At 42.1% G+C, this 63,237-nt stretch overlaps 3 protein-coding genes across 11 annotated transcripts in view; 2 read left to right on the plus strand and 1 right to left on the minus strand.

The window, feature by feature from the left end:
* Positions 1–937, plus strand: part of LOC118388630 (disco-interacting protein 2 homolog B-A) — an 86,397-nt gene extending 85,460 nt beyond the window's left edge. For all 4 annotated transcript variants that reach the window (XM_035777879.2, XM_035777880.2, XM_035777881.2 and 1 more), the window contains one exon: positions 1–937. This exon is cut by the window's left edge and continues 4,951 nt beyond it. The gene's annotated coding sequence lies outside the window, so the exon portion shown is untranslated.
* A 1,409-nt stretch (positions 938–2,346) lies between these two features.
* On the plus strand, positions 2,347–25,921 carry LOC118388631 (cyclic AMP-dependent transcription factor ATF-1). Of its 6 annotated transcripts, none has more exons than XM_035777885.2 (8): positions 2,347–2,513; positions 4,188–4,288; positions 11,223–11,345; positions 17,947–18,044; positions 22,769–22,908; positions 23,339–23,542; positions 23,749–23,893; positions 24,999–25,921. In XM_035777885.2, exons 2-8 carry the CDS (start codon positions 4,193–4,195, stop codon positions 25,141–25,143), a joined length of 951 nt encoding a protein of 316 aa, XP_035633778.1. In that variant the 5' UTR covers positions 2,347–2,513; positions 4,188–4,192; the 3' UTR covers positions 25,144–25,921. The 6 variants fall into 6 exon arrangements, with proteins under 6 accessions (XP_035633778.1, XP_035633776.1, XP_035633777.1 ...); XM_035777883.2 differs by lacking the exon at positions 2,347–2,513 and adding an exon at positions 2,531–2,637; XM_035777884.2 differs by lacking the exon at positions 2,347–2,513 and adding an exon at positions 2,535–2,637 and having other exon boundaries at positions 23,339–23,518.
* Positions 25,922–37,170: 11,249 nt separating this feature from the next.
* LOC118388633 (putative methyltransferase-like protein 7A) lies at positions 37,171–44,820 on the minus strand. The gene is made up of 2 exons (XM_035777891.2): positions 44,234–44,820; positions 37,171–42,529 (listed from the first exon to the last, which is right to left on the minus strand). The coding sequence occupies exons 1-2, from the start codon at positions 44,726–44,728 to the stop codon at positions 42,296–42,298; spliced, it is 729 nt and encodes a 242-aa protein (XP_035633784.1). The 5' UTR covers positions 44,729–44,820; the 3' UTR covers positions 37,171–42,295.
* Positions 44,821–63,237: the final 18,417 nt, after the last annotated feature.

The raw sequence follows: 63,237 nt of genomic DNA on the forward strand, positions 1-63,237 counted from the left end.
GAACAACATCCACCTGTTTAGGTTTTATTATGTTCCTCTCCTCTCCACACACAATGTTTAGCACTCGGGGAGGAAAGTTTATAATTTACTGTAACCTTTAGAGGTTTTCACGTTATTATTATATTGTATGCTCCTTCCTGTCTGTAAGATTCTAGTGATCCTCAAAATAACATTTTTTTCTCCTTGCAGTGGTGTAGGAGTCCATGATGAACTATTCATTATTATTGTCTAACATGTCTATGCGTAAATAGTTTGTTGTTTTGTTATTTTCAATCCCCCTCCATCTTAAATGTGTGAATGGGGTTTGTCTATATGTAACATTCAGTCATGTTCAACACTACAGCTTAAAAGTTTGCATTCAATTTTGTTGTAATATATGAATAAGAACATTATGGGAAGGTTCTGGACCAGAGATGTGTGTGAGTTAAATAATTGCCCCCCTTATGCTGTTCAATCACAATGTATAGAGCGATGAGAAGCTACCATATGATTTAACCCTATCCATTCAGAAAAACTGTTAACAGTGACAAGTTATAGCGCCATATCCTACATTTTAATTAAAGTTCCAAGTTCACCATGGAATGTATGTCTGCATGACACAGAGACCAAGCACACATCGGCATCAGATTCAAGCACAAAAGGAATAGGTTTTTTTTGGGGGGGCATTTCAGGGAACAATAGTTGGCTACTCTGACAACCGAGTGAATAATTCTCCCCATGTTGTGTATGTTTGTCCCAGGACTTGCTTGTCATTAATACTAACTGCAATTAATCTACCACTGGGAGGTCAATAAGGGCTTCCTCTTCTCTCTGCTCTCTCCAAAATACTTTTTGACACTATGCAATCAATGGCCGTGCAGTTTAACCCCAATGTTTACACAGCCAGGGGGAAATTCATGTTGCTTATACATTTTGTAATAAATTTACACAAAGAGGACTTCAATTTGACTTGTGGTATTGTACATATAGCACTGCACATATCTCTTTATCTGAGTTGTTCAATCAATATTTTGTGTATGCACTCTTGGTATGCTGTGTATATAAATTATTTGGTTAATAATAATCTCAATTTAAAGGCGGGGCTGATCTTCCTGATTTAGCCTCGGTTTCAATTCTCATCATTAGGAAATGTGACTGAGAACAAGATTTGGGTTTTGGAGGCTTGCTTTGATGTGGGTGTCTCTTGTGTATGTTCAAACGTAGGAGGCGTTTTTTGCTATTTGTGGGGCTAGTTATGGACTGTCAATAAATGTCCAAAATGGAAATAGGACAATAATTTCACGTTGCACACCTTTTAGTTGTCTCATTAAATGCTTCAATATTTATATATTAAAGACATGCTCCGGTACTTTGGCAACCAGTAAGTATTTTTTAAACCTCCAGCTTTGGGCTGGATGGGTCAATGTGTAGTTCATACATGCATAATCTATGAGCAGAAATACTGTTTTACCTCAATTAGCCACAAAATCTCGAATGAGCTTCAGCCCCTTGTCATTTGTGAGTGATATATATATATATATATACAGGTACAGTTACAGTTACGGTACTCTTCATTCTGTGACATACCATTTTTTCCTAATTAGCTCGCAAATCTCTATTTTGGATGAGACTGACTTTATGACCAAAATTATCCTATTTACACTTTATAGTCAATTTTGACAATAGAATAAATGTTCCTAACTCATTTTGATGCCACATATGCCATTTTAAAAAGGAGTAGTTGCTTATTACGTTCAGTTGCTCTTTAAAAACAGGTCATATCCATAGTCAGTCATAGTGATTTAATTGTGTTCTGAATTAATTTAGCTCATTTATTTTTTAAATAAAGACTTGATTATATTATACTACCCGAACCCCATTATTTTCACTCATTTCATTTAGTAAATTGGTTACAATTGCTGTTTTATACTGAAATTGAAAAAATGAATTAAAGACTGATTTTACAGCAAATCATTATTTTCTGTTTGTTTTTTTCGAACTCCTTGAGTTCAAGGACATTACTCATGTGTATGGGTGGGTAACTGGATTTGTTAAAGGTGCTTGCTGTCTGTCACATTTTATTGATCGTTTCAACTATTGGAATATACCCCTTTGTTTTTTAAAATAGCTTAGTATTACTAAGCTATTTCAGGAAGCTGTATGTCCACTGAAGGTGTCCATTTACTACAGATGTAATTAAGTGCTATTTACAAAACTGCATGTGGAATTTGTTTACAGAGGCAGCGACATTGTATCTATTTTATGTCATCAGTTTTACTATACACACTTTTCCACCAATCACAGTTCTCAAAGGAAGCAATTACGTCATATGTCCTTCCTGGGGCTGCGCGCATCTCCGCCTCCCTCCTTCCTTTAAAAACAAATACACCGTTTTTATTTTTTTATGGTTGTGCGCCGCCCTTTTATTTACCATATTAGCAATTAGCTAGCTAACAACTATTTGTTTTCCCGTGATTTATACGCGCCTTTGTGATAATCAACGCCATCGCTGAGGTCCACGAAGGATTGTAAAGGTAATACCGCTTTTCAATGATTTGACCGTCTGCATATTTGTTCCGCTCTGAACTGCACAATGCCATTTTATGGTGTGCTTTGCTAATATAATGGCGCCTGTCGGCTCCCTCTCCTCGTCGAAGGGTAAGTTGCTAATCATGGTTCCCCTTATCGCTGACGTCCGTTGACGCGGGTACTTGCGTGCCAGTGACTGTGTATTACAAAAATTCGCTCATTCATTGAAACAAAAGCACATACTAGCCACGCTAGCTAACGTTAGCTAGCTACAAGGCAAACGTTAAGAATAGCTGGCTTGTCCACCAATGTTTAATTAGCCAGCTAGCTAGTGTTAGCTGGCTTGTCCACCAATGTTTAGTTAGCCAGCTAGCTAGTGTTAGCTGGCTGACGTTATACTGCCTGATTTGACCAATTAACGTTAGTTAGCAATAGGTAAATTAGTAACGTTTGATAACTATCAAAAGTTACTAGGGGTGTGTTCTTAAATTCAATCTTGAGTGCCAGAGTGCACTCGTAAATTCCAGGTTGTCCGTTTGTAAATTCAAAAGCGTTTCGCTCTTGGAGCTTTCAGAGTGCACACTGGACGCTCTGGCCGAGGAGTAGGGCTGTTCCGAGCGTTCTGACCTCACAACGGTAACCACTCTAACGTTGTTAGTTACTTCCAGACACGCATGAGAGAACATCTCACTCGCCCAAGCAGAGCTGACTAGGCTGTTTTCATGTTATCCAGAGCGTTGATGACTAATTGTTGATGGCAACCATTTAATTACGTTTTTTTGCGGACGTTTACTGACACACCCGCCATATTCAAGGGGTGTTGAGCGTTCGTAAATGCATCAGCTATTTTGCGCTCTGGCACACTCAGACGAGTGTTCTGAAATCGCAGTAGATGGCCGGAGTGAACTTACGAACGCACCCGAATTTACCTAGCTAGTTAGCTTGTATTCAAATGAGAGGATCATATGTTAGCTAAACGCTCACCATGCTTAATAACTAGCTAGAGAACTCCGCTAGCAAACAATGCTTACATATTGTGAACTGGTTTATTGTGCGGGCTAGCTAGCTAACGACATTGGAATTTGCCTGTTGACCACGAAAGACAACGCACTTGGCTAACATAAACTTATAGCGAGCTACCACAGGTTAGTGCTGTCAGCCTAGCTAGCTACTGGTATCTTAGTTTTTATTGATTTATTTTACTAGGCAAGTCAGCTAAGAACAAATTCTTATGTTCAATGACTGCCTAGGAACAGAATAACTGCCTTATTCACGGGCAGAAAGACATTTTTTATTTATTTATTTTTTTACCTTCGATCTCGCAACCTTTCGGCTACTAGTCCAACGCTCTAACCACTAGGCTACCTGAGACCATATCCTTGGTGAGACACACTCTCATTAGCTATACAGATCCTGGTGGAGGTGCATAGTAATTCTAGCTATGACGAATAACTAGCCAGTCAATCGTTCAAAAAAAATGTTTTTTAGTTGTGAGGGATAGGTGACTGTACTCTATTTCCATGTAGATTCTCAGCCTGTCCAGTCCTTGTCCACCATATCCCTCTATTTACAAAATGGACTTGCCAGAGAGGGCTCTGTCCAGTGCCCATACGCACCAGTGTCCCATCGGGAAAGTTTACCAGTGTTCTTTAAATGTTTCTGTATATCTGCCTCCGCAGTGACAATGGAAGAGGTGCAGAACAGCAATGGCGCTGAGACACAGACTGTCACCATCCCCACCACCATCACAGCCTCCCAGATCTCCCAGATAGCCCAACAGGTAACAGACAGGCTGATATCAAGAGGTTAATAAATGGAAGTAGGGATTAGGAATGGGAATGATATCACCAACGGCAATGTACTATGCAGGTGAGAACTTTGAGGGCCATGTAGTGTTACTGTCACAGAGAACAAGATGGGTTCATTCTGTGAATAATATCAGCATGGTAATGAAGAGGCATAGTTACCAAGGTGTCTGCAGGTCCTTTAAGTCTTAAATGAATTTATCTGGTCTATATTGATCCGCTGCTTAAATACTCACTATGCAGAAAACACTGCCATTTCCTGGTAAATATGTAAAAAGTTACATATCGCAGCTTTAATTGTTTCCACCACTCAACAAAAATATAAACAATTGGGTCATTCTTAAAACTGACATTTTACCAAAAATGTACTGAAAATGAATGGAATTTTTCCCGATTTCCTCATGGATCACTGAGATTAGGATCTGTACTTATCTATTTCATTTAGTTTTTGATAATTTTTTCCACAATTCTTATTACTGCAACAGTTTTCAAAGTAACAAATACATCCTTTGCAAAAAAAAATGTTTTAACCTTGCTGGAGTTAAACAACACTGAAAATAAAAATATTTACATCTAAATTATACTATTTTAAACCAGACTTGTTCCAAATTTGAGCTTTTTAGCCGTTTCGGTAATAAGAAGGTGAAATGGGTTACTTGAGAATAAGAATCTCATTCTGTAGCATACAATTCATTAAATTAACTTTTCTCATCTAAGGACTACTCTAGATGATGGATCATTTGTGAATAAAAGTTATACTATTTTAAAACTGATAGGTTTGCATTGGGGTTTTGTAACTCAATTTGCTACAGACATGGTTTCACGAGAATCGCATGAGAACTCGAGGCGCACTTTCAAGTTGTTAGAGAGCTATCAACATGTGCGCCTCTGTGTGTGCACATCATGTGCGAGTTGGGCTGTTGCCAGAGGAAAGAAAGGAGAGAGCAAGGTAGCCTATACAATTTGATATCTAAAGTATCTAAAGCTGGGACAATAAACTGGCATTGCCATCCTCTTACCAAAGCAATGTTGCTTGCTTAACCCTCCTGCTGTGTTCCAGTTGAATTGGACTGATTTTACAGGTTTTCTCTCTGAAAAATGTAGTTAATTTAATCTGATTGTCATAAGGTTCCATGACTGTGTCCACACAGGGCATCTGAACACACAAAATACATTTCTGAAGATTTTGATAACATTTTGGGTGTCTTATTTAACTTTTGTACACCTGTGGTGTTCCCGGGTTAAAAATGACCGGTCATTAAAAATGAAGAGGCGAGACTACAATTAGTGTATAAAATTGAGTTCAGGCACATGTCCATTCATCAGATGGAAACACTTCCACTCTCAGACCCCCACATGCATGCATGTGTGTTTGAGCACACACACACCTCACTCCCCTTCTTGGCTTCCATGGCAACCCCCACAGGAACCTTTCTCCAATATAATCTTTCCCTCAATGCCAACAGGTGTGGTTCCATTCTCAGAAACAATCGCAACATGGTTTCAATACTACATAGAACTTTTCTTGCAGCTCTGGTATATAAACATTTTGAGGCCTTGCTCACAATTCATTCTTTGGCAGCACGTATCATATCTTTGATCATGACACCGGTGAGGAGAGAGTCCTTGTTAAACTTTGACACAAAGAGGTCTGTGATAAATAGCACTGTTTCATCTGAGTATTTGTTATAATCAAAATAATCCATACAGTTTTCTTTTTACTCAAACGAGTTGTATGAGCTCAGGTCAATGAGGCCTACAGGCCATAAATAGAAGTTGTAATGTTCACAAGAACTTAAGTTGATTTAAAAAGATCTAATGCAACATTATTTGATAATATATGGATTATTATGGGTTTATAATCAGTTATAATGGGGTGGTCATTTTGGACCGGGAACACAGAATTAATTAACATGAAATGAACACAACAGGAGGGTTACGTGATTCGGCAACCCAACGTTCCTGCTGATATTTTTTGGGGGGTTGGGGAGTTCTAAAACCATTGTTTGGTGAACAGTAATGTGAGAGTAAGGCGGCATTGGCGGAGAGTCAGGTGGAGAATGACGTGTTGAAAAGGGCGAGGAACGAGATGGAGTCACAATCCATGCCAGGCACACCTGTGAGCTCTGGAACTCCACCTCCGGCAGGCAGTCAACATGCGTGGTAGGTCCGTCAGGTCATCGGTTCACCCTGACATTTCCATTCCTCTTCTGACAACAGCACTTGACCAACTGCTCCACAGGCACAGCAAGGGCCGCCCGGACCATTGTGCTGTTCAGCTATTCCAAGGATGTGTAACCGAAGAGATACCACGAGTGGGCACAGAATAGAAACATTTGCTCCCGAGGCAAATGTGGTTTACCAGTGAACCTCCGGGTGTTCATCATTAATACTGTGTCTCAGTTTCTGTTTTTGACTGATGCAACCCGAAAAAGCATTAAAGACCGAGAAAGTCTGGACATGGCCTGCTCTCCCTTATGTAAGGAGTTAGGCACTTTCCCATGTTTACTACAGTATGTACTGTAGGCTATGTTTACTTGTCAGACTGCACAGTAGCCCAAAACAAATGCCGGTGGCTTATCTTCAAAATGCTTTATTATACAAATGTAAAAGCATATACTGTACAGTACTGTATTTCTTCATCAGCATCTTTATGCTTTTGTTAATAAAATAATGATCTAAATACTGTTTCAAAATGCTGATGTTTGATTTAGTTATGGATCCATAACAAATTACTATGAGAGTAAATATCACTGAATTAGACATTTTGGAACAAAGTTGTCGAATGAAGGTAAACAAATTGTTGCTTACTGGAAAATACTCTTTCCTACAGTGCCATTTTGGCTATTATCAGGGCTATATTTTGGACTTTATAAATATAAATGTTCAGATTACAATTGCTCACTGTCATTTTTTGGAAAACAAAATAAAAATCAAAAATATATATTTTTTTATATATACAGTGGGACAAATGTATTTAGTCAGCCACCAATTGTGCAAGTTCTCCCAAGTTCTCAGGCCTGTAATTTTCATCATAGATACACTTCAACTATGACAGACAAAATGAGAGAGAAAAATCCAGAAAATCACATTGTAGGATTTTTTAAAATGAATTTATTTGCAAATTATGGTGGAAAATAAACTTTTTTGTTATTGACCAAATACTTATCTCAATACTTTGTTATATACCCTTTGTTGGCAATGACAGAGGTCAAACATTTTCTGTAAGTCTTCACAAGGTTTTCACACACTTGCTGGTATTTTCGCCCATTCCTCCATGCAGATCTCCTCTAGAGCAGTGATGTTTTGGGGCTGTTGCTGGGCAACACAGACTTTCAACTCCCTCCAAAGATTTTCTATGGGGTTGAGATCTGGAGACTGGCTAGGCCACCAGGACCTTGAAATGCTTCTTACGAAGCCACTCCTTCGTTGCCCGGGCGGTGTGTTTAGGATCATTGTCATGCTGAAAGACTCAGCCACGTTTCATCTTCAATGCCCTTGCTGATGGAAGGAGGTTTTCACTCAGTCTCACGATACATGGCCCCTTCATTCTTTCCTTTACACGGATCAGTCGTCCTGGTCACTTTGCAGAAAAACAGCCCCAAAGCATGATGTTTCCACCCCCATGCTTCACAGTAGGTATGGTGTTCTTTGGATGCAACTCTGCATTCTTTGTCCTCCAAACACGTCAAGTTGCGTTTTTACCAAAAAGTTATATTTTGGTTTCATCTGACCATATGACATTCTCCCAATCCTCTTCTGGATCATCCAAATGCTCTCTAGCAAACTTCAGACAGGACTGGACATGTACTGGCTTAAGCAGGGGGACACGTCTGGCACTGCAGGATTTGAGTCCCTGGCGGCGTAGTGTGTTACTGATGGTGGGCATTGTTACTTTGGTCCCAGCTCTCTGCAGGTCATTCACTAGGTCCCCCGTGTGGTTCTGGGATTTTTGCTCACCGTTCTTGTGATCATTTTGACCCCACAGTGTGAGATCTTGCGTGGAGCCCCAGATCGAGGGAGATTATCAGTGGTCTTGTATGTCTTCCATTTCCTAATAATTGCTCCCACAGTTGATTTCTTCAAACCAAGCTGCTTACCTATTGCAGATTCAGTCTTCCCAGCCTGGTGCAGGTCTACAATTTTGTTTCCGGTGTCCTTTGACAGCTCTTTGGTCTTGGCCATAGTGGAGTTTGGAGTGTGACAGTTTGAGGTTGTGGACAGGTGTCTTTTATACTGATAACAGGTTCAAACAGGTGCCATTATTACAGGTAACGAGTGGAGGACAGAGGAGCCTCTTAAAGAAGAAGTTACAGGTCTCTGAGAGCCAGAAATCTTGCTTGTTTGTAGGTGACCAAATACTTATTTTCCACCATAATTTGCAAATAAATTCATTAAAAATTCTACAATGTGATTTTTCTGGATTTTTTTTATTCTAATTTTGTCTGTCATAGTTGAAGTGTACATATGATAAATTACAGCCCTCATCTCTTTAAGTGGGAGAACTTGCACAATTGGTGGCTGACTAAATGTTTTTTTGCCCCACTGTATGCCTTCCCACTGTGGTTATCTATTTCAGCACCGTTTCACACTGCTCTGAGACAAGCATGGAGAAATTAAAAGGTTAAGATATATGTTGACTGAATATAAGCATGTGATGTCTGCTAAATAATCAAGTTAGGTTTCTCCAGGAATAAGCCATACTAAATAACAAACTGTCTTTATTTACACCCCATGTTCAAGAATTGCCTTGTTCTCGCTCAAGCTAGGTTAAATGAAAACAAAATCTCCCAAAATATTGTTACTTTTTAAACAAAGCGATTTATTAGTTAATATAGACTTATATAAAGCCCCTTAGGATCTGTGAGAATATCTAACGGAAAATCCCCCTTAGATATTAATTTAGAATCCCCCATCCTCTAAATGTAATTATTGGTGGAGAGTCACGTCATTGGGGGAAAAAAAGCTTTTTTTTTAATATACTGTAGGCCTACCATAGGCGAAATGGGTCTCAGTAGTGTTGAGTAATGTGCTATTAAAAGTGGTGTAGGTCTTATTTATTTAGAGCATATTGAAGTTCGGAGCAATAGGATTTTAAGCAAACGCCTACACCTATTTTGGCACCGTTTCACGCCGCTAGGAGAAGAGCATGGGGACTGGTCTTGATAAATCAATGAGCTTTTTATTTTCATCTCTGTTTGGGTATTGGTTAGACTAGAATTAGAAAATGAGGGTGCAGTAATGTTTTGCTCTTAGTGTAACCTATTTAACTAGGCAAGTCAGTTAAGAACAAATTCTTACTTACAAGGACAGCCTACTCCTTCCTCCCCGTCGGGGAATTGAACCCCCATCTCCCGCGTGCCCTGCCCGCACGACACAGGGATTCTTTAGCTAAATAGCCCAGTACTGTACTGCCGACCGTCACGCTGTACAGTGCCATATTTTCTGTTACATCCTAATGGAAACCCAGAGGGTTTTTCTTGGAATAGAAACACGATAATATTAACTAAGCAAGTACTAGTCAAAAGTTTGGACATACCTACTCATTCCAGGATTTGTCTTTATTTTGACTATTTTCTACATTGTAGAATAATAGTGAAAACCACACATATGGAATCAGTTAAGAACAAATTCTTATTTACAAGGACAGCCTACTCCTTCATCCCCATCAGGGAATAGTACAGACATGGACTGCTCTCCCTTATGTAAGGAATTTGGCACTTTCCCATTTTTATTACAGTGTATATTGTAGGCTGTTTTACTTGTCAGACTGCACAAAAACCACCTGCATTTGCTTTAGGCTATTGTGCAGTCTGACAAGTAAACATTGCCTACAATAATAACTAAATCAACATATGCATTTTTGAAAGAGTATTTTTAGCATTATTTTATTAACGAAAGCATAAAGATCCTGATGACGAAATACAGTACAGTATATAAATTATCCGAATTTAAAAGCATATACTGTATTTCTTCATCGGCATCTATGCTTTCGTTAATAAAATAATGCTAAAAATACTATTTCAAAATGCAGATGTTGATTTAGTTATCGATCCATAACGATTTACTATGGGAATAAATATCCCTGATTTACAGACATTGGAACAAGTCAAAACAAGGCAAACAATTTAGAATCCTCTTATGCAGTATCCTCTTATGCAGTAGCCTACTCCTGATCGTCACGTTGTGCAGCGCCATATGTTCTATTCCATCTTAACGGAAACCCAGAGGCTTTTTTTCTCCTGGAATAGAAACACCATAATATTCATTGAGACAAATATCTTAATTAATCCCATATACTATGTTATTACAAAAAATGTAATGGCAATATGGAAGACTATCAAATGCTTCTCAAATATGCCCTCTGGTGGTCAAACTAACACTATCAGAAAAATGGCTGACAATTATATAACGTGCCACAGAATGCTGCAACAGCCCACAAGGCGTGCTGCAGTATGATGCAAGTTTTAGAGGAGGAACCACTGTACAACACATTGTTGCTCTGTTTCCTGCCTTAACGTGACCTCTGGATACATATAGAATCGCAATACATATTGTATCGGCAGCTAAGTATCGTGAGGACCCTGGCAATTCCCAGACACCGCTCTTTTAATGTTCGTTGTTGCTGCATCAGACTCTAAAGGTAGTCTCAGCGAAAGCAGAATGGCTTCGCTCTCACATAGTCACACAGGGTATGTGCGCTTTACGATACTACAACAACCGAGGGGAAAGGGAGCCTCGCACTTCAAAGCTCTTAGTAGTTGTGGAAATGTACCTGCTACTGCTGTTTGCATCTGTGTCACCTGGCTGAGTAGCTTTAATAGGACAGCAAACCGAATCCAAAGGATGGGACGGTACAGGATTGAATATTCACTCCTGTGTCATCGTCTAATCTGACTGTGTTTGCAGATGTCTCTGGGGGGCTCTCCTGTGACCGTGGTCCAGCTACCTGGGGGTCAGTTCCAGGTGCAGGGGGTGATCCAGTCGGCCCAGTCGTCTGTCATCCAGTCCCCACAGTTGCAGACTGTTCAGGTAAGAGGTGCTCCTCAACAACTAGGCCCGAGCCCATATTCACAAAGCATCTCAGAGTAGGAGTGCTGCTGATTTAGGATCAGTTTTACCATAAAGATCATAATGAATAAGCTACATCTACAAGATCTGCTAAATATGACCAATAAAATTTGATTTTAATCCTAGATCAGCAAACCTACTCTGGGATGCTTTATGAATACTGCCTCTGGACCACAGTGCCTCTGAAGGACATGGAGGTGTCCCCTGTTCTTCTAGCATACTTTAACATAAGCTAAAGGCTAACAATGATTATCTTGCCAAATGGTATTACTGGGGTAAATGTGTGATTGATTGGGCAGATATCTCTATATTGTACACTCTAGAACCACCACATTCTAATTTAAGTCAGGGTCCTGGACAGTGATTCTGATTCCCATGTAAAATAGCTTTTTGAGTGACTAAAACATCACCCATAGTATTTTTTTTCCTGATAAAAAATGCTAAAATTGAGAACTGCGTCTTATGTTAAGACCAAAAAACTACCAGTAAGTCTGAAAAGACCGACCAAGTGGAGAGGGAGATAGTAGGCTGAGTGGCGGGGGACCTCACCTTGACTGACGGTTGGTGTACCTGTGGATGTATTTCAAGGCCTTCCTTCAAACTCAGTGCCTCTTTGCTTGACATCATGAGAAAATCAAAAGAAATCAGCCAGTACCTCAGAATTGTTTTTTGTAGACCTCCACAAGTCTGGTTCATCATTGAGAGCAATTTCCAAATGCCTGAAGGTACCGCGTTCATCTGTAACAACAATAGTATGCAAGTATAAACACCTTGGGACCAGCTGTCATACTGCTCAGGAAGGAGACTTGTTCGGTCTGCTAGAGATAAATGTACTTTGGTGCGAAAAATGCAAATCAATCCCAGAAGAACAGCAAAGGACAATGTGAAGATGCTGGAGGAAACCGGTACAAAAGTATCTATATCCACAGTAAAATGAGTCCTATATCGACATAACCTGACAGGCCGCTCAGCAAGGAAGAAGCCACTGCTCCAAAACAGCCAGACTACAGTTTGCAACTGCACATGGGGACAAAACTCATACTTTTTGGAGAAATGTCCTCTGGTCTGATGAAACAAAAATAGAACCTTTTGGTCATAATGACCATCATTATGTTTGGAGGAAAAATGGGGAGGCTTGCAAGCAGAAGAACACCATCCCAACCATGAAGCACGGGGGTGGCAGCATCATGTTGTGGGGGTGCTTTGCTGCAGGAGGGACTGGTACACTTCGCAAAATAGATGGCATCATAACGAAGGGAAATTATGTGGATATATTGAAGCAACGTCTTAAGACATCAGTCAGGAACTTAAAGATTGGTTGCAAATGGGTCTCCCGAATGGACAATATCCCCAAGCATACTTCCAAAGTAGTGGCAAAACGGCTTAAGGACAACAAAGTCAAGGTATCGGAGTGGCCATCACAAAGCCCTGACCTCAATCCTATAGAAAATGTTTTGGCACAACTGAAAAGTTGTGTGCCAGTAAGGAGGCCTACAATACTGACTCCGTTACACCAGCTCTGTCAGGAGGAATGGGCCAAAATTCACGCAACTTATTGTGGTAATCTTGTGGAAGGCGACCCAAAACGTTTGACCCAAGTTAAACAATTTAAACTAACAAGTACATGTAAACTTCTGATCCACTGGGAATGTGATGAAAGAAATAGAAGCTGAAATAAATCGCTCTCTACTATTATTCTGACATTTCACATTCTTAAAATACAGTGGTGACCCTAACTGACCTAAGACAGGGAATCTTTACTAAAATGTCAGGAATTGTGTGAAACTGAGTTTAAATGTGTTTGGCAAAGGTGTATATAAAGTTCAGACTTCAGGTGTGTGTGTACAGTCGTGGCCAAATATTAATTTTCACAAAATCTGCTGCCTCAGTTTTTATGATGGCAATTTTCATATACTCCAGAATGTTATGAAGAGTGATCAGATGAATTGCAAAGTCCCGCTTTGCCATGCAAATGAACTGAATCCCCCCAAAAAATATTTCCACTGCATTTCAGCCCTGCCACAAAAGGACCATCTGACATCATGTCAGTGATTCTCTCGTTTAGGTATGAGTGTTGATGGAGACGGCCGGAGATTACTCTGTCATGCCTATTTAGTTTGAATATCAGACTGGAAGCTTGGAATCATTGTTCTTCCTCTGTCAACTATGGTTACCTGCAAGGAAATGCGTGTTGTGTCGTTATTTACTCCTGAGGTGCTGACTTGCTGCACCCTCGACAACTACTGTGATTATTCGATTTGACCATGCTGGTCATTTATGAACATTTGAACTTGTTCTGTTATAATCTCCACCCGGCACAGCCAGAAGCGGACTGGCCACCCCTCATAGCCTGGTTCCTCTCTAGGTTTCTTCCTAGGTTTTGGCTTTTCTAGGGAGTTTTTCCTAGCCACTGCTTCTACACCTGCATTGCTTGCTGTTTGGGGTTTTAGGCTAGGTTTCTGTTCAGCACTTTGAGATATCAGCTGATGTACGAAGGGCTATATAAATAAATTTGATTTATTTGTTGCCTAGACTTCACTGCAACTGACACTCAAGTCTTGGGGAAAAAACAATACACTAATATTGCAGTTTGCCATGACAGCCTTTATAATAGAATGCTTGTGACCACACACAGCCTATATCTAAGTATTGCACTTGTGAAAAAAAAACATCTTAAAGTAGAACTAGAATGAGACGTGCTTTATATTTTTTACTATATTATAGTGGCCACTATAGGAGATGATAAAAGACAGTACTGTGCCGTCTTCATCAACCTGGCCAAGGCTTTCAACTCTGTCAATCACCGTATTCTTATCGCCAGACTCGACTGCCTCGCCTGGTTCACTAACTACTTCTCAGATAGAGTTCAGTGTGTCAAATCGGAGGACCTGTTGTCCAGACCTCTGGCAGTCTCTATGGGGGTGCTACAGGGTTCAATTCTCGAGCCGACTCTTTTCTCTGTATATATTGATGTCGCTCTTGCTGCGGGTCATTCTTTGCTCCACCTCTACGCAGACGACACCATTCTGTATACATCTGGCCCTTTGGACACTGTGTTAACAAACCTCCAAACGTGCTTCAATGCCAGACGACACTCCTTCTGTGGCTTCCAACTGCTCTTAAATGCTAGTAAAATGAAATGCATGCTCTTCAACCGATCGCTGCCCGCCCGACTAGCATCACCACTCTGGACGGTTCCGACTTAGAATATGTGGACAACTATAAATACCTAGGTGTATGGCTAGACTGTAAACTCTCCTTCCAGACTCACATTAAGCATCTCCAATCCAAAGTTATATCTAGAATCGGCTTCCTATTTCGCAACAAAGACACCTTCACTCATGCTGCCAAACTTACCCTCGTTGTAAAACTGACTATCCTACCAATCCTTGACGTTGGTGATGTAATTTTCAAATTAGCCTCCAACACTCTGCCCAGACTGCATCCAATTTGCTATCACAGTGCCATCCGTTTTGTCACCAAAGTCCCATATAATACCCACCACTGTGACCTGTATGCTCTCATTGGCTGGCCATACCCACTGGCTTCAGGTCATCTATAAGTCTTTGCTAGGTATAGCGCCGCCTTATCTCAGCTCACGGGTCACCATAGCAATACCCGCCCGTAGCATGCAGGTATATTTCACTGGTTATCCCCAAAGCCAACACCTTTGGCTGCCTTTCCTTTCAGTTCTCTGCAGCCAATGACTGGAACGAATTGCAAAAATCACTGAAGTTGGAGACTTATATCTCACTAACTTTAAGCATTAGCTGTCAGAGCAGCTTACCAATCGCTGCAGCTGTACACAGCCCATCTGTAAATAGCCCATCCAACCAACTACTTACCTCATCCTCGTTTTCTGCACACAAGTATTTCTACTTGCACATCCTCATCTGCACATATCACTCCAGTGTAAATTGTCATTACTTTACCACTTGGCCTATTTATAACCTTACCCCCTTCATTTGCACACACTGTATACAGATTTGTTTTGTTATTGACTGTATGTTTGTTTATCCCATGTGTAACGCTGTCGTTTTTGTCGCTTTGCTTTATCTTGGCCAGTTCGCAGTTGTAAATGACAACTTGTTCTCAAATGATCTACATGGTTAAATAAAGGTGAAATAAAAAATGTAAACGTCAATCAACATGTAGCCTTGTGCAAAAATAATGTTCACGGAGTAAAAATTACAATAAAAAAAAGGATAATCATCCCCGCTTACTCACGTGTTAGTCAAAATCAACACAACAAAAACAACGTATTTGGGCTACACTGAACATTATTACGTTGTGCACTTCCTGCCTGTGGACATCGATTCTACAATGTGACGCCAGAGCATGATACCCTTTGTTGGCATGATTGATCTCTTTCAGGCAGAGAGTAGACCTGGCATACCCCTTTTTTAAGGAAAGGGGGGAAACATTAGTTCATATAACAAACTAACTAGAGTACTAACATTTTACACAGATTTCCAGGGTCCAGTAAGCAACTAACACGCTGTAACTTAAGGAACGGCAAGGAGTCGTATACCAGTTAATACTAATGGTTAGTTATGGTCTAGTTACTAACGTTAGCTCATCTGATGTTGTAATGTTATTAGCCAGCTAATTTTCACAGCATTATTTGACCAGTTAAGTTGGCTAATGTTGCTCAACATTTCTCTGGCTAGCTAACAGAGAATTCGATCCACCTACTGTAGCAAGGTGCTTAACAATACTTGTTCCACCACACTTCCTCCCTCACCTCAAACTTTCCAAATACCAGTTTTTCGGTTACGGCTCGTGAAGTACGCTTCATCACCTTCTCCGTGGTCAGGCTTCTCGCCTACCTCTTCCAACAGGTCCCAGATGTGCTCAATTGGATTGAGATCTGGGCTCTTCGCTGGCCATGGCAGAACACTGACATTCCTATCTTGCAGGCAAACACTCACAGAACGGCTGGTGGCATTGTCATGCTGGAGGGTCATGTCAGGATTAGCCTGCAGGAAGGGTATCAGAGTGCAGGCCTCGTGTAACGCTCATTCCTTCGACGATAAACGCAAATCCGACCATCACCCCTGGTGAGACATAACCGCAACTCGTCAGTAAAGAGCTCTTTTTTTCCAGTCCTGCCTGGTCCAGCGACGGTGGGTATGTGCCCATAGGTGACGTTGTTGCCCCTTGCCATCTGGTGAGGACCTGCCTCGCAACAGACCTACAAGCCAATAAGTCCAGCCTCTCTCAGCCTATTGAGGACAGTCTGAGCACTGATGGAGAGATTGCGAGTTCCTGGTGTAAAAGAATGGCAACTTGTTGTTGCCATCATGTACCGATCCTGTGCAGGTGTTACACGTGGTCTGCCACTGCGAGGACGATCAGTTGTCCGTCCTGTCTCCCTGTAGCACTGTCTTAGGCGTCTCTCAGTACAGACATGGGTATTTATTGCCCTGGCCACATCTGAAGTCCTCATGCCTCAGGCATGTCCACGCAGATGAGCAGGGACCCTGGGCACCTTTCCTTTTGTGTTTTTCGGAGTCAGTAGAAAGGCCTCTTAGTGTCCTATTTTTCAGAATTGTGACCTTAATTGCCTGCCGTCAGTAAGCTGTTAGTGTCTTTAATGACCGTTCCGCAGGTGCATGTTCATTAATTGTTGATGGTTCATTGACCAAGCATGAGAAAAAGTGTAATCCCTTTACAAGTTATTTAGATTTTTTTTTTTTTGGGGGGGGGGGGTCTTTGGAAGACGGTCCTGAAAAGGGGATTTTTTGGTTTGTTGCGGAGTTTAAAAAAAAAACCCATTATGTCCTATCCTTGTCTGTCGCTCTGTTCGAGTTTGGGGTCACTTAAAAATGTCCTTGTTTTTGCAAGAGAATACAATTATTTTTTTTTGCCCATCTTTAAAATAACATCAAATTGATCAAAACACAGTGTAGACATTGTTAATGTTGATAATGACTATTGTAGCCTGAAACGTCAGAATTGTAATGGAATATCTACATATGCGACAGAGGCCCATTATCATCAACCATCAGTCCTATGTTCCAATGTCACGTTGTTAGCTAATCCAAGTTTATCATTTTAAGAGGCTAATTGATCATTAGAAAACCCTTTTGCAATTATGTTAGCACAGTTAAACTGTTCTGATTAAAGAAGCAATAAAACGGGCCTTCTTTAGACTTTAGACTAGTTCATTTTATTTGCTGACACATTGCAGTCAAATTTTGGCACAAGTAGATTAGCTTTCTAGTTTTGTAAACCACACCTTCTGCAATGTTGGTTACAAGGCGGTACGTATTTAAATTAGGTAAGAGAATAAGATGTTACCATTGGTGTATTTAAATTAGATTTTGATATCACAATCCCCCTAAATAATCCCGCCTTCTGAATTCAAGTGTTTGACATGGGGAAGTTGACCAATAACTTTATGATCAAACTTTATCAATGTACCAGTAACACTCATTTTTCATGATCTGATTTCATCAAAATATCACAAATAATGATTTTTGACTGTGCAGGACCTTCTAAGTAAACATGGTGTATGAGTAACTCATCATGTACCGGCGTCTGTTCTTCTCCTCCACAGGGCCAGGGCTCAGACAGTGACGATTCCCAGGACTCCTCAGACAGTGGAGCCTCTGCCCAGAAAACCAGAGAGATACTGGCCAGACGGCCCTCCTACAGGTACCTGCCACCGCGCTGTTGTATCAAACACTATCTTAACCTGTCCATGTAGTGGTGGAAAGAAGTGTGTGCAGACTGCAGAGGTCTATGCTGGTGATGGACTGGGATATTGGTGGCACTCAAGTCACCTTTTCACCTAGTTTAACACCTGATTTGTGACCCCACCACCTTCTCTTTTTGGTGTTATGTTCCAACATTTTAAATGTTATTTTTTACATTAGGTAAAAGTACAGACTCAGAGCTTCAAAATGGTATATCATACAGTGCATTCAGAAAGAATTCAGACCCTTTTACTTTTCCACATTTTGTTACCTTGCAGCCTTATTCTAAAATGGATTGAATAAATATTTATCCTCCTCAATCTACACACAATACCCAATGACAAAGCGAAAACAGTTTTGGAAATTTTAGCAAATGTATTAAAAAAATCTAAACCGTAATCGGTGGAGAAGAGCCTTGGTCAGCTCCAGAGTTCCTATGTGGCGATGGGAGAATAGTGGTGGCAGCATCATGCTGTGGGGATGTTTTTCAGGGGCAGGGACTGGAAGACTATTCCGGATCATGGCAAAGATGAACGGAGAAAAGTACAGAGATCCTTGATGTAAACCTGCTCCAGAGCGCTCAGGACCTCAAACTGGGGAGAAGGTTCACTTTCCAACAGGACAATGACCCTAAGCACACAGCCAAGACAATGCAGGAGTGGCTTCAGGACAAGTCTCTGAATGTCCTTGAGTGGCCCAGCCAGAGCCCAGACTTGAACCCGGTCTAACATCTTACGAGAGACCTGAAAATAGCATATTTCTGTCCTGTGCTTTGGAGCAGGACATGTAATGCCCATAGCCTTTTCAGTGCACAAGTCCTGATTTTCAAAAAAAAAAGACATGTATGGGGGATGGTTGCACATCTCTGGGAGGAAGGACATCAACATTGCACAGCAGCTGAAACCTGGTCCCAGCTGAGTGAAAGTGCCTTGGCTGCAACAACACCAGGCTCCAGACAATTGAAGCTGTAATAGAAAAAAGCAGACAAAAATAGACATTGACCCGAAGTTCAAGCAATAAGCTCAAAGTACAAAGACAAAATACCTGAAATGTTGGTTGTTCACCCTCGTTCATCTCCTTGTACTGGGGGCGGAGAGCAGGTTTATGCTGAAAGACAAATCCAGAAAAACAGGTTAATACACAAATTCATTAATCTCCTATATCTTTACCTGTTGACTGCTACAGCTGTACTAAAATGCCCTGTACACTCAACCTGCTTCCAGCCATACAATTGCAATGCAGACACTACATGATAACTAAATGGATTTAGGAAACGTTTAACTAGATAATTACCAGCTAGTTGAACATGCAAAAAACAACCGAGTTCTAGAATCCAGTGTAGATGGGTAACTATTTAGCCATAATTTCATTGTGACTCGCTAGCCAATTTAGCATGTCCCTATCACTTAACATGGAGTTTGATTAGCATTCGCACCACAGTGGCTAATTTCAGTAGCTAGCTAGGTAAACATGACAAACTGACCAACATGACAAAGATGATCATTATGTCATGCATGGCTTAGCACATCAGCAATCAACATTAAGAGCAGAATGCAACTGGCCAGCTCAGCAAGCTAGCTGGCTGTAACTTTACCTGTATGCAATTGGCTAGCTAGGTAGCCAACAACGAAAACAACTTTGTTGATACAGTTGAGACAACGTATGTACAGTGCATTGGAAAAGTATTCAGACCTCTGGACCTTTTTCCATATTTTTACGCTACAGCCTTATTCTGAAATTGCTGAGGAATTTTTATTTAATCAATCTACACACAATACTCCATAATGACAAAGCCGAAAAATAGATTTGTCATTTTTGTAAATTGACCCCCCCCCCCAAAAAAAATATTTACATAAGTATTCAGACCCTTTGTTTTGAGACTTGAAATGCATCCTGTTTCCATTGATCATCCTTTATATTTTTCTACAACTTGATTGGAGTCCACCTGTGGTAAATCCGATTGATTGGACATGATATGGAAAGGCACACACCTGTCTATACAAGGTCCCATAGTTGACAGTGCATGTCAGAGCAAAAACCAAGCCATGCGGTAGAAGGAGTTGTCTGTAGTCCTCCCAAGACAGGATTTTGTCGAGGCACAAACTGGGCAATCGGGGGAGAAGGACATTGTTCAGGGAGTTGACTGAGATGTTCACTCTGGCAGAGTTCCTCTTTGGAGATGGTTGTCCTTCTGGAAGGTTCTCCCATCTCTGCAGCACTCAACCAATCAGGCCTTTTATGGTAGCATGGCCAGGCGGAAGCCACTCCTCAGTAAAATGCTCATGACAGCCCGCCAGATTCTCTGGTCTGATTGAAGTCTTTGGCCTGAATCCCAAGCGTCATGTCTGGAGGAAACCTGGCACCATGCCCTGTGGTGGCAGTATCATACTTTAGGGATATTTGTCAGAGGCAGGGACTGGGAGACTTTTTTTCTAAAACTGTTTTCAGCTTTGTCATTATGGGGTGTTGTGTGTAGATGGAGGGGGGGGGACTAATACATTTTAGAATAAAATTGTAATGTAACAATGTGGAAGAGGTCAAGGGGTCTAAATACTGTAGCTATGATGATTCATGGCTGTCTTTCCAAATTTAAAGCTACTAGCAGCAATGTCGAGGTTAAAGCTGTTGGCCCACTTTGCCACCATCAGGACCAATTTTAAAACATTTCCCTAGGATGAGCTACTGCTGTACTCCTACAATTATATATTTTAATGTTTACTAGTGTTCGGGAGTTATTTACTCTGAAAAATAAGAACCTAACACTAGAGAAGCTTTAACCAAGTTTAATTTAATCAAATGTATTTATATAGCCCTTCTTACATCAGCTGATATATCAAAGTGCTGTACAGAAACCCAGCCTAAAACCCCAAACAGCAGGCAATGTAGGTGTAGAAGCACGGGGGCTAGGAAAAACTCCCAAGAAAGAAACCTAGAGAGGAACCAGGCTATGAGGGGTGGCCAGTCCTCTTCTGGCTGTGCCGGGTGGAGATTATAACAGAACATGGCCAAGATGTTCAAATGTTCATAAATGAACAGCATGGTCAAATAATAGTAATCACAGTGAACAGGTCAGGTTTCCATAGCCGCAGGCAGAACAGTTGAAACTGGAGCAGCAGCTCGGCCAGGTGGACTGGGGACAACGGGGGGTCATCATGCCAGGTAGTCCTGAGGCATGGTCCTAGGGCTCAGGTCCTCTGAGAAATAAAGAAAGAGATAATTAGAGAGCATACTTAAATTCACACAGGACACCGGATAAGACAGGAGAAATACTCCAGATATAACAGACTGACCCTAGCCCCCCGGCACAAACTACTGCAGCATAAATACTGGAGGCTGAGACAGGAGGGATCAGGAGACCCTGTGGCCCCCATCTGATGATACCCCCGGACAGGGCCAAACAGGCAGGATATAACCCCACCCACTTTGCCAAAGCACAGCCCCCACACCACTAGAGGGATATCTTCCACCACCAACTTACCATCCTGAGGCAAGGCCGAGTATAGCCCACAAAGATCTCCGCCACGGCACAACCCAAGGGGGGGCGCCAACCCGGACAGGAAGACCACGTCAGTGACTCAACCCTCATAGGGACGGCATGGAAGAGCACCAGTAAGCCAATGACTCAGCCCCTGTAATAGGGTTAGAGGCAAAGAATCCCAGTGGAGAGAGGGGAACCGGCCAGGCAGAGACAGCAAGGGCAGTTCGGTGCTCCAGTGACTTTCCGTTCACCTTCACACTCCTGGGCCAGACTACACTCAATCATAGGACCCACTGAAGAGATGTGTCTTCAATAAAGACTTAAAGGTTGAGACCGAGTCTGTGTCTCTCACATGGGTAAGCAGACCATTCCATAAAAATGGAGCTCTATAGGAGAAAGCCCTGCCTCCAGCTGTTTGCTTATAAATTCTAGGGACAATTAGGAGGCCTGCGTCTTGTGACCGTAGCGGGTAGCATACGTGTAGGTATGTACGGCAGGACGAAATCGGAAAGATAGGTAGGAGCAAGCCCATGTAATGCTTTGTAGGTTAGCAGTAAAACCTTAATCAGCCCTTGCCTTAACAAGAAGCCAGTGTAGGGAGGCTAGCACTGGAGTAATATGATCAAAATGTTTGGTTCTAGTCGGGATTCTAGCAGTCGTCTTTAGCACTAACTTAAGTTTATTTTGTGCTTTATCCGGGCAGCCGGAAAGTAGAGCATTGCAGTAGTCTAACCTATAAGTAACAAAAGCATGGATGAATTTTTCTGCATAATTTTTAATCATTCCCAAAGGTTCTGTACAGCTGTAATCAGACAGCAAAACATTTAGTTCTTGACAGTTATATACATCCTACTTAAGACACTCCTCCTCCTTACAGTTTATGGCTCCACAGGAAACTAATAAAGAGGGTAACAGGATGAAAAATATTTTACTGCCTTAAAATAATCTGTCCTCACCTCCTTGACCTCACACATTCCTTCATCTAATCCACAGATGTCCATTGTTTTTCTTCAGAGAACCATTAACTTCTGACATAACCCAGTCTCTTTCATTTCCTATCTCAATGATCAAAGTTTAGCCGATTCCAACACTAGTGAGCCACTTCTCCATTAATTTGGTTCTGTAGCATTGTGTGTTTTAGTGTAAGGATTTCGGTAATGGATTATTGTATGAGTAATCTCCCGCTTCTTCACCGTGGTCTGTAGGAAGATCCTCAATGAGCTGTCTGCTGAGGAGGTGGCGTCTCGGAATGAAGGAGAGGATGAAAACCCTGCTTCCTCTGGCATGACCACAGTGACAATGCCCAACACCCAGACAATCTACCAGACTAGTAGTGGCCAATACAGTAAGGGTTGCCCTACTACATAGCACTACAACCACACACCATCCTACCAGTGCATAATAATGTCACCATAAATAGATTATACCGGTAGATATTGTTAGAATTGGAGGCACTTGTTGAGTGAGGGATCATCAATAATGGGATTCTACAGTTTTGTGAAAATATATCGTACCGCCGGGGACAGGGAGTGCAAACTGGCTCCTGATGTGTGGTACTGTAAGCATGCACAAATCCCTCAACTTTTCACAGGCTTTCAACTCAGGCAGCCATGGGCATGAACAGAAAAGGGAACCTTCACACAGTTGCAGTTTCTTTTATAAAAATGTATATATCGAAAAAAATGCAACTGATTTTTTTTTTCTCTCTCTCATATCTGTGCCCGTCATACCTAGTAGTTACCATTGTCCCTAACTTCCTGTGTGTTTGTCTGTAGTTACCATCGCCCCTAATGGCGCCATCCAGCTGGCCAGCCCTGGGTCAGAGGGTCTCCAGGGGTTACAGACTCTCACCATGACCAACTCAGGCCAACAACAGGGCACCACCATCCTACAGTACGCTCAGACGCCCGATGGACAGCAGATACTTGTGCCCAGCAACCAGGTGGTCGTACAGAGTGAGTATGGCTTCATGACTCACGGTAAGCGTTGAGACAATACCACAAGGACATGTACCCAGTAGTGCCTGCTAACCCCCCCCAATAATTGTCTTGTGTTGTCACTAAAGCTTCTCTGAAGGTGTGTAAAATATCCACTGATCCCAGCTTGTGGGCCACATTGTAATGTGTTGAGATTTTGAAGAGGAGATTCTCTCATCTACTGTTTTAATTGGCCTCATCCCCCTCAGATGCAGGAGGAGAGATGCAGACGTACCAGATCCGCACGGCACCCACAGCGCAACAGACCGTGGTCATGACTTCCCCTGTAGGAATATCTGAACAAAAGAGTGGCGACCCCACCATGAAGAGAGAGATCCGCCTCGCCAAGAACAGGTGTGTGTGTGTGTATAAGGATGTGTTGCACAGTTGGTCCCTTTGTCTGTTTGTGTGTGAACCAACTTCTCTGGTTGAAAAAGGCATCGATATTTGTCAAACATTTATTCCAGAACGAAAATGTACTAGAGTGTAAGTCGAATAATTTTGGTCATAAAGTCAGTATATTCCAAAAGTGTTTTGTGAGATTTTTGTAACTGAAGATATCTCAACTTACACGATGGTTGGGTTTTGATTTCAAACCTCCCCACACAAGACTGCTGCCTGGCACCGTAATCACAGCTGGCAGTAATCAAATCATCTGGATCACAGCTGCCTGGTGTGCTGTAGTGCACACTATCCAATCGCTCACCAGACTCAATCTATTACCCTGCCACTTATTTACAAACAGCCAAAGTAACCATTAGCGCACAGCGCCTCAGACTTGATTAGATAGCATTTGCGACAATGTATTATATTGCTATGTTGAAAGAATGAGAGTTCTTTTATAAAAGCCTTTTTTCCCCCAACTAAAACTTTCGATTGGTGCGGTGGTCTAAGACACTTCATCTCAATGCAGGAGGCGTCACTGTAGTACCTGGTTCGAATCCAGGCTGCATCACAGCCGGCCGTGATTGGGAGTCCCGTAGGGCGGTGCAAAATTGGCCCAGTGTCGTCTGGGTTTGGCCGGGGTAGGCCGTCATTGTAAATAAGAATTTGTTCTTAACTGACCTAGTTAAATAAAATAAAATGTTTTAAAATCACAATTGTGAGCTAATGTTAGCCCCAGAAATTCAACTTTTATCAAAAATAGCAACATCTAGAAAGCAGGATGCTCGAAGCATGGAATTCCCTGACCAATCACGTACACGTTGCCATGCTGCGTCACGTGGTTGCTAAGCCATGTGGTGTGGTGGCCTGCTTGGAATGGTGACCGACTAGGAACAATCAACATTACTGCAAGGATATGATCTAGTCAACATAAGACACCCACATCGAACCACACCACTAAGACTGAAATCTTGTTTTTCTTTAATGCGCAACAGAAGAACATGGAGAATCAATGAGTTCAGTCGCTCTTCAAATGTAATCCTCTAAAGCCGTTTTCTGTGTTTCTCCCTGACAGGGAAGCTGCCCGTGAGTGTCGCAGGAAAAAGAAGCAATACGTGAAATGTCTGGAGAATCGTGTGGCGGTGCTGGAGAACCAAAACAAGACTCTCATTGAGGAACTCAAGACGTTAAAGGACCTGTACTGTGTCAAAACAGGATAACCAGGAGGAAGAGAAGCCAGCCAGCGAACAGGACATTTAACGGCAGTGAGCGGCTCAGCTCTGCCACATGGACAACGCGGGGTTAACCGGGAACACATTTCATTTCAGACCTGAAATCCTCCTCCTCAGTTTGTTTTATACTCTGTTTTAACATGTCGTGAGTGGTGGCCATGGGAACTGTCCCATTTTTAAAAGACAATGAAAGGGTGTGAAAGAGGTTGATTGTTTTTCATTGTCTTTTTATTGCGCTAACAAATGGATTACTAACGCTTAAATTTGTATTTGTGTATATTTTGTAAGCACACGGAAGGCGTGAATTGTGAGCTTTATCATTGACATTCAATTTCCAATTGTGTCCCCCTTTTCCAGAATCGGCCCTTATTTTCCTTGTGTAGCAGTAGGTTCAATTTGCTGTTTTTAACATCTATCAATTTGCGGCTGTATTGATTGTATGATGACTTCTATGATGTGATTTCATGTATTTTTTTATGTGAACCAGTTATTTCCACCCCCACCCCTATTCTTTCCCCCATGAGGAAATGTTACAAGTACCATTCCTTATCCTTGTCAAGAGGGATGTAAGGGGTATTTAGATAAGATAACATTGTAAGGCGGACTTTGCTGTTACTAAGACAATCTATCAGGGAGAACACACAGTGGCAGGGTAATATTTATTTTCTATTTCTGGAGAGGGGTAATGAGTGAATCAAACAAAAAGAGGGAAAGCAATGTCACTCATTCTGTAAGTAAATTGAAATAAATATTTTTCCAGTCTTTACATACATTGCTTAATGGGGATTTTTCTGTTATGTATTACTCATTTGGACTGTCCAGTGGTGGAAAACAAATACCCAGTTGTCATACTTCAGTCAAATTAAAGGTGCCTTTTTTTTTAATAGACAATTACTCAAGTAAAATACTACTTGAGTAAAAGTATTTGGTTTTACATATACTTAAGTATCAAAAGTACATTTTAATTGCTAAAATATACTTATGTAGAAATCATTTCAAATTCCTTATATTAAGCAAATCAGAAGGCACAATTTTTTATGGATAGGCACGGGCACACCAACACTCCAAATCATTTACAAACCAGGCATTTGTGTTTAGTGAGTCCACCAGATCAGAGGCAGTAGGGATGATAAGGGATTGTCTCTTGATGGGTATGTGAATTGGACCGTTTCCCTGTCGTGCTAAGCATTAAAAATGTAAATAGTACTTTTGCGTGTCAGGGAAAATGTATGGAGTAAAATAAAGGACATTTTCTTAAATGTAGTGAAGTAAAACTTGTCCTAAATAGTAAAGTACAGATACCCTTAAAAAAAACAACTTAAGTACTTTACACCACTGGTCCAGTCTCCCATTTAGTGACAAGTATGAGGTTTTCATTAGTATATGATGACCTCGAATGGTCATTGATGCAGTTTGTAGATCAAGAGCATGGGGGCCATTGGTCTAGGCCAGGTTCTGAAAGCGGTTGTCACTACTTTCCAAGGTAAACATTTTTAAAACAGCTTTTGGAAATAAGATTTTTTGTATGGATTTGTATACAATGTATTGAGATGTATTTCAGGCTAGCCCCATATTACACTGCAGTAACTTTATAGTTAGCCTATAGCCATGCTGCTAGCCAATGGACATGGTTATTTTGTACTATGAAGTAAAATAGGCAGTCTAGCTAGCTAATTTTGTAACATGCTTGTGCTTGGTTTGACATTTCTGATGGCAACAAAATCTAGTGTAGTTTATTTCTAGAGGAGAGACAGTCAATGCATGTATAGGGGGAAATGTAGCCAACTGAACTCAACACCACAATTTACGACAAATAGTACATTTACGATAGTAAATCGAGGAGTTGTGTTTAGTTGGCTAGGGAACACTTTTTACATCATGCAGGTTTCTCAGATCAAATAGCCTAACCTATATGGTGCCCAAAAAACAAAAATGCACTGTCATGTTAACATATCCTAAAAACAGGACTGGTCAAAGTAAAATGGACAATCACAACTTATCCAGGAGTTTCACCCCATTGGCATGATCAGTGCTTTGAAGTTTGTATCCCTCAATTTGACAAGCTGATCATAGTGAAAAAGGAAATACTTCTGCATTTCCTGCTTAAATAGCCAAATTGATTAGCCACAGGAATCAGGAAAAATAAAACCAATGCAATGCCCTGTTTTACAAATGGTTGGCTTACCACATGGATGTGCATTCAAAACATTTCAATTTCAGGCCATTTCTTCTCCCTAAAAAAAACCATGGTAGCCTTTTGAGATGCATACCTGGGGACTGGGAGAGAGCGCACTCAGCGCAGCCTCAGAAGCGTGCCTTCGGGAAAGTATTCAGACCCCCTGACTTTTTTCACATTTTGTTTCAGCCTTATTCTAAAATTTTTTTTTTTTTTTTGAAATCCTCAGCAATCTTCACACACTACCCCGTAATGATAAAGCGAAAACATGTTTTTAGTAGTTTTTGCAAATGTATTACATAAGTATTCAGACCCTTTGCTATGAGACTTAAATGAGCTTCGGTGCATCCTCTTTCCATTGATCATCCTTCAGTTGTTTCTTTAACTTGATTGGAGTCCACCTGTTGTAAATTCAATTGATTGGACATGATTTGGAAAGGAACACACCTGTCTATATAAGGTCCCACAGTTGATGGTGCATGTCAGAGCAAAAACCAAGCCATGATGTCGAAGGAATTGTCCGTTGAGCTCCGAGACAGGATTGTGTCGAGGCACAGATCTGGGGAAGGGTACCAAAAAATGACTGCAGCATTTGAGGTCCCCAAGAACACAGTGGCCTCGATCATTCTTAAATTGAAAAAGTTGGAAACCACGACTCTTCCTAGAGCTGGCCGCCCGGCAAAACCGAGCAATCGGGGGAGAAGGGCCTTGGTCAGGGAGGTGACTAAAGAACCTGATGGTCCCTCTAACAGCTCTAGAGTTCCTCTTAAGATAGGAGAACCATCCAGAAGGACAACCATCTCTGCAGCACTCCACCAATCAGGCCTTTATGGTGGAGTTGCCAGATGGAAGCCACTCTTCAGTAAAAGGCACATGACAGTCTGAGTTTTTAGCAGGCTATGAGAAACAAGATTGAACTCTGGCCTGAATGCCAAGCGCCATGTCTGGAGGAAACCTGGCACCATCCCTACGGTGAAGCATGGCGGTGGCAGCATCATGCTGTGGGGATGTTTTCACCGGCAGGGACTGTGAGACTAATCAGTTTTGAGGGAAAGATAAAAGGAGCAAAGTACAGAGAGAGAGATCCTTGATGAAAACCTGCTCCAGAGTGTTCAGGACATCTGACTGGGGTAAAGGTTCACCTTCCAACAGGACAACGACCCTAAGCCAAGACAACGCAGGAGTTGCTTCTGGACAAGTCTCTGAATGTCCTTGAGTGGTCCATCCAGAGCCCTGACTTGAACCTGATCAAACATCTCTGGAGAGACCTGAAAGTAGCTGTGCAGCAACACTCCCCATCCAATCTGACAGAGCTTGAGTGGATCTGCAGAGAAGAGTGGGAGAAACTCCCCAAATACATGTGTGCCAAGCTTGTAGTGCCATACCCAAGAAGACTTGAGGCTGTAATCGCTGCCAAAGGTGCTTCAAGAAAGTACTGAGTAAAGGGTCTGAATACTTATGTAAATGTAATATTCCTTTTTTTTTAAATACATTTGCAAACATTTCTAAAATCTTGTTTTTGCTTGTCGTTATGGGGTATTGTGTGTAGATTGATGAGGGTGAAAAAAACATTTAATCATTTTTAGAATAAGGCTGTAACGTAACAAATGTGGAAAAAGTGAATACTTAACAAAAGCACTGTACACCCTCTAAGAGATGAATACAACATTAAAAACCCTGGAACTAACCATCTAATTTACTAGTCGCTTGGACCTGGTCTGACACCTTGTATTCAAGTGTATGGTGTAGATCACCAAATGTTAGATGTACATAACATTGGGATCAAAGGAATTTAGTTCATTGTTTTTTATTTAGAATGAATTTGTCACATATTGGGTGTAGATTGAGGGGGGGGAAAAAATCAATTTTAATCAATTTTAGAATAAGGTTGTATGGTAACAAAATTTGGAAAAAGTCAAGGGGTCTGAATACTTTCCGAATGCATTGTAGTTTGACTATATGAAACAGTGACTGATTACTTTTTTCTGTTCTTCTTTAAAACCTCTTGTGGATCTGCCCATTTTTTCAATTTTCAGCTAAAATTACGTACCCAAATGTAACTAACTACCTGTAGCTGAGGACCTCAAGCAAGGATATGCATATTCTTGATACCACTTGAAAGGAAACACTTAAGTTTATGAAAATGTTAAATTCATGTAAGAGAATGTAACACATTTGATCTCGTAAAAGATAATACCAAGAAAAAAACATTTACTATCATCTTTGAAATGCAAGAGAAAGGCCATAATGTATAAGGCACAGCATCATACACCAGCAGAACCTGTTGGACCAGCACCAGAGACAGACACCAGACAGTTGTGGCATCATTTGTAAGTTCTCTTATTAGCTGCAGAGCATGTGTAAAACTCAAATGGAACTGTTTTGAACAAAGACAACACTGGAAGGCAAAGTCATTGTGGCCAGCCTCAATGGAGGTCTATTACATTTGAGTAATTAGTAAACATTCTTATCCAGAGTGACTTACAGGCGCGATTAGGGATAAGTGCCTTGCTCAAGATCACGTCAACAGATTTTTCACCTCGTCGGCTCGTGTATTAGAACCAGCGACATTTCAGTTACAGGCCCAACGCTCTTAACTGCTAGGATACCTGCCCCCCCCCCAAGCATCTCAATCCAACAGACACAGTCCATGGTCCGGGTGTTGATTCCACAGCTCATCGAAAAGTTTGGAGAAACATGTTCTATACTAGTTACATAATTATGGTCCTTATGACAGGACATTTGACTGTGATTCTTTTGTAAACATTGTACCTTTTGATTAATGTTGTATTTTCTGTTTATCCCTCTTCTTTCAGCCCAACATCTGAGACAGACACAACTTACAACTTTATTACTGGAACAGTTCCCTTGCCTCAAGGATTGTGCTTCTAGTTCTGACAATGCAGTAATATCTAACAAGTAACCTAACAAATTCACAACTACCTTATACACACAAATGTAAAGGGATGAATAAGAATATGTACAGGGGGAACCAGTACTGAGTCAATGTGCGGGGGTACAGGTTAGTCGAGGTCATTTAATCATGTAGGTAGGGGTAAAGTGACTATGCATAGATAAAAAACAGCAAGTAGTAGATGTGTAAAAATAAATGGGGGTGGGGTGTCAGTGTAAATAGTCCGGGTGGCTATTTGATTAATTGTTCAGCAGTCTTATGGCTTGGGGGTAGAAGCTGTTAAGGAGCCTTTTAGTTCTAGATTGGTGCTCCGGTACCGCTTGCTGTGCGGTAGCAGAGAGAACAGTTGATGACTTGGCTGACTGGAGTATTTGACCATTTTTGGGGCTTTCCTCTGACACTGCCTAGTATATAGGTCCTGGATGGCAGGAAGCTTGTCCCCAGTCATGTACTGGGCCGTACACACTACCCCCTGTAGCTCCTTACGGTCAGATGCCGAGCAGTTGCCATACCTGAGCGTGATGCAACCGGTCAGGATGCTCTCGATGGTGCAGCTGTAAAACCTTTGGAGGATCTGAGGACCCATGCCAAATCGTTTAAAAGTTTCCAGAGAGGCAAAAGGTGCCCTCTTCACGACTGTCTTGGTGTGTTTGGACCATGATAGTTAGTTGGTGATGTGGACACCAAGGAACTTGAAACACTTGACCCACTCCACTACAGCCCCGTTGATGTTAATGGGGGCCTGTTTGGCCCGCCTTTTCCTGTAGTCCACGATCAGCCCCTTTTTCTTGCTCACATTGAGGGAGAGGTTGTTGTCCTGGCACTACACTGCCAGGCCTCTGGCCTCCTCCCTATAGGCGGTCTCATCGTTATTGGTAATCAGGCCTACCACTGTTGTGCCGTCAGCAAACTTAATGATGGTGTTGGAGTCGTGATTGAGATTTTGCCATCTGTGGATCTGTTGGGGCAGTATGCGAATTGGAGTGGATCTAGGGTATCCGGGATGATGCTGTTGATGTGAGCCATAACCAGCCTTTCAAAGCACTTCATGGCTACCGATGTGAGTTTACACAGAAAAATAAAGAAAAGTTGATCAGATAATGAAATACTAGGTAGCCTACAGTGGTATAGAAGTCCTGGATGGCAGGAAGCTTGGCCCCGGTGATGTACTGGGGCCAAGTCTGGGTAGCAATTTGATTAAATGTTCAGGAGTCTTATGGCTTCGGGGTAGAAGCTGTTTAGAAGCCTCTTGGACCTAGACTTGGAGCTCTGGTACCGCTTGCCGTGCGATAGCGAAGAGAAAAGTCTGACTAGGGTGGCTGGAGTCTGACAATTTTAGGGCCTTCCTCTGACGCCGCCTGGTATAGAGGTCTTGGATGGAAGGAAGCTTGGCCCCGGTGACGTACTGGGCCGTACACACAACCCTCTGTAATGCCTTGCGGTCGGAGGACGAGCAGTTGCCATACCAGGCAGTGATGCAACCCGTCTGGATGCTCTCGATGGTGCTGCTGTAAAACCTTTTGAGTATCTGAGGATCCATGCCAAATCTTTTCAGTCTTCTGAGGGAGAATAGGTTTTGTCGTGCCCTCTTCACGACTGTTTGTTGTGTTTGGACCATGATAGTTCATTGGTGATGTGGACACCAAGGAACTTGAATCTCTACAACCTGCTCCACTACAGCCCTGTCGATGAGAATGGGGTTGTGCTTGGTCCTCCTTTTCCTATAGTCCACAATCATCTCCTTTGTCTTGATCATGTTGAGGGAATGGTTGCTGTCCTGGCATCACAAGGCCAGGTCTCTCCCTATAGGCTGTCTTGTCTTTGTCGGTGATACTACTACTGTTTTGTCATCAGCAAACTTAATGATGGTGTTGGAGTTGTGCCTGGCCGTGCAATCATGAGTGAACAGGGAGTACAGGAGGGGACTGAGCATGCACCAGAGGGGCCCCCGTGTTGAGGATCAGCGTGGCGGATGTGTTGTTACCTTCCCTTAACACCTGGGGGTGGCCCAAAAGGAAGTCCAGGATCCAGTTGCAGAGGGAGGTGTTTAGTCCCAGGGTCCTTAGCTTAGTGATGAGCTTTCAGGGCACTATGGTGTTGAACGCTGAGCTGTAGTCAATGAATAGCATTCTCAAATTGGTGTTCTTTTCGTCCAGTCGGCAAAGGGCAGTGTGGAATGCAATAGAGATTGCATCATCTGAGGATCTGTTGGGGCGGTATGCAAATTGGAGTGTGTCTACGGTTTCTGGGATAATGGTGTTTGTTGTGACCTGCCTTTCAAAGCACTTCATGGCTACAGATGTGAGTGCTATGGGTCGGTAGTCATTTTAGGCAGGTTACCTTAGTGTTCTTGGGCACAGGGACTATGGTGGTCTGCTTGAAACTAGAGGTCGACCAATTATGATTTTTCAACACTGATACCGATTATTGGAGGACAAAAAAAAAAAAGCTGATACCGATTAAATCGGCCGATTGTTTAAATGCATTACAACAATACTAATGAACACATATTTTAACTTAATATAATTCATCAATAAAATCCATTTAGCCTCAAATATATAATGAAACATCTTCAATTTGGTTTAAATAATGCAAAAACAAAGTGTTGGAGAAGAAAGTAAAAGTGCAATATGTGCCATGTAAGAAAGCTAACGTTTAAGTTCCTTGCTCAGAACATGAGAACATATGAAAGCTGGTGGTTCCTTTTAACATGAGTTTTCAATATTCCTAGGTAAGAAGTTTTAGGTTGTAGATATTATAGAAATTATAGGACTATTTCTCTCTATACCATTTGTATTTCATACACCTTTGACTATTGGATGTACTTATAGGCACTTTAGTATTGCCAGTATAACAGTATAGCTTCCGTACCTCTCCTCGCTCCTACCTGGGCACAAACCAGGTACACAACGACAACAGCCACCCTCAAAGCCCAACAGCCATCCTCAAAGCCCATACCCATGCAGAGCAAGGGGAACAACTACTCCAAGTCTCAGAGCGAGTGACGTTTGAAACACTATTAGCGTGCACCCCACTAACTAGCTAGCCATTTCACATCACATTGTTACACCAGCCTAATCTCGGGAGTTGATAGGCTTGAAGTCATTGACAGCAGAGCTGCTGGCAAAACGCACAAAAGTGCTGTTTGAATGAATGCTTACAAGCCTGCTGCAACCTACCATCGCTCAGTCAGACTGCTCTATCAAATCATAGACTTAATTATAACATAATAACACACAGAAATACAAGCCGTAGGTCATTAATAGGGTCGAATCCGGAAACTATCATCTCGAAAACAAGACATTTATTCTTTCAGGGAAATACAGAACCGTTCCGTATTTTATCTAACGGGTCGCATCCATCAGTCTAAATATTCTTGTTACATTGCACAACCTTCAATGTTAAGTCATAATTACGTAAAATTCTGGCAAATTAGTTAGCAATGAGCCAGGCGGCCCAAACTGTTACATATACCCTGACTCTGCATGCAATGAACGCAAGAGAAGTGACACAATTTCACCTTGTTAATGTTGCCTGCTAACCTGGATTTATTTTAGCTAAATATGCAGGTTTAAAAATATATACTTCTGTGTATTGATTTTAAGAAAGGCATTGGTGTTTATGGTTAGGTACACGTTGGTGCAACGAAAGTCCTTTTTCACGAATGCGCACTGCATCGATTATGCAACGCAGGACACACTAGAGAAACTAGTAATATCATCAACCATGTGTAGTTATAACTAGTGATTATGATTGATTAAGTTTAATGCTAGCTAGCAACTTACCTTGGCTTCTTACTGCATTTGCGTAACAGGCCTCCTTGTGAGGCAGGTGGTTAGAGCGTTGGACTAGTTAACCGTAAGGTTGCAAGATTGAATCAAAAAGCTGACAGGGTAAAAATCTGTCGTTCTGCCCCTGAACAAGGCAGTTAACCCACCATTTCTATGCCGTCATTGAAAGTAAGAATGTGTTCTTAACTGACTTGCCTAGTTAAAAAGATTCAATAAAGGTGTAAAAATAAAATAATAAAATCGGCGTCCAAAATTACCGATTTCTGATTGTTACGATACCTTGAAATCGGCCCTAATTAATCGGCCATTCTGATTAATTGGTTGACGTCTACTTGAAACATGTTGGTATTACAGACTCAGACAAAGAGAGGTTGAAAATGTCAGTGAAGACACTTGCCAGTTGGACAGCGCATGCTCAGAGTACACGTCCTGGTAATCCGTCTTGCCCTGCGGCCTTGTGAATATTGACCTGTTTAAAGGTCTTACATCGGCTGCGGATAGCGTGATCACAGTCGTCCGGAACAGCTGATGCTCTCATTCATGTTTCAGTGTTACTTGCTTCGAAGGGAGCATATAAGTAATTTAGCTCGTCTGGTAGGCTCGTGTCACTGGGCAACTCTTAGCTATGCTTCCCTTTGTAGTCTGTAATAGTTTGCAAGCCCTGCCACATCCGACAAGAGCGGGATTTATTATAAGCTTCCGGGTTAGAGTCCTGCTCCTTGAAAGCGGCAGCTCTACTCTTTAGCTCAGTGTGGATGTTGGCTGTAATCCATGGCTTCTGGTTGGGGTATGAACACAGTCACTGTGGTGGCGTCGTCGATGCACTTATTGATGATAAGTGGTGTACATGTGGTGTACAATGGCATTGGAAGAATCCTGGAACATATTCCGGTCTGTGCTAGCAAAACAGTCCTGTAGCTTAGCATTTGCTTCATCTGACCACTTAAAGGGGCAGTGAACATTTTTGTCTCATCTGTGATATTTTGGTTAAAAGGCTCAAGTTATAGAAAATGTTGTTATTCAATATACCATATTAGTTACTTCTTACTAGTAATATGTTTATTGTTTTAGAAACATTACAAAGCATGCTCATCAGTTTTTTGTATCTTTATTTATATATATATATTTATTTTTATCTACCTGCCACAGTAGCTGGTGGGCCAAAAAGTGAATGCTGTGCCATGATGTGCAGTTTGATCATGAAAGTGACCCGCGGGACATCAATGTGTCTGAGCTGAATCTTTATTCCACATGTTGTTGTGTTACAGCCAGAATTTAAAAAGTGTTAAATATTTCTTTCACACATCTACACACAATACCCCATAATGACAAAGTTACATTTATTCTTCAAAAATTGCTCCTAATTTATTGAAATTGAAATTCTGAAATATCTAATTTATAGATTCTAACATGTTAGAATTACCTTTGGCAGCGATTACTCCTGTGAATCTTTCTGGGTAAGTCTCTAAGAGCTTTACACACCTGGATTGTACAATATCTGCACATTATTCTTTTCAAAATTCTTCAAGCTCTGTCAAGTTGATTGTTGATCATTGCTAGACAACCATTTTCAAGTCTTGCGCTAGATTTTCAAGCCAATTTAAGTCAAAACTGTAACTAGGCCACCCAGGAACATTCAATGTCGTCTTGTTAAGCAATTCCAGTGTGTATATGGCCTTGTGTTTTAGGTTATTGTCCTGTTGAAAGGGGAAGGTTTCCCAGTGTCTGTTGGAAAGCAGACTGAACCGGGTTTTTTTCTACAGGGCTTGACATTAACTTTTTTAGCCACTTGTCAAGTTGGACCCCTAGTAAAAAAAAATCCGATATTATTCAAAAAAAAAAATATTACAATCCAATAGAATTTTCTATCAGATTTTGGAACCTATCCTATAGGATAGAATCCATCCTATTAGCACTTATCCTATGACTGGTTCCAAAATCTGATAGGGTTTTCTATTGGATTCTTGTATTGGAATCCAATAGGATTCCTAGGACTGGTTCTGGTGGTGTGTTGAAGAGGTTGAGAACCTCAGAGAATTATCACTTGTGTGAGTAGACAAAAAGATGGAGATTATGCTCTGGAGAGACACGGGAGAAAGATTGTTCCTCAGTTTACTGTTCTTTAATCTTGATTGCAGTTTAACATAAAATGTACAGTTTCTGTGCCATATAAATCTGTGAAATTGTCCAATAAAGCTACATATTAGATTATTTTAGATTTGCATTAATTTCCCGAACGTGGACAGTATATATTACTACATTACAGAACCTTACGTTTTGACCACATCAAACAGTGTAATTACACATCCTGTTTACCTCATATTGGTGATGTTAGTATAAACATTTATAGTAATCACAATGACACAAAATTGATTAAAACAAATCAATATAATTGGCTTTATACTGTTGATTTTGACATACACCCTGTCAGTCTTAGGATTTAGAATTCTACAATAATTTTAAAACTCAAATGGCAATGAAAATTCAGGGTGCTCTCTGTAAAAAAAAGTTGCAGTCACACACCAATACATGGATTTGAGAGAAAGTATCACTCAAATAACAGCCAGCTCTTGTCACTGTTGATATCCTATGGTGGGTTGTGATTTAATTAAAAAGCACCTGATTTGTTTCCTTCCCCGTTTCGGCAGCCTCACAAAACTTCCATCCGACATTCTACAATGTATGTAGATGACTGTCTTTAGCAAATTCTCTTCTAACCAGTGATATACAGTGTCTTCATAAAGTATTCAGATACCTTGACTTTTTCCACATTTTGTTGCGTTACAGCCTGAATTTAAAATGGATGAAATTGAGATTGTGTCACTGGCCTACACACAATACCCCATAATGTCAAAGTGCATTAATGGTTTTTTTTCTTCTTCTTTTTTTTCGTTCAAATCAATAACAAATTCAAATCTGAAATGCCTTGAGTCAATAAATATTCAACACCTTTTGTTATGCCAAGCCTAAATAATTTCAGAAGTTAAAATGTGCTTAAAAAGTCACAAGTTGCATGGACTCACTTTGTATGCAATAATAGAGTTTAACATGACTACCTCATCTCTGTACCCCACACATACATTTATCTGTAAGCAGTGAATTTCAAACACAGATTCAATCACAAAGAACAGGGAGGTTTTCCAATGCCTCGCTAAGGGCACCCATTTATTTAATTTTATTTAACAATGCAAGTCAGTTAAGAACAAATTCTTATTTACAATGACGGCCTACCTAATGGTAGATGGATAAAAAAAAAGCAGACATTGAATATCCCTTTGAGCATGGTGAATTATTAATTACACTTTGGATGGTGTACCAATACACCAAGTAACACAAAGATACAGGCGTCCATCCTAACTCAGCTGTTGGAGAGAAAGGAAACAGCTCACAGTTTTCACCATGAGGCCAATGGTGATTTTAAACCCGTTACAGAGTTTAATAGCTGTGATAGGAGAAAACTGAGGATGGATCAACATTGCAGTTACTCCACAATACTAACCTAATTGACAGAGTAAAAAGGAAGCCTGAACAGAATAAAAAAATATTCCAAAACATGCATCCTGTTTGCAACAAGGCAGTAAAGTAAAACTGCAAAAAAAATGTGTCAAAGCAGTTAACTTTTCCTGAATTCAAAGTGTTATGTTTGGGGCAAATCCAATACAACACATTATTGAGTGATGGCTGGATCATGTTATGGGTATGCTTGTAATTGTATCAGAACTTTTGTCTTAATTGAACCCCAAAAGTATAGTTTGTTGTCATAAGTTCCAGTACAATACAACAACATGTAAATTACATGTTTGTTAATTGGAGACAACCGTTCTATATTAATTTTTGTTTTATTCACCTTTAAGAAAGTCTGTCCCTTTAAGAGCGACTGATGATGTCATAGCTAGCGCAGGCTTGCAGTGTTAATTAACTACCAAGTTCAGCTAACATTATTATTCTAACTGTTTTATCCTTCACTGTTTGGGAAGCAAGAACTATGAGTACAGTATTTGTTTCCTAATGTTTCCCAACAGAGTTCTCAATGTTTTAGTCATATTTTGTTATTGTACAGCATTTTCTGCACTTGTTTTCATGCTAGCAGAGAAACTACTGCTAGCCACATTTTGCCTGTCAGCTTCCAAGCTAGCTAACGTAAACTCACTCACTTTTGTACATCGCCTGTACAATTGACCTTATTTTAGCGCCCCCAAAACATAATACTTCCAGATCAACTGTAATGTCAATACCATTGTAAAGCACACTTTCTCCTCTTTACAACAAAATAAATGACATGACCTAAACCCGTTTCTGCATAATTCAAGAAGGCAATGCGCACCGTCGGGTCTTTTTAAAAATGGCGGGTGGGGAAGCGAAACTAATGCGTGATAGTGAGAAGCAGAGATGTTGTGCATGGGTCCTCAGATCCTCAAAAGGTTTTACAGCTGCAACATCGAGAGTATCCTGACCGGTTGCATCACCGGCTGGTATGGCAACTGCTCGGCCTCCTACCGCAAGGCACTACAGAGGGTAGTGCGTAAGGCCCAGTACATCACCGGGGCCAAGCTTCCTGCCATCCAGGACCTCTTTACCAAGCGGTGTCAGAGGAAGGCCCTAAAAATTGGCAAAGACTACAACCACATGGCAAGCGGTACCGGAGCGCCAAGTCTAGGTCCAAGAGGCTCCTAAATAGCTTCTACCCCCAAGCCATAAGACTCCTGAACAGCTAATCAAATGGCTACCCAGACTATTTGTATTGCCCCCCCCCTCCCTCAGAACGCTGCTGCTACTACTTTTGGTTATTATCTATGCATAGTCACTTTAATACTTCTACCTACATATTAACTCAATTACCTCGACACCGGTGCCCCTACACACTGACATTGACATTATATAGCCCCGCAATAGTTATTTACTGCTACTCTTCAATTATTTGTTATTCTTATCTCTTACTTTTTATTATATATGTTTTAGGTATTTTGTTCAAACTGCATTGTCGGGCTTGTAAGTAAGCATTTCACTGTAAGGTCTACCTGTTGTATTCGGCGTATGTGACATCAAATTTGATTTGATGACAGCTGACATAACAGGTCATAACACTCTCATGACACATATTTACACCTGTTGAGACATATTTTGCGTTATTTTGTCACAGGTTATGACCCCTACATAACAATGTAAAAACCCACAAATCCTACCATGGAAGTTATTTTATGGCTGGTTATGACACGTACATAAGTGTCAAAACCCACAAAACCCACCACACAAGGCACAACATTCCATTGCCCAAAGCCTACGTGTCAACTGTATGTTTATGTTGTATAGGTATTTTTTAAACTGACCATATTCAATTATCACCATTGTAATTGCACACGCATTGATGTCAGACATGCACCTACCCCAATGCTCTGTTGCAGATGACTGGGTTGAATGCAGGAGCAGATTTCAGGAGCAGGACAGGACACGCTCTTTTTGACTGATATAATGGCATGTACGTGACAGGCCCATCTGGCTTATATGATTATGATGGTCATAATGCTTCTTCACAGTGTCAAAGTGTATTTTCTTAGTCCAAGTAAAGTGACACAGGATGGTCATAATGCTTCATGACAGTGTTATAAAGTTATTTAAAATATGATGAAAAAAACATGACTGTAAATAATTAATTACAACAAAGGATTTAAGAAAAACTTTCAAAACGAAAGAAAACTTCTTGGCAAGGATTATTATTATTATTTTTTTTATAAATGTGGGTTGACACTCTTATATTACAACAGGTGTAAATATATGGGTAATGACAGGTTATGCTAGCTATTATGACATGACAACGTTATGTTATAACATGTTATGACACAGGGTGTCAAGTAAAGTGTTACCAAATTTGCTATAACTGGGAAAATCACCACAAACAATAATTATCAACAAATTTGAAAACGCATCTCGCGACTGCATGGTTGAAAGACCACTTGTGCCTGTCAATGCAGTCTCCAGACATTGGGAAGACAGTGAGCAACACATCCGGAGGACACTTTAATCCAATTCTGTTCAGGAGCCTATTTGTTTTATATTGTCCATTCGGACAACTAAAATCTATAGTCTGCTTGTCTACTTGTCCTGAGCAAGCAGACAAGCATTAATGTTGTGGCCCAGCTCAAACATTTTGCCTGTACTTAACTCTATTGTATATATATTTCATCTTAAAGAACTCCCTAGTCCTTGTCGATGACAAGGATACCCATAATATGATGCAGCCACCATCATGCTTGAAAATATTAAGTGAAGCTTTGTATTTAGGACAAAGTTATTTTACTTTGCCACATTTTCTACAGTTTTACTTTAGTGCCTTATTCCAAACAGGATGCATGTTTTGGAATATTTGTATTCTGTATTCAATCTGTTATTTAGGTTAGTATTGTGGAGTAACTACAATGTTGTTGATCCATCCTCAGTCTTCCATCACAGCCATAAAACTCTTAACTGTTTTAAAGTCACTGTTGGCCTCATGGTGAAATCCCTGAGTGGTTTCCTTCCTCTCTGGCAACGGAGTTAGGCTTTAGACCACTACGAGTCCAGGCTCTGTCGCAGCCAGCTGCGACCGGGAGACCCATGGGGTGGCGCGCAATCGGCCCAGCGTCGTCCGGGTTAGGGGAGAGTTTGGCTGGTAGGGTTGTCCTTGTCCCACTACGCTCTAGAGACTCCTGTGGCATGCTGGGTGCATGCATGCTGACACGGTGTACAGTGTTTTCCTCTGACACAATGGTGTGGCTAGTTTCCAGGTTAAGTGGGCAGTGCGGCTTGGTTTGGTTGTGTTTCAGCTCTTGACCTTTTCCTATCCTGAGTCCGTAATCGAGATGCAGTGATGAGATACTAATTATCAATTGGGAGAAATGACAAATTAAATGAAACTGTGTTATTCATAACTCCACCACGCTCAAAGGGATATTCAGTGTCTGCTTTTATATTCTACTTATTGACTCAAGATATTTCAGCTTTTCATTTTTAATTAATGTGAACAAATTTCAAAAAACAATTCCACTTTGACATTATGGGGTATTATGTGTAGGCCAGTGGCACAAAATCTCAAGTTAATCCATTTTAAATTCAGACTGTAACACAACAAAATGTGGGAAAAAATCAAGGGGCGTGAATACTTTATGAAAGCACTGTAATGCCAGGAGGAATTGAGGAAATGCCAAACTAAACTATGGGAGAATTGCATACTCCTCACATCCTTTCTCCCTCTCCTCATAACCTGTTGGAGGAGAATGTTTGAGTGGCGGGACATCTAGCTTTCTCATCCAATGGATTTTGAGAAGGTAGAGAGGAGGACTTGAGTATCCAATTGAGATTATCCCTATGGAACAGGTCTCAGACCCAGAGTTTATCTGATCAGGTGGTGGCCTATTGGTTAGAGTTTATATCCACTAGATGACAGCGGTCCTCTTCTCCTAGCATTCTGAGCCTCCACTCTCCCTAAAGAAAAAACAGCTTGTTGCCCCATTTGGTTACACAGAGGTGATCTCTTAAAATGGCATATACAGGGAGTGTGTATTAAGTACTTTTCTTGAATAACTAAAAGTGCCCAAAACAACACAGTGGTATGCTGCTGGCTTTCCTCTGAAGCTAAGCAGGGTTGGACTGGTCATTCCCTGGATGGGAGACCAGTTGCTGCTGGAAGTTGTGTTGGAGGGCCAGTAGGAGGCACTCTATCCTCTGGTCAATAAAAATATCCCAGGGCAGTGATTACGGACATTGCCCTGTGTAGGGTGCGGTCTTTTGGATGGGACGTTAAACAGGTGTCCTGACTCCCATGGCACTTATTGTAAGAGCAGTGATGTTAACCCCAGTGTCCTGGCTAAATTCCCAATCTGACTGTCATGGCCATCTAATCATACCTAGCTTCCAATTGGCTCATTCATCCCCAATAGCTATTCCCCAAGTTAAATAATAACGTGTTCTGAGTCAACTTACCTGGTAAAATATAGGTTAGAAAATTACACTGAATACATAAAAGTGTCAACAATTATTTTTAAACAGTTGCTGGGATAGGCCTAAGACCAGAGATTTGTATCAAACTTTACTGTAAAGAAAAGAGAAACCCGCACTCTTGCTTATGACGTATTATATTAAAGCCTGCATAGGAACAAGTGATACAAGCAAGAGCACTGTGCGGGTTTATTTTTTCTTTAAACTGTCATCACATTATTCCCCACACACTTGCAACGAGATAACTCAGATGTGCAAGTGCTTTTTTGATTTTTTTGTTGTCAAACTTTACTTGACAGCATAGCCTATAATATGTGGTTTGATCATGAAGTTGAGTGGTGCCTCGATGTGCCTCAGTTTGAGCTCAGAGAACCCAGCAGTCTCCAGATGTTTCCATGTCGCCCTGACTACTTCACATCCATCCCCAAAGTAGTACCATATCGGCTGAAGGACGTGCTGGAAGAAGTATGTCCAAGAGGATGGGTCTGCCACGACATGCTCTAAAAAGTACAGAGCACCACCCTGTTGGACAGTCACAACAACAAAAGTTACCAGTAGTTACAAAGCATTTTGTTCCAACCTTCAGTCCATACCACTGTTAGTAGAAAAATGCATTGTCAGTATGTAGATAGTAACCGACTATTTAGTTGAAACTTATAAACATGACGGTCTTCTAAAACTAGCCGCAGCAGGGCATTTATGTTTAGTGATTCAAGTGCCTGCACAGTGGTGTATTCGTTGCCCACTAGCTTGTGGTCCTGATGATTCAATCAAACTAAATTGAATTAGTTAGTGTAGCTATATTGCCTACGTTTGGTGCCTGCTGTAGCTTGTTGCAACTTCCTAGCTATAGCCTAATATTCATCATAACTTAAAAACTACCTAGACATACTGGTTGTGTTTCAAAACAACATTTACAATGTTCGATTGCCAGTTGAGTTACAAGCTGCCATTTGATTAATTGTTTTGCAAGTTACCAATTGATTTTCTGAGTAACGCTAATTGCCATCATAATCTGTAGGAAAGTAGTTGTAATCATTTAGACTACAGAATCTACATAGTAAGCCCTAACAATAGTGACCTCAGTTATACACAGAGTACAAAACATTTGGAACACCTTCCTAATGTTAGCAGTTGATGTTATTCTTTAATAACACAGACCCCAAAGCAAATCATGGGGAGGAAAATAGGTTTATTTAAAGAGAATAAGTCATAGATGTTATGCTGAGGTGTAGATGGTCATTCCTTCCCTGTCCTCAGTGATTCTCTCCCGTGAGTCTCTCCTGAACAAAGGGACAGGATGTTGTTCTATAACCCAGCCCTAGCCTGTGGTTGACCAAATAGAATTCCTTGCAATAAAACTGGGCCAATGGCCAAATAACAAGTATCCTATTTCAAACTCAATACATAGACAAATTCCTCCCATATGTCTCTGCATTAATCCCTATTACTGAAAAAAATTAAATAACCCCTTGATCGTTAGAACTTTATAAGAACTCTCGTCCTCTGCGTTATGTATTATCTTAAAATATTCTTACATTAGCATTGAGTTGCACACCCTTTTCCCCTCAGAACAGCCTCGATTCGTCAGGCCATGGACTCTACAACGTGTCCAAAGCATTGCACACAGATGCTGGCCCATGTGGACTCCAATGCTTTCCACAGTTGTGCCAAGTCGGCTGGATATCCTTTGGGTGGTGGACCATTCTTGAGAAACAAGGGAAACTGTTGAGCATGAAAAACCCAGCAGCGTTGCAGTTCTTGACACACTCAAACCGGTGCACCTGGCACCTATTACCATACCCCGTTCAAAGGCACAAATCGTTCTTCTGGCCCATTCCCCCTCTTAATGGCACATATACACAATCCATGTTTTAAATAGTCTCAATGCTTAAAAGTCCTTTGAACCCGTCTCCTCCCCTTCATCTACGCTGATCGAAGTGGATTTAACAAGTGACATCAATAAGGAATCATAGCTTTCATCTGGATTCACCTGGTCAGTCTGTCACGGAAAGAGCAGGCGTTCCTAATGTTTTGTACACTCAGTGTATAAACTTGACAAAATGCCAGCAGCGCGTTACTGACATTTCTCTGAAAAACATAATTTAACTATGCTGAAGGGTTATACCATGGCCAATATTTTATATTTGAGAGTGGATGCATTGTTTCCTTTCCAAATTGATAAGCGCTCAAATGATTACACTCTAAATATAAAAATCTACTTACAGGCCTCAATATGCGATGCGCCTCCTGCAATGTTCGCGGTATGTTGTTGACAGAACACAGCACCAGCGTGCAGACGACAACGTCCACAGAGTCATCTTTCACTGCCCCCATGTCCTCTCCGGAAGCGACCACAAATCTTTCAAATGTTAGGTGATCATTGACAGCCATACTTTTTTGTAGATACTTCTCGAAGTGAGGATTGGGGTCGGTGCAAACCACCTTGCAACCAGACGGGTAGAATTCAAAGTTAGCCCCGCTTCCGCAACCGATCTCCAAAATGCGAAGCGGGCCATTGCCTTTGGTGAACTCTGAGAGATTGCTGAAAAGATCCTTCTTTTTGTCGTTCATTTTCTTGTTGTAGGTGAAAGATATCTTGTAAATTAGAAATGGAAAGAAACGCTTGTAGATGCCATATATGCCAACCACTTCCATTAATTGTAGTGGCAACGTTACTACCTTGAAAATAAACGTGAAGAAATTCATAAAACAAGTCATTTTGCGTATGTTGAGCTGCAGAAGTTGATACAGTCGAAAGAATGTTTCGTTTCAAGCTCTTCGTCTTCTTCTGTGTATTTTTTATGACTGCTGGCAACCAACTTTAAAGTGCATTACCGCCACCAACTTGACTGGAGTGTGGACCAGAGACATGGAGGCACAGCTATGTAATGTGGAAGGGAGGGGGTCATTAAACTGTCATTCTTGTTTTATTTTTTCATGAATGTGTATGTTTGATGTTATGTTTGGCCTATGCCATGCCTCTCACCATATCCCAGTGAATTTTCTTGTACGTAAAGTAAATATCTGTGAAAATCAGACAATAGAAATATCTCATTTAGTGGAGAGCCTCATTCTGGTCCAAGTATGATAATTAGGGTCCTCACGGAATCCAGACATTAAAAAATATTAAAACATGTATTACCTTAGTAAGGAATCAACCAATGTATTGAAAATTTATTAATTTGCCCAAATGTATCATAAGACATGAACAAAATGTATCAGTGATACAATGAGACTTCCCCTGCCTTCTGGTAGATAGATGGAAAGGCTTTCCTAAAAACATACTCAATTACATGTTCACTACAAAGAAGCTTACACTTTCCTGGCAGAATGATTTCATTGTTGCATGTTGCGTTTATATTTTTGTTCAGTATATTTCAGTGCCAGAAATATGGGAGGGAAAGGGAGTGATTGTTATTAGATTTGAGGAGTAATGGGGTTGAAGAGCCAAGATTAACTGAACTGCTGGGGACATTTTCAGGGAATATAGGTTTTAATTATGTATTATGTTTACTTAGGGAGATGAGAATATTGGGTAGGATTTAGACCTTACACATCTCCTTAATGTTCAAGGTCCCTGAGCGTGACACATAATGTTATTGCACAATTTAACACAGTTAGTTCAGTTAGTTATATTTCACTTCTCACTTTTCACTATTGCCCGTTCCTGAATGAGTGAATCTACTGTGTCCCTAATGTCCTCCTTATTTGTTCATAAGGGTCAGTGCATGTGGCACAAATTCATTTTTGTACCTGACCAGTTTGCACAGGGGGAGTCTGTAGGGCTTCCTGGATGGCAGAAGCACAAACCCTGAGTTGAGCACAGGGGAGGGGGGCTCTGATATTTTGTTTGCCGTCCTCAGCATGTTTGTGTGGTAGCTATCCAGAAAGGTTTTGATGGTCAGCTTGACAATCATTTTTTGGGCAGTTTTCAGCAGACTTGACATCCTGTTTTTTGCCTGTACTGTGTGTTGTACCAAGCAGTGATGCAGTACTGCAAAACACTCTGGATAGTGGAGCAAAAGAACATGTTCAGTATTTCCAAGGTTGCCCTGAAAGACTGCAGAGAAAGTGCATGCACTGTTGCACCTTAGCACACACATAGCACATAGTCCACTTTGACACTCCATCTCAGGGCATGGTCAACATGTACTCCCAGATATATATATGAGAGTAGACCTGCTGGATGTGTTCACTGTGAATGACTACCTGGTTTCGGTCAGCCATTGACCTGGGCTCAAAGATAGCCTCCTGTGTTTTTGTGACATTCAGGACAAAATAGTTTGTCACATCACTGCCACAAGGCTGTTTACACTGTCTAGGTACAGTGGGAGGTCGCTGTTGTCCTCCATTATTTTATTTATTTTTATTTTTATTTCACCTTTATTTAACCAGGTAGGCTAGTTGAGAACAAGTTCTCATTTGCAATTAGGGCCAGCAGGACAGTATCATCGGAGTACTTAATCATAAAATGCTTGGTGTTTTGACTTGTGCAATTGGTGTACAGAATGAAAAGGACGGGTGAGCTCACACAACCTTGTGGGGCTCCCCAATTGGTGACCACAGGAGGGGAGAGAGTGTTGTTTACCTTGAGTTCTGTTACTGAGAAATGAGTGTTACCAGTAAATGAGGTGTGGATTAATGTCCAGTTCTTTCATTTTGGCTAGTAAAAGGTGTGTTTGTATGGTGTTAAAAGCAGAGGAAAAATCTATAAAGAGTGCTTTGGCATATATTTTTGGTTGGTCTAGGTGTTTCAGAATCAGGTGTGTGAGGGTGGTCATTGCATCCTCTGTACTGTGCCCGTTTCTATATACTAGCTGGTAAGGGTCTAGTTTCCCATCTGCAGAGAGTTTTAGGTTCAGAGCCACTATTCTCTTCAAAGATTTGATGAGCATTGTGGTCAGAGCCACTTGTCGGAATTTATTGTGCTCCTTGGGGCATGGCTTTTTCGGGATGGGGATGAAGTGAAACGTTTCCAGGCCTGTGGTATTGTGTGTGAGTCGATGGATAACTGGAAGATGGGTTGCCAGACTGGGTCAAGCTCCTCAGCAAAGGTCTTGAGGAGGACTGGGCTCACATTATCTGGCCCAGAGGCCTTTCTTGGGTTCAGTTGTTTAAAAACCTTTGTGACCTGCTCTGTGGTAGCAATGATTTCCTCTACGTGAGAGGCAGGGACAGTCTGTAGGACAGCAAAGCAGTCATTTGTGTGATTATGGGTGTCAACTATTTTGTAGAACAGGTTCAGTTTCTTCACAAATGTTGGCTCATCATCTATGTGGAGGGGTTTACAGGGTGCTGACATGCATGCTGACATGCAGGTCCTAATCCAGGCACTTGTCATCTCCCGTCTGGATTACTGCAACTCGCTGTTGGCTGGGCTCCCTGCCTGTGCCATTAAACCCCTACAACTCATCCAGAACGCCGCAGCCCGTCTGGTGTTCAACCTTCCCAAGTTCTCTCACGTCACCCCGCTCCTCCGCTCTCTCCACTGGCTTCCAGTTGAAGCTCGCATCCGCTACAAGACCATGGTGCTTGCCTACGGAGCTGTGAGGGGAACGGCACCTCAGTACCTCCAGGCTCTGATCAGGCCCTACACCCAAACAATGGCACTGCGTTCATCCACCTCTGGCCTGCTCGCCTCCCTACCACTGAGGAAGTACAGTTCCCGCTCAGCCCAGTCAAAACTGTTCGCTGCTCTGGCTCCCCAATGGTGGAACACACTCCCTCACGACGCCAGGACAGCGGAGTCAATCACCACCTTCCGGAGACACCTGAAACCCCACCTCTTTAAGGAATACCTAGGATAGGATAAAGTAATCCTTCTCCCCCCTTAAAAGATTTAGATGCACTATTGTAAAGTGGCTGTTCCACTGGATGTCATAAGGTGAATGCACCAATTTGTAAGTCGCTCTGGATAAGAGCGTCTGCTAAATGACTTCAATGTAAATGTAAATGCCGGCCATGCTCTTTATGGTTTGCCAGGCTAGCCCATTGTTCCTGCAGTGATGATTCACCAACTTCATCAAATGTTTTCATAATTTATCTGCAGATAAGCGCTAAAAAGCCTAGGCCTACCAATAGGTAACCAAATGAACGGCTCTCTCACTGATGTGATTCGGTAGGTTACACTGACTGACAAGACGAGAGTCACTCACTGTCTGGCCCCGACATGCTAGGAAAGGAAAACCTAGGAAATCCTTTAGGTTACTTGTCCCAATGCGATACCATAGGACATACAGTATAACCAAGTTGCATTATTTATGAATGGCAAAGGGATATAGGAGATCGACTTTATTCAGTCAGTTCAAGTTCGACACCTTTTATAAATGAATGTGTCAGAAAAAAAGGATTAAGATATGCCGCGGATTTTGACTCATCGTTACAACTTACATTACATTGGACGTGAAAATTCATGTGCATTATAAGCTCTCTCCCTCCTCTGTGTATTTTTTTGGACTGCAACTGGAGATCTGTATATAATGACAATATGCTCATGTTTCTCATGTCATTGTCCGGGAAGGCAGGCATCAAGCTTAGTTCCAAAATAAGCCCATAGAAATGCATTGGTCTGTGAGAGTGGGAGAGTGGTCTAGTGGGAGAAGGCTTGCTGGACTGGCGAACTGAAGCTTTTAAATGAAAAGTAGCCTGGTTAATATGAAGTGGAAATGCAGCTGGCTGAAAATGAGTCTGTAACCGGTTGATTAGCCAACAGCTGGCGCTTAATGGAAAACGTTGGTGGTAGCGAGCTGGAGAACATATTCATTGTAGCTTCCCACATTAGCTATAGCAAATAATAATTCAACAAAACTATGGCCTACAACCAGGTGCGGTGCTATGGTCTCAGCACAGAGGGGGTGGATTGGTCTCGAGGGGCCCTTCTGACCAAATAATTTTTTAAAGTATAGCTGATATGGCCAATCATAAATGCAAATTAGGCATTATCACATATTGAGCCATGCAATCAGATTTCCAATAAAACACACAGAGAGATACGGTGTTTCACTTTGCCAGACACAAAAAAAAGAAAACAGGTTGCCAGTCGGCCGCTAATAGCAAAACAATGTTTCAGCACTAAGGACGTGTCGCTCTACAAAGCGTAGCGGCCAGGAGAGCTCCACAGGTAGTCGGCACCATGGTCAGCAGCACCCAAGCGAAGATTCATCAAAACCATTCATCAAAATCATTAATCTAAGGCATGAAGAGGTTGTTTAGTAGACAAAAAGGCCTACATTCAAAGATAAAGTAGATACGTAAGTCTACAACTCAAAAACAGATACAGTGTAAGCAACACATGGCAGGCAGTGTCTCTCTCTCTCTCTCGCGCTCTCTCACACACACACACACACACACACACACACACACACACACACACACACACACACACACACACACACACACACACACACACACACACACACACACACACACACACACACACACACACACTGCCTATAAGTGCAGAGAGGTGATGAGCAAGAGGGCCTGAAATAACATTCTGACTGCTTTTATCTTAACCAAAGACCAATAAAAAAGGATGTTTCACTCACCAGATTTTTCACTCTTCTTAGCCAATCTTGCCATTTTGTAGATTGATTTAGCCTAGTAGTCAATTTGTTAATTCCATCATCATGCATTCCATAAAACAAAATAATAATCCCAACAAGTGAACGAACTATGTACAAATCAAGGTCCCATTTTAAAACGTCATCTTCCCCTCCTTCATGTTGTCAAACCACTTTGTAAATGTCTATGTCTTGCCATAGTCACAGGACGTAGGGGTGCTGCAGCACACCCTGAAAAATCGGAATTATTTTGTATATTTTTTATCGCATCACCCCAACCCGCAAACATCTTCTCGTGGCTATTTTTCTTGCTCAAAACAAAGCAAAGTGACATTGGATAGTCTGGCGTCATTCATGCATGCACACAAATAGCTCTTGATGAGCTTCATGCGACTAGAACTTCACTCTGACTGCTGATGGGAATGGTCTTGTAGATTCTATGGAGAATGGTCAGAGTCGGTGCATGTCGTTGGCAATGAGGAATGGTAGGTCTGCGTCAGTGTTGAGATCCATGGTTAACTCGGAATACAGAGCATTCGGAAAGTATTCAGACCCCTTGACTTTTTCAACATTTTGTTACGTATGTTAGAGCCTTATTCTAAAATCCTCATCAATCTGCAGACAATACCCCATACTGACAAAGCGAAAAGAGAAATACCTTATTTACTTAAGTATGCAGACCCTTCACTATGAGACTCGAAACTGAGCTCAGGTGCATCCTGTTTCCATTGGTCATCCTTGAGATGTTTCTACAACTTGATTGGAGTCAACCTGTGGTAAATTCAATTAATTGGACATGATTTGGAAATGCACACACCTGCCTATATAAGGTCCCACACTTGACAGTGCATGTCAGAGAAAAGAAAAAACCAAGCCATGAGGTTGAAGGAATTGTCCATAGAGCTCTGAGACAGGATTGTGTCGAGGCACAGATCTGGGGAAGGGTACCAACAAATGTCTGCAGCATTTAAAGTCCCCAGAAACACAGTGGCCTCCATCATTCTTAAATAGAAGAAGTTTGGATCCATCAAGACTCTTCCTAGAGCTGGCTGCCCATCCAAATTGAGCAATTTCACCTTGTGAAGACTTACAGAAAACATTTGACCTCTGTCATTGCCAACAAAGGGTATATAACAAAGTATTGACATAAACTTTTGTTATTGACCAAATACTTATTTTCCACCATAATTTGCAGATTAATTAATTAAAAATCCTACAATGTGATTTTCTGGATTTTTTTTCTCATTTCGTCTGTCATAGTTGAAGTGTACCTATGATGGAAATTACAGGCCTCTCCCATCTTTTTAAGTGGGAGAACTTGCACAATTGGTGGCTGACTAAATACTTTTTTTGCCCCACTGTATCCCAACCAGAAGCCATGGATTGCAGGCAACATCCACATCGAGCTAAAGGCTGGAGCTGTCTCTTTCAAGGTGCGGGACACTAATCCGGACACTTATAAGAAATCCCGATGTGACCTCAGACGAACCATCAAACAAGCAAAGCGTCAATACAGGATTAAGATTGAATTCTACTACACCAGCTCTGACGCTCATCGAATGTGGCAGGGCTTGAAAACTATTACGGACTACAAAGGGAAACTCAGCCGTGAGCTGCCCAGTGACGCACGCCTACCAGATGAGGTAAATGTCTTTTATGCTACATTCGAGGCAAGTAACACTGAAGCATGCATGAGAGCACCAGCTGTTCTGGACGACTGTGTGATAACGCTCTTGGTAGCTGATGTGAGCAAGACCTTAAAGCAGGTCAACATTCACAAAGCCGCGGGGCCAAACGGATTACCAGCACGGCTACTCAAAGCATGCACGGACCAACTGGCAAGTGTCTTCACTGACATTTTTCTCCCTGACCGAGTCTGTAATACCTACATGTTTCAAGCAGTCCACCATAGTCCCTGTGCACAAGGAAGTGAAGGTAACCTGCCTAAATGATTACCGCCCAGTAGCACTCACGTAGGTAGCCATGAAGTTCTTTGAAAGGCTGGTCATGGCTCACATCAACAGCATCCCCCGGATACCCTAGACCCACTCCAATTTGGATACCACCCCAACAGATTCACAGATGACACAATTTCAATCGCACCCCACACTGCCCTTTCCCACCTGGACAAAATATACACCTATGTGAGAATGCTGTTCATTGACTACAGCTCAGCTCTCAACACCATAGCGCCCACAAAGCTCATCCCTAAGCTAAGGACCCTGGGACTAAACACCTCCCTCATCAACTGCATCCTGTACTTCCTGATGGGCTGCCCCCAGGTGGTAAGTGTAGGCAACAACACATCTGCTGATCCTCAACGCTGGGGCCCCTCGGGTGTGTGCTTAGTCCCCTCCTGTATTCCTTGTTCACCCACAACTGCGTGACCAAACACGACTCCAACACCATCATTAAGTTTACTGACGATACAACAGTGGTAAGCCTGATCACCAATGATGATGAGACGAGGGATGAGGTCAGAGACCTGGCCGTGTGGTGCCCGGACAACAACTTCTCCCTCAATGTGAGCAAGACAAAGGAGCTGATAGTGGACCACAGGAAAAGGCAGGCCAAACAGGCCCCCATTAACATTGACAGGGCTGTAGTGGAGCAGGTCGAGAGTTTCAAGCTCCTTGGTGTCCACATCACCAATTAACTATCATGGTCCAAACACACTAAGACAGTCGTGAAGAGGGCACGACAACATATTTTCCCTCTCAGGAGACTGAAAAGATTTGGCATGGGTCCCTAGATCCTCAAAAAGTTCTACAGTTGCACCATCGAGAGCACCCTGACCGGTTGCATCACTGCTTGGTATGGTAACTGCTCATATAACTGTAAGGCGCTATAGAAGTTAGTGAGTACGGCCCAGTACATCAATGGGGCCAAGCTTCCTGCCATCCAGGACCTATATACTAGGCAGTGTCAGAGGAAACTGCTTTTACACTGCTGTTATTCACTGTTTATTATCTATGCATAGTCACTTCACCACTACCTACATGTACAAATCACCTCAACTAACCTGTATGTAGCGTCGTTATTGTTATTTTATTGTGTTACTTTTTATAATTTTGACTTTTGTTTATTTGGTAAATATTTTCTTAACTCTTTCTTGAACTAATGCACTGTTGGTTAAGGGCTTGTAAGTAAGCCTTTCACGGTAATGTTGCATTGGCGTATGTGACAAATAAAGTTTGATTTGACATATCTGATCTCAGCAATGCAGGTGTCAATTAGATCCATGGCAGTGTTTATGTTCATAGAACCCTTTTGCAGTTAGTTAGAAAGGATGTACAGTTGAAGTCTGAAGTTAAGATACACTTAGGTTGGAGTCATTAAAACTAATTTTACAACCAGTCCACAAATTTTTTTGTTAACAAACTATAGTTTTGGCAAGTCTGTTAGGACGTCTACTTTGTGCATGACACAATACATTTTTCCAACAATTGTTTACTGACAGATTATTTCACGTATAACACACTGTTTCACAATTCCAGTGGGTTTTCAATTCCAGAAAATGATGTCATGGCTTTAGAAGCTTCTGATAGGCTAATTGACATCATTTGAGTCAATTGGAGGTCTACCTGTGGATGTATTTCAAGGCCTACCTTCAAAGTCAGTGCCTCTTTGCTTGACATCATGGGAAAATCAAAATAAATCAGTGAATAACTCAGAAAAAAAATGGTAGACCTCCACAAGTCTGGTTCATCCTTGGGAGAAATTTCCAAACACTTGAAGGTACCACGTTCATCTGTACAAACAATAGTACGCAAGTATAAACACCATGGGACCATGCAGCCGTCATAACGCTCAGGAAGGAGACGCGTTCTGTCTCCTAGAGATGAACATACTTTGGTGCGAAAAGTGCACATCAATCCCAGAACAACAGCGAAGGACCTTGTGAAGATGCTGGAGGAAACGGGTACAAAAGTATCTATATCCACAGTAAAACGAGTCCTATATCGACATAACCTGAAAGACCGCTCAGCAAGGAAGAAGCAACTGCTCCAATACCGCCATAAAAAAGCCAGACTACGGTTTGCAACTGCTCATGGGGACAAAGATTGTATTTTTTTGAGAAATGTCCTCTGGTCTGATGAAACAAAAATAGAACCTTTTGGACATAATGACCATTGTTATGTTTGGAGGAAAAAGGGGGAGGCTTGCAAGCCAAAGAACACCATCCCAACCTAAAAGCACGGGGGTGGCAGCATCATTGCTGCAGGAGGGACTGGTGTACTTCACAAAATAGATGGCATCATGAGGAAGGGAAATTATGTGGATATATTGAAGCAACATCTCAAGACATCAGTCAGGAAGTTAAAGCTTGGTTGTAAATCGGTCTTCCAAAAGGACAATGACCCCAAACCTACTTCCGAAGTTGTGGCAAAATGGTTTAAGGACAGCAAAGTCAAGGTATTGGAATGGCCATCACAAAGCCCTGACCTCAATCCTATAGAAAATTTGTGGGCAGAACTGAAAAAGCGTGTGCGAGCAAGTAGGCCTACAAACCTGACTCAGTTATACCAGCTCTGTCAGGAGGAATGGGCCAAAATTCATCCAACTTGTTGTGGGAAGCTTGTGGAAGGCTACCCAAAACGTTTGACCCAAAGAATTTAAACAATTTAAAGGCAATGCTACCAAATACTAATTGAGTGTATGTAAACTTCTGACCCACTAGGAATGTGATGAAAGAAATAAAAGCTGAATAAATCATTCTCTCTACTATTATTCTGACATTTCACATTCTTAAGATAATGTGGTGATGCTAACTGACCTAAGACAGGGAGTTGTTAATATGAATAAAGGTCATGAATTGTAAAAAACCTAGTTTAAACTTCCGACGTCAACTGTACGTCTTCTTTAGTAAACTGTTTCAAGACACCAACAGACATTTAAACCCAAATGTTTTAAAACATTTTTAGATGCGTTGTATAGTTATGGTGCTTTATTCAGCACTGCTGGAAGAGGGGTGAGAGCGGCTCTGCAAGGTGGTGTGCTGCTTGTGTCGCCGTCAGCAGAAACATCCTCGGCTATAACTAGCCTTACTTTGGCTATGCAATTGTCCCCCTCCACCTCCTCCCAGTTGCTGCTGGTCCACCTCCTCTTGTGTCCCCCCCCCATGACCACTGTCACGCCTGCTCCCGCTCTCCCTTTCTGGCGCTCGAGGGCATCAGGCTGCCCTTCATTATGCACATCCGTCACCATCATTATGTGCAGCAGCGTTCATTGGACTCACCAGGACTCCTTCCCTTTGTTGATTGCCCCGTCTATAACTGTCTGCTCCCCTGTTTGTTCCCTGTGTCTGCATTAATGTCGTTATGTGTTCGTGTCCAGATGCTGTCCTGTCCTATTCCATGTCTGTTACCATTAAATGTTCACTCCCTGTACCTGCTTCTCGTCTCTACCAGCGTCAATCCTTACAACCACTGGTAGGGCTGTGGCAGTCATGGAATTTTGTCAGCCGGTTATTGTCAAGCAAATAACCGCCGGCTCACAGTAATTGACCATTAATTAACAAAAACACGGAAATTGCCATGAAACTGAAGATCTCGTACGACACTGTGTACTACTCCCTTCACAGAACAGCGTAAACTGGCTCTAACCAAATAAAAAGAGGAGTGGGAGGCCCCGGTGCACAACTGAGCAAGAGGACGTACATTAGAGTGTCTAGTTTGAGAAACAGATGCCTCACAAGTCCTCAACTGGCAGCTTCATTAAATAGTACCTGCAAAACACCAGTCTCAACGTCAACAGTGAAGAGGCGACTCCGGGATGCTGGCGTTCTAGAGTTGCAAAGAAAAAGCCATATTTCAGACTGGCCAATAAAAATAAAAGATTAAGATGGGCAAAAGAACACAGACACTGGACAGAGGAACTCTGTCTAGGCAGAGTTGCCTCTTCACAGTTGACGTTGAGTGTTTTGCTCGTACTATTTAATGAAGCTGCCATTTGAGGACTTGTTGAGGGCAATTTAGGAAGGGGGATAAATGGGCGGCTTGGAGAACCTATCCACCACCGTAAGGATGGTGGTGGTGCCATCTGATGGAGGGAGACCCGTGACGAAGTCCAAGAATATATGGGACCAGGAGTGGTTGAAGGAGGCTAGACGGAGCTTGCCGTGGAGTCTTATTTTACGCACACATAGTGCAGGCAATAACGAACACGGAGAAGTCAAGAACCATGTTGGGCCACCAAAAACGTTGTCGGACAAAAGCCAAGGTCCGACGGGAGCCAGGATGACAGGAGAGCCTCAAGGAATGTGCCCATTCCAGGACCGGAGTACCGGCAGAATCCTGGACAAACATCCTGGTTAGCCGGACCAGACTCTATTCCCCAGATGATAGCAGGCTCTAGACAGGAAGTAGGGAGGATGGTCTCGGGGTCCGATGGTGTAGTGGCGGGGCTGTACAGACATGAGAGTGCGTCAGGCTTTACATTCTTGGACCCCGGGCGTTAGGATATAGTGAAATGAAAACCAGTGAATAACAGGGCCCATCACGCCTGCCTGGATTTGAGGTGCTTGGCAGTGCGAAGATATTCCAGGTTCCTATGGTCTGTCCACACCAAGAATAGGTGTTCCGCCCCTTCTAACCAGTGCCTCCACTACTCCAACCCCATCTTAACTGTGAGTAATTCTCAATTTCCTGTGTCGTAGTTCCTCTCAGCGGGATTAAGACGATGGGAAGGTGCCGGGAGGCAGCTTTGTGTTCTGGGCAGAATGCTGGGAAAGGACTTTCCCCACTCCGATGTCCGAGGCATTGACCTCCACCACGAACTGACGGTATAGGATGGCAGGAAGGATTGGGGTCAGGACAGGCAGAAAGGTCAGAGCTGGGAAGACTAGAAAAAGCTCAAACTAGAGAACAGGAACATGCTGGTAGGACATGACGGGACAAGACGAACTGGCAAACGACAAACAGAAAACACAGGTGTAAATACGCAGGGGATAATGGGGACGAATTGGAAATACCTGTTGGGTGGTGGAGACAAGCACAAGACAGGTGAAACAGATCAGGTTGTGACACTAATGATTAAAAAAAAAAGTCTGATAAAAACATGAGCTCTGCTTTGTTTTTTTGTACAGGCTGTACACAGCTGTTCATCAGTCTCTCATTCACAATTTGACAAGCACTTGACAATGCCTCAAATTTCCTGGCAGCAAATATATAATTCACAAGTGATTGTCTAATATTGTCACTCATAAGAGTATTCTTGATTTAATCGTGTCTTTATATATACTAAATTACTTATGTGTGAAATTTGTTTTTATTTAGAATGGACCATTATCATGCACCGGTCTCGAAACAGGGGCCTGGGATAAAATACTCGTCATCTACAGTATGCACTTAAATAGCGAATGGAGGACACTATTGCAGTGGTTCATTTTTATTTTGTCCTGTTTTAAAGAGAAGCAATGCACTTAACATGAGGAAAGTTGACAAATAAATATAGTAGGCCTAGCCAATAGAAAGCTGATGGGATCATCCTCTTTTTAATAGAGGCCATCACTCTGTTTTCTTACGCAATTGCACAGCCTATAGAAATGTTGCTCATCATGAGCTCATGGGCACTCATGAAGTGTTGGATTCAATTTTGGATACATTTGTATTGATGTCAGAGTGATTAGAGGGACAATAGAGTGCTGAGTACTAGGCAGTTAGCAAGTTTTGTAGGCTATTAATGACCATCAGTAGCATCAGAGGTTGGAGAAGCCTAATTACCGGGACTAAATGGTCATGTGAAATTTGACTGCCATCATGACTCGTGACCACCAGTGGGGTAGTAATACGATCACCGTAACAGCCGTGGTTACGGGCGGGAGACCATGCTTCCATCAACACTGGCCTCATTAGCCACTGTCAGGCTAAAGCAGTGGTTGCAAGCATGACGGATGCAATTACATTTTTCTTTTTCTTTCGCTCTTATTCTTATTCTCTCGCCTGAATGTAACTTAGCTAGCTAGATATGACCTGACTAAGTTAAACTCATGCAACAGACAGGGTTGTCAATCAAATATGACAGGCCTGGGTACATTTGTTTTCATAATTTAAGAAGACAATAACTAATGTTGTTTTGGTATTGTATGAAGTAGGTATAAGATACCAAAAGTAGTTTTAAATGAGCAAATTACTAAATAAATAATCGTTTGGAAGACCCTGGTCCCCACCCAACCAGCAGCCAACCAACAGCGGTGCCCTAATAAGTCCCAGGCCAGGGGGCACCTCAATGGGGTATAGCGACAGACACAGCTATATATTGCTTTATAAAATAAGTGTAATGGCAGATCTCCTCTTCGTCTGAAGAGGAGTAAGGATCGGACCAAGATGCAGCGTGGTAAGTGTTCATGACAATATTTTAATAAAGAAAAATGAACACTCGAACAAAAACAATAAATGATAACGTGAAATCTACAAAACGAAACAGTAGCGTGTGGCGAACAAACACACACACGGAAACAAACACCCACAAACCAACAGTGAAACCCAGCCTACCTAAGTATGATTCTCAATCAGAGACAACTAACGACATCTGCCTCTGATTGAGAACCATACTAGGCCGAAACAGAAAACAAACATAGAAAAACCACATAGTGGACCCCACTTCACCACAGTTTTTGTCCGCCTCATTGTCTGCCTCCGTGGCCTCTTAACCTGTTACTCCTACCCCCTACTTTTTCGAACATTCTGTTAAAAATCGCGCAACATTTCAGCGCCCTGCTGCTCATGCCAGGAATATAGTATATGCATATGATTAGTATGTGTGGATAGAAAACACTCAGACGTTTATAAAACTGGTTAAATCATAGCTGCGACTATAACAGAACGTGCGTTTCATCGAAAAGCGCAGGAAAATCTGATCACTGAAAATTGGAAAATATATCAATGCGCCACTTGCATGAATTGTCTATGGGAAAGCAAATTACCTGGAGCCGAGATTGCATTTCCTACAGCTTCCACACAATGTCAACAGTCTTGTCATTTGCCTAGGCTTTGTTTCTTGGTCAAACGAAGAAGAGACAGCCCATTTCTTCAGGTCTCGGACCGGATATTTTGGTTGAGATTTACCCGGACATTATTTCCAGACGTACCCCTATAGAATATACATCGCCTCGTGATCAATTTGATCGCTTATTAACGTTTAATAATACCTTAAGTTGCATTACAAAAGTATTTCGAAGTGTTTTGTGAAAGTTTATCGTCGACTTTTTTAATTTTAAAAAATGACGTTACGTTATAAGACGCTATTTTTTTGGTTTATCACACAGTCTTCATAGATCGATATCTAGGCTATATATGGACCGATTTAATCGAAAAAAAAGACCCAATAGTGATTATGGGACATCTAGGAGTGCCAACAAAGAAGATGGTCAAAGGTAATGAATGTTTTATATTTTATTTGTGCGGTTTGTGTAGCCCCGACTATGCTAATTATTTTGTTTACGTCCCCTGCGGGTCTTTTGGGGTGTTACATGCTATCAGATAATAGCTTCTTATGCTTTCGCCGAAAAGCATTTTAAAAATCTGACTTGTTGCCTGGATTCACAACGAGTGTAGCTTTAATTCAATACCTTGCATGTGTATTTTAATGAACGTTTGAGTTTTAACTAGTACTATTAGCATTTAGCGTAGCGCATTTGCATTTCCAGATGTCTAGATGGGACGCCTGCGTGTCAGGTAGGAGCAAGAGGTTAAACACGACGACCCTCGCCGCCGACCTCGGACTCGGGACCCTAGAAATGGGTCCCGAATGGACGGGAGATTCCGGGCAACGCCAGATGGACGGGAGACTCCGGCAGCGCCTGACAGGCGGGAGACTCCGGCAGCTCCGGAGTGAAGGGCAATTCTGGCATCGCCTGGCTGACTGACTGCTCTGGCGGCTCCTGGCTGGCTGGCGGCTCAGGACAGACGGGAGATTCTGGTGGCTCAGGACAGACGGGAGACTCTGGCGGCTCAGGACAGACGGGAGACTCTGGCGGCTCAGGACAGACGGGAGACTCTGGCGGCTCAGGACAGACGGGAGACTCTGGCGGCTCAGGACAGACGGGAGACTGGCGGCTCAGGACAGACGGGAGACTCTGGCGGCTCAGGACAGACGGGAGACTCTAGCGGCTCAGGACAGACGGGAGACTCTAGCAGCGCTGGAGAGGAGGAAGGCTCTGGCAGCGCTGGACAGGCGGGAGCACCTGGAGGCAGAAGACGGAGAGACAGCATGGTGCGGGGGGCTGCCACCGGAAGGCTGGTGCGTGGAGGTGGCACTGGATAGACCAGACCGTGCAGGCACACTGGAGCTCTTGAGCACCAAGCCGGCCCAACCTTACCTGGTTGAATGCTCCCGGTAGCCGGGCTGTGCTGGCGAACCGGGGACACCATGCGTAAGGCTGGTGCCATGTACGCCGGCCCAAGGAGACGCACTGGAGACCAGATGCGTAGTGCCGGCTACATGGCACCTGTCTCGATGCCCACTCTAGCCCGGCCAATACGAGGAGCTGGAATGTACCGCACCGGGCTAACTGTGCACTCCACTGCATAAGACGGTGCCTGCCCGGTCCCTCTCTCTATCCGGTTAGCACGGGAAGTTGGTCTCCTACCTGGCTTCGCCACACTCCCTGTGTGCCTTCCCCCAAGAAATTTTTGGGGCTGCCTTTCGGGCTTCCAGCCGCTCTGCCCTGCTTGCTCCTCATAATGCCGCCTCTCTGCTTTCGCTGCCTCCAGCTCTGCTTTGGGGCGGCGATATTCCCCTGGCTGTTCCCAAGGTCCTTTACCGTCCAGAATCTCTTCCCAAGTCCATTTCTCCAAGTACCGCTGCCTCTCCTGCTGCTGCTGTTGCTGCCTGTTACCACGCTGCTTGGTCCTTGGTTGGTAGGTGTTTCTGTAAACCCCCCAAATGACACTTGCCTCTGATTGAGAACCATACTAGGCCGAAACAGAAACCAAACATAGAAAAACAAACATAGACTGCCCACCCCAACTCACGCTCTGACCATACTAAATAAAGACAAAACAAAGGAAATAAAGGTCAGAACGTGACAATAAGCAACATCAACACCAGCTCAAGCAAATTCCATGATTTTATGAAATCATGTAATGTATCATATTATATATACATTTGGCATGTGTTATAGTGTTAAATGATGGTTTGAGCCTTTCAGTGAGATGGACAAAAGTTTCAATGTTACATATTGCATATTGAGTTAAATGTTACAATGTTGCCATTTGTCTCTGTCTCACAATGGTACCAATACTAGCCTCATCTCAGATCTGTTTGTGCTCTTGCAAACTCCATTGCTCATTGTCAAGCCAAATCTGTTTGGCATGATAGCACAAACAGACGGGCACTCAGACTATGTTATCAATAGATAATCTGAGTAACACTGTTGCCATGATTTGTGGGAAAGTAGATTTAATCATCAAGACCACACAGGAAGTCCTAACATTAGTGGGGACTACATGTATATAATCCTAACTGTTGTCAAAAGGGAATAATTCCTGACAGACCTAGGCTTGTTTTTTTACATTTATCTGATCAACTTATTTTATTATACCTTTTACTATGTTGACAGCTGATGGATGTTAGCCTATTGCTTTCATTCCCATGCATAAGCTCTCAATTGTATACTGTAAAGAGAATCAATTAGCAGGCCTCACTATGTGATACGCCTCCTGCAATGTTCGCAGTCTGTCATGGACAGAACACAGAACCAGCATGCAGATGACATTGCCCACTGAGTCAACATTTACTTCGCCCATGTCCTCGCCCGACGTGTCGAGAAAGCTTTCGAACGTTCAGTGGTCATTGACAGCCAGGCTTTTTTGCAGATAGCCTACTTCTCGAAGTGAAGATTGGGGTCAGTGCAAATCACCTTGCAACCAGATGGGTAGAACTCAAAGTAGGCCCCGCTTCCGCAGCCAATCTCGTAAATGTTTCATGAACATTTGATCCTTTCCTCCGCTCCTGGCTGCATGTGATGCCACAGAAATAGAATGAATAGAATGGGCGTCCCCATTCAAGTCAATGATGGCATAATGGGTGGACTGGCTCCCATTGCGAGTATACCCATAGGAGCAAAGCAGGAAGCAAAAACAGGAAGTGTACCCATCAATATGTGCTGTGATTTGTTGATTCAACTCAACTGACATTACAAAAAATATGCAATGCATTTGTTACGTTATAGCCTTATTATGAAATTGATTACATTGTTTTTTCCCCTCATCAATCTACACACAATACCCCATAATGACAAAGCAAAAACAGTTTTCTCAAATTTTTTGCAAATGTATTACAAATAAAAAATGAAATCACATTTACATAAGTATTCAGACTCTTTACTCAGTACTTTACTCAGAAGCACCTTTGGCAGCGATTAAAGCCTTGAGTCTTCTTGGAAATTATGCTACAAGCTTGGCACACCTGTATATTGGGAGTTTCTCCCATTCGTCTCTGCATATCCTCTCAAGCTCTGTTAGGTTGGATGGGGATGGTCGCTGCACAGCTATTTTCAGGTCTCTCCAGAGATGTTTGATTGGGTTCAAATCTGGGCTCTGGCTGAGACCCTCAACGATATTCAGAGACTTGTCCCGAAGCCACTCCTGTATTGTCTTTGCTGTGTGCTTAGGGTCATTGTCCTGTTGGAAGGTGAACCTTCACCCCCAATCTGAGGTCCTGAGAGCTCTGGAGTAGGTTTTCATCAAGGATCTCTCTGTACTTTGCTCCGTTTATCTTTCCCTCGATCCTGACTAGTCTCCCAGTCCCTGCCGTTGTAAAACATCCCCATAGCATGATGCTGCAACCACCATGCTTCACCGTAGGGATGGTGCCAGGTTTCCTCCAGATGGGATACTTTTTGCATTCAGGCCAAAGAGTTCTATCTTGGTTTCATCAGACCAGAAGAATCTTGTTGATCTACCCCGATTGCTCAGTTTGGCTGGGTGGTCAGCTCTAGGAAGAGTCTTGGTGGTTCCAAACTTCTTCTACTTAATAATGATGGAGGCACTATTTTCTTGGGGGCCTTCAATGCTGCATACATTTTTTGGTACCCTTCCCCAGATCTGTGCCTCAACACAATCCTGTCTCGGAGCTCTACGGACAATTCTTTCAACCTCATGGGAGTTTTTTTCTCTGACATGCACTGTCAACTGGGGGACCTTAATATAGATAGGTATGAGACTTCCCAAATCATGTCCAATCAATTTAATTCACCACAGATGGACTCCAATCAAGTTGGAGAAACATCTCAAGGAGGATAAATCGAAGCAGAATGCACCTGAGCTCAATTTGAGTCTCATAGCAAAGGGTCTGAATACTTATGTAATCAAGGTATTTCAGTTTTTTATTTTTGTAAAAAAAAATGTGTAAAAACTTCTAAAAACCTGTTTTCACTGTCATTATGGGGTATTTTGTGTAGATTTATGGGGGAAAAATAGAAAAAAAGTCAAGCGGTCTGATTACTTTCTGAATATGCTGCGGAAATCCCATGGCAGAGTGTCTATAGCCTAATACGTTAAAAAGCTAACATAATTGCTGTCACAAACACCACAGAGTTGTCACTGACTAGTTGGATATTCAATTCCCAGTGAGCAAAACATTTCTGTACTTACAGACTTCATAGAAATTCATTTTTATCAGGGTTTTCCTTTGGTGGACCATATTTTTTTGTGACTGTTA

The sequence above is a fragment of the Oncorhynchus keta genome, chromosome 10 (genome assembly GCF_023373465.1).
Source record: "Oncorhynchus keta strain PuntledgeMale-10-30-2019 chromosome 10, Oket_V2, whole genome shotgun sequence".
NCBI classification, from domain to species: Eukaryota; Metazoa; Chordata; class Actinopteri; order Salmoniformes; family Salmonidae; genus Oncorhynchus; species Oncorhynchus keta.

Excerpts from the sequence above, each read along its gene's own strand:
- LOC118388631 (XM_035777883.2), top strand. The coding sequence starts at position 2,583 with ATGGTGTGCTTTGCTAATATAATGGCGCCTGTCGGCTCCCTCTCCTCG. Across the intron at positions 4,289-11,222 it reads TCTCCCAGATAGCCCAACAG|ATGTCTCTGGGGGGCTCTCC; the intron begins GTAACAGACAGG and ends CTGTGTTTGCAG. Across the intron at positions 22,909-23,338 it reads GACTAGTAGTGGCCAATACA|TTACCATCGCCCCTAATGGC; the intron begins GTAAGGGTTGCC and ends GTTTGTCTGTAG.
- LOC118388633 (XM_035777891.2), bottom strand. The coding sequence starts at position 44,728 with ATGACTTGTTTTATGAATTTCTTCACGTTTATTTTCAAGGTAGTAACG. Across the intron at positions 42,530-44,233 it reads CGCATCGCATATTGAGGCCT|GGTGGTGCTCTGTACTTTTT; the intron begins GTAAGTAGATTT and ends ACTGTCCAACAG.